We start from the raw sequence: 72089 nt of genomic DNA, 5'->3' as shown, positions 1-72089 counted from the left end.
ATTTTCTTGTCTCAGATGTCATTTCCGGCTACCCTGTATATTAAATAGGCTGTATTTGAGAGAAACGGGTTACAAATCCTTGAGGCATGCGCTGGATGTAATATTTTTTTTCTCCAGATGTAGAGTGTCTGATGATACCTTTAAAACAGCTGCTAAATCGTAGGATATTTATTTTTTTGGCTCTGTGACTGGGATGTAATGGTGATGAATGCGAGGCAGAAAACAAAGAAAGACCTTACAGCGTACGCAAACCATAACATGTACCAACCTCCAGTGTCAACTCTCCGTCGCTCCTGGGTCAGGTAGTTGTTGGCACCTGGCCGGGCTCTCTGCTGCTGCTGGAAGCCCCGGGCAGCGTAATCACGCAGCTGGACCTCTTGAAAACTCTCAGCACTTTGTACTTCGTCGGAGGCTTGTTCAACAGATCGGGCATCCTCCGGGCGCTGGTAGGCCCTCGGGGGGACTTGCGGGGACACTCGTGGGATCACAGGACCAACTGAGCGAATCTGTCGCTGCTGTGGCCGAAGCTGGGGGACAGTTCCGAGAGTTCCCGATGCCAGAATGCCAACGAAGCACACCAGATCCCACATTAATGGAGTCATGTTGCCTGCACACACTTTTCCGTCCCTCTCTGGTTGCCCTCTGGGTCTCCAGCACCACAGCCGAATGTAGGCTACTTATACGTGCCTATTCACGGCCCACAAGGCGTGGGGAACAAGAGGCCCAATCCAGAGATAGTTGGAGGAAGCGCAAGAAGGAGTTGCCCAAGTGAGCCTGGTGTCAGAGCAGCAGCAGTAGAATTTGCACTAGAATTTAATTAATGTGGCCCTGATTTCAAGGACTTGATATTCACATTACATTTATTTTCATTTTAGACTCTTACTGTAGTAGTAATTGTAGACTACTCCCAGATCAGCAAAGCTATATTTCAGTGGTGGAATGCAACTACGTACATTTACTCAAGTACTCTATTAATTTTAACAGGTTTTAGGCAAATATTGTGCTTTTTACTCTTCTACATTTAGTTGACAGCTAGAGTAACTTTTAAGGTAGTAAAAGTCTCAGCAGCAGCAGCAGCAGCATATATACAGCATTAAAATGAATCTGCCAGCAGTATATAAAGTAGCAAACATTCGCTCCACCTCAACCGTTGAAAAATTAAATAACATTGAAATAAAACATTACAATGTAGTTTAAACCTTAAAGATACCTTTTCTTTTGATAGTTTGAGTGCCAGTACTTCTTAAGTAAAATTATGAATGCAGGGTTTTTACTTGGGATGGAGTATTTTTATAGTGCAATGTGACTTACTCAAGATAATGATCTCAATACTTCTTCCAACACTGGCTATAATCATTTTTCCTGAGAAGATGTTAATATTGCATGCATTCAGGAACAAATTTCTAAAAAAAAAAGTTTTGATGTTTTAAAACAACTAGCTAAAACAATAATATTTCTTGTAATAAGTTTTACAATTCTGACTGCTGCTGACATAATAAACAATAACCATGCAAGAAATGGCGTCGATCTTGACAATTCATTCATTATTTTATAAAACAACAGCCAACACTTGCTTGTTCTGAAGCTTTTGACCGTATTACACTGTCTTCATCAGCAGATGGAGTTTGCTCAGTTCTCATGTAGATGTTCAAATTTTCCTCTATTCTGGGCACTTTTTGGACTTCTTGTACAATAATAAATTATTTATGTGGGCTTAAATCTATTTGCAAAATAAAATGTATCCACAGTATTATCTCCACATTAAAATAGCTATGGTCACTGAGCAAATGACAAATGATTCATTTAACTAAAACATAACCATTTCTATTTCAAGGCATATAATTAAGTTAAGTTAGTGCAGCGTTTATGTAGTATGCTGCCCTCCCATGGCCTGAAGTGCAAACTGTGCCCAATTGTTTTTGGAGTTACTGAAATGAGTAAAAGAGACATCGTGTGATTCAAATACAGTGAAATGCATAAACCTACCTTGTCTAAACCTGTTTATCAGCTGAAAATGGGAGATTGTAAAAACTGATAATGAACTATATGTAACCATGCATGAATCATCCTCTGTGAATAGATCAAATCAGCTGGATGTTCTCATGCCAATCTATTGTTTTGAGGATGTATAAATAAGAGCAAGTGTTTTGCATCAAGGTACAGATTCTGTCTGACAACGTAAATGATCCTGGCTAACTTCACACAAGGGGAAGTTTTATCAGAGCTGTTGTCACCGAACCTGGTCATACTGCAGAGAGGAACACATGATTACCTACATCTATTTTACCCCCGTGTGTCCATAATGTTCTGAATATGGTTATTTGTCAGTGTCCTGAGTGTATTTCACTCTTCTTCAGCAGAGAATGGACTATTGCGGGCATACTCTCCTGGAGATATCATCATTGGAGGACTTTTCCCTATTCATATAAAGACAAATAGAACCACAACACCTGGACCAATCTCCTGTAGTGTGTAAGTATGGCCTCACTGAAATTACTCCATTTACATGGTATATTACAAAAGTCCATTCATTCAGAAATTTCACCTGTCCTTTGTCAATTTTTGCAGGTGTGACTTCAGAATGTTCTTACACACCCAACTGATGATATACGCCATCAGAGAAATAAACCAGCGCACAATAGGGGTTCTACCCAACTTCACCATAGGATATGACATCTATGACACTTGTGGAGATGTCAGCCTTGCCGTCAGAGCAACACTTCAACTGCTTAAGAACCAGTCAGACTTTCAAAGCTGTTTACTACCTGCAAACATTCATTCTGCTTTACCTGAACCCCAGATAAAGGTGGTGATGGGTGAGAGGTATTCTGAAGTATCAATAGCTGTTGCGCGAGTTGTTGCTCGGTCATCAGTTGCCCAGGTTTGTCTGCTCTGTACTTGATAGTGTCCTTTACAGTTAGAAATACACACAGAATTCTAATCTAAATCTAAGGCTCTGGAACTTAATAATTGCCATGATATCAATTAATATATCCTGTCTTTAAATTTAAAGGCATCACTGTTGCAAACTATATGCAGAAAAATTTCAATGGGATTTTCTTCCTGTTTGTTACAGATTAGGTATGCATCTACTAGTGCACAGCTCAGCAAGAAGTTGAAGTTCCCAACTTTTCTGCGAACAATATCTAGTGATGAACATCAGACAAAGGCCATTGTTGAGCTGGTAATGCAGTTTAACTGGAAAACAGTAGCCATTTTAAGAAGTGACGATGAGTACGGGAAGTACAGCAGTGACCACCTTGTGGACAACTTCAATAAAATGGACATTTGCATTGAATTTACTGACATCCTGCCTGCTTACTTTTCCCAGAACAATTCAATAACCCATACATTGCTGGCTAATCTGATGAGCAATATCAGTAAATCCTCTGCTGAGGCCATCATCATGTTCACCAAGGATGCCAATGTTGATGTCATAATAGAAGAAGCTATTAAACACAGACTCAACAGAACTTTGATTGCAAGTGATTCTTGGTCCACCTCTACAAAGGTCTCTGCGATGCCAGGCATTGATTTGGCTGGGCATGTTTTCGGATTCATCTCTAAGAGGAATGAAGTGCCTGGTTTTAAAGATTACATCATGTCTATGTTCAACAGAACCCCTAACACTATTCTTGAGCATTACCTGACTCACTATGCACTTTGTTCTAATCAGTCTGGGGAGAACAGAGAAAATAACTGCACACCAGCAGAAACCCACATCCGGTTGACAACAGTGTCAACGTAACACCAAATTTACAGCCTTGGAGGTACAGTCAAGATATCTTAGTGAAATATTTTACATTGCTACTGGATGTCTTTAAAGCAATAGCTCAACATTTTTGGAAACACACTTATTCACTTTCTTGCACTTAGATGAGAAGATTGATACCTTTCTCATGTCTGTCGAGTAAATACGAAGCTACGACCAGCAGCTGGATAGCTTAGCCTAGTATAGACTGGAAAATCAAGGGGGAAAAAGCCCGGCTCTGTCCAACTGTAAGATAACCCACCTACTATCAACTCTAAAGATCACCAATTAACACATTATGTGTCATTTGTTGAATCCATACAAAACCAAAGTGTAAAAACAATAATTTGCGTGTTCTGGGTCAGTTATGTGGGTTCTTTTTAACTATTTCTTTCTAACTTCCGGAGGTCTACCATGTTTTCCGTCCCTATGCTGAACTTAGTTGACCAACTGCTGGCTATAGTCAGTTATGAGAGTATAATCGATCGTCTCATCTAAAACGCGGCAAGGAAGCAAATAATGTCCCAATATGTCAAACTATCTCTTAAAAAGAAACAAAAATTACAATGTCTTTTTTGTTGTTGATAAAATATACCTCTAATATTCTACTTACACTGTAAAGTTACCAACATTTTTAGAAGTCTCCTATATGAAATACAGTATTTACCATTTTATCATTTGTTGTTTTTACAGCAAATCAGCAATTTTCTTGATTTTACAGCAATGTAATTTTGTTTATGTTTGTCTCCACAGCTTCTCATGGATATCCAGAAAGTCAACTTTACTGTGAACACCACACATATATTCTTTAACACCAACGGAGACCCCAGTTTAGGATATGATATTGTATATTGGGACATGGTTGAATCCACACAGCGCACACACATCAAAACCATCTGAGAATACTGGCCAGATGAAAAAATCAAAGTCCCAGATGATCTTGTTAGAAAATTGCGCAATGTGAACGTGAGGTCAAAACTTTATTGTATTTTATTATGTCCCAGAATAATTTATGAATATAATGTTGAACCAACTGTTATGTCCTCCAAAGGTAACTGTTTACAACTGCTCCAAAACATGTAAACCAGGGCAAGAGTTGAAACAGCAACGCAAACAGCATTTCAAACATTGTGTTCCATGTGCACATGGAGAGTTTTCCTATGGAAATGGTAAGTGTTTTATTACAAATCTCAAGCAACATAATCATTTCTCTAGACAAGTGAACAGTCCCATTCCCATATGAAAAATCCCGTCTTCTAAGAGAATCCCTATCATAGATACATTACTAAGAATATCAAATTTACTTCATAGGGGACAGTTGGGATGGATTGTTTTTATGATCTGCAGCCGAGTGATACAAACATGAACATTATACAAAGTTGTAACAATAGTTTGAGATAGATATAACAACATGGTATTTTTCTGATTAGCCCATAACATGGACTTTTTTGCAATAAAAGAATAATTGAATAAATATTTATTGTCTATTTATTTATTATTAACCATTTCAAAACCTGTTTTGTTAGAAACAATGTATAATGGCACGCTTAGATTTACATTTGCTCATTTGGCAGAAACTTTTATCCATAGCGACTTACAAGTAAGGGACAACACTCAAACTTCAGTATAGTAGGATTAAGAACTAAGTATTAAATCGGAAAGAATGCCCAGTGAATTAGGATTCAAATGAAGACTTGCACTTTGCCCGAGATAGCCATATCAAAACCTGACTGATTTGGATCGAGGAGGTCAGTCCATGAGAGGAATTCTGAGACCTGTTTGACCTGTTTGTAAAAAGCAGTTTTGGCGGCAACAATGCGTGATGAGAAGGAAGATGGGAGCAACTCACAACCCTTGAAGGGGTCCCTGGATTTACGATATTTTCTCTCAGAGTCTCTGAGATTGGTACGCAGCCTCCGGATAGTTAGGCAGGTTGGAGCAAGCAGGTTTGGTGGATAGAGGACACATGCTATCCAGACATGAACCCAGTGTAGAGCAGAGAGACTGTGTGGCATCATTGACCTCTGGTAAGGAAAATGTGCTAAGAGGAGGTAGAGCGGAGGCAACCACTGAGGAAGCGTGGGTGGGAGACAGATTGCGGAGGTTGCGGTGGAACGAGAGCAGAGGTCGTGGAACAGAGGGCTGTTACGGGAGGCATACAGTGAAGTGAATTAAGTCATGGTCAGAGAGGTGCAGAGGTGGCACGGTTTTGAGTGAGAATGAGGTCAAGTCCTTTCCCGGCTTTTTTGAGTCGGAGGGCTGAAACCTTGTTTTAAGTCATATGAGCATACCTCTGACTGATGTACTGATGACCGCAGATTCCCGATTGTCTGAGTGGATGTTCATATCACCTAGGATGAGCGCACAGCCATGTTCGGGAGTTGAGGAGAGTACTGCGTCGAGTTCTTCCACAAAATCACCGGTTTGGCCTGGTGGATGGTAAATGACCACCACAGTCCAACCTCCTCACCCAGACAGACGGTAGGTATTTGAGAATGTGTAGTTGGTGGAGAGTGCAGCCAGGGTCGCAGTGTTTTGTGGTTTGAAGTCTCAGCGAGAGCCAGTAGCTCAAGGAACAGCTTGTTTAGCATAGGCAGGAATAAAATAAGCCTTGTTAATTGCAGAATGGCAGTTCAACAACCAACAAGTGGGTGAGGCAATGACCAGAGGTAAGCCAGGTTTCTGTGGCTTTTTTGGCATAGTGATACTTTGCGGTTATCGGAGACAACAGGAATGGAGTGGAAGCATACAGCTATAGTGCCGAGTACAGACAGAGTTTAAGTGCTCAGGTTAAATAGGGACAGTTTACCTTGTCGATGGCTCGCTTGGTGGATTGGCACAGGTAGACTCGCTGGTTTTACTGGTGTAGTTCTTCAACTACACATGAGGTCTAACGCTTCAGCAACAGTCTCTATTGATATAGCTTGAGCTATGTTAATAGAACAGTTTTTTCATAGCCCTAATTACACATTAGGAGTGGAATTAGCCATTACCTAAATTGTGGTAAACATAACAAATGGTGTGTCCTGTTTTCCAGTTGCTCTCTATTTTTGAACCAACCCACCTAACTATAAGGATCCGCATTTACTGTTTCTTTACACTGAAATATTGGTCCTAATAGGTAATTGAAAATAAAGTTTTAATATAGACTTTTCTCTTCTGCATATGGCAAAATACACCTTTATAATCAACAATTTTCTGACCCCACCTCCACCCTTAATAATTTTTGTACAATCCCTAAGTAAGAAGGAGCTTTGTATTTAATCATACCACCAGCATGAGTTTTAACCATATGTCTTCTCCCTATTAAAGTTATAAACCAAAATGAAAGTTTAATTTACATCATGTTTTAAGATGACAACAAAGGAATACTCTTTTAAAAATTGGTGGCAACTGTTTATAATTTAAACAAAAATCTGCTAAAAGTTTAAAACTTTAAGATCTCTTATGTATGAGTAATATATTGAATATGATGTTCAGGTTTAATTCTTATTGTTGCCTTCCTTGTTTTCCCAAATGTCAAAAGAGAGTTTTACATTCATTTGCAAATAATGCATAACTTTACATACTACTGTTTTGTGAGTGTGATCGGATGCTGTGGCTGGGTACTTCCTCATTTATGTTGAAAAAATATTCAACATTTCAGGAATTCAAAGAAATGTATTCTTTATGCTGAATAAGCATAAAAAATATTATTATTTCCCTCATGCAGTTAAAATTGCATTTCTTTGTTTACATCTGTAGGTGAGGAGTGTAAGAGCTGTAGTCAAGAGAAGTATTCATCTCCACAAAGGCATAAGTGTTTGGACAAAACTGTTGAATTCCTACACTGGGCAGATCCCTTCATCATCATTTTGAGTTCCTTAGAAGTCTTCGGGATAATTGTTACCATAGTGTTTGCTATTTTGTTTACAGTCTATCATGGCACTCCCTTTGTGAAGGCAGTTGGAGGGTTATTTGTGTTTCTTGGAGCTTTTTTCCCTGCTGACCTGCTTCTGCCTTACGTTCAGCTTCACAGGAATGCCCACTGAAGCCTCCTGCATGGTAGGCCTGCCTGTCTTCGGCATGGCCTCTCCCGTCTGCATCTCCTGCATTCTGGCCAACCTGCTCCAAATCTTAGTGGGCTTCAGCTTTGACTTGAAGATAGGGAAACTCAATCAGCCACTGGCTGTGGTGACCGCCGTGTCTGGAATCCAGTTTGCCCTGTGTCTGCCATGGCTGTACCATAACCCCCCATTTCCACACCAAAAGATCTTAAGCAAGACCATCCTGAAGCAGTGTGAAAATGGCTCCAAAGGGTTCTTTAGAGCCATGTTAAGCTACAACGCTTTCTTGGCCCTTATTTGTTTCCTGTTTGCATTCCAAGGTAAACGGCTGCCAGATTTGTATAAAAATGCAAGTTTAATCACCATTAGCATGCTGCTATTTTTAATCATTTGGATCCACTTCATCCCGATTTACATCAATTTGTTCGGGAAGTACAAACGAGCAATAGAAAGTGCAGCCATACTCATTGCTAGCTACAGCATCCTCGGCTGTCACTTAGCCCCTAAGTGTCACATTATGGTGTTCAGGAAAGAGATTAATAATGAGAACGCCATTACTGAGTACATCAGGAAGCATTATGAGCAGAGAGGCATGACTGTGGTGAAATCATAATCTCACGGGCACATCCATAAATTCTTTGCCAGTGCTGGGTAACAATTATCCACAAAGAAATATCTTTCTTTGGTGAAATCGTTGTCAGTGTAACTCTCTTTGACTACTTTAACATGTTTGTGCCCACAAAAAGCTGGGTTAGACCTGAGCAGAACCAACCTTGTTTGCTTTTACCTTCTAACAATTAGAGTATCAACACATATTTATGCTGCATATATCCTGACACATACAAGTATTTGCAGTTGGTTTTTCACTACTCCTTCTTCACTGCTGTTACTACCACTGCTGCTAAATGAGATGTTTTGTAAAGAAATTAGGCTAATTTGTGATCTTTGCTGACTTTTCTCTCTTGGATTGTCAATTTAAAAGCCATTTTATATACAGGACAAAATAAAGATTGAAAAAAACTGAAAAAGAAACTATGTAGTGTGCTTGCGTGGTAAATGTACAGTAGGTGTTTAGTAAGTAAGCTTTTATTTTTACCCACCTAAATAATGTACACCGATAAACCACAACATTACAACCAGTCACTGGTTGTAATGTTGTGGCTAATCTGTGTATATTTTTATAGTTTGAACATATTGTCATTAAGTAATGAGTCAGACATACCCATTAACTGACACAAAAAATGACTGAATGATAGTTTGCACTTTTTATTTAAGTGAATACACAGATTGATGTGATCTTAATGGGAACATGTCGATAATCAACTGTATCTTTAAAATTAGGTATACTTTAAAAAAAATCAATTGTTTGTTTAGGTTGGGCTTGTTTTATCTCTTGAACATGCAATTTTGTCTTTTGGTTTGTTTTTGTTTTCTGCTAACGTGAACTTCATTACTTACATTTTGTAATGTGATTTTTTAAAATTAGATTTAGGTAATGTTTTTGTCTGTAAAGAGATGTTTTTGATAAATGTTACATTATGAGTGGCGGTGTATTGCGAATTTATTCAAATTTAATTCTCTTTGTGAATACTACAATACACATTCCACGTACCTTGAAATTGTGTCCATGGAGTTTTCACTGTATGGACAATGCACCAAAATGGAAACAAACACAAAGAGCTGTCTTTTGACAATTTTTTCAGAATAACAACTCCAGCAGGGAAATGTCTATCTAACCTGGGGTTCCAGCATATACTTATTCAACCTTGAAGTATTTTCAGGGTGTATGAATGCATTTACTCCATCTAGAATACTGGTTTGAGGTCCGGGTGACCTCTGTGTAACAACTCCAATGAGAAATTGATAAGCTGCATAGCTGCAGTTCCTAAAATGTATCCTAAAAATGCATTGTTGTGTGTGTTGACATAATAAACCACAATAACAAATACCAGTTAGATTTAAAGGTTACCATCGGTAATAATACATAAGGTCCAACATAATTTGTTTACTAAATTAACTCAGAGTATAAAAAAAGCAGAAACAAACAAAATGATACAAAGCTGTACATTAAAATACAAAACAAAATTAAGTAATTTCATGAAAGGAACTGTTAATACTAATATTAATGATATAGATGCAATATCATTGATTATAATGACTAGAATTCCTAGATGTAAAACATTGTAAATGTACAGTAAGTAGGACTAGGTGTAATGAATAAATCAATGTAAGTACTTGTATCTATCAACATATTACTGTTAGTACAGGGTAACCATCTCCACTTTGTAAAGAGTCAGATTACCTAAATCTCACACACAAAAAATATATTCGCAGTCATCCTTAAGGTTAACTGGTAACAGTTAATTGAAACTTGGTTGAGACAGTTCTGAAAACTGTTTTGTAGATGAAGTGACTTAGAGTTGATTGGTTATCTTTAAGATTAGACATGTCATACAATCCAGTCGTGTAGTGTAAAATCTATGAAGGTGAGAATTTACATGAGGTATAATTTATATTCGGACACGGACAAACTTTTTTTTTTTTTTTTTTTAAATAAACCTAGTGCTATTTGAGAAAAAGGGTTTGTTGTAGGGTGATGCTACACAGGCATGCAAAACCAACTGCCTTGTGTGTCTCAAGTATATTTGTGAGTGGCAAGCAAATGACAGTGAAAAGCAGGAGAGAGGGTGGGGGAAAAAAAAAAAAAAAAAAAAGCATAGCATAATCATAACTTGATCTTAATCATAAAGTGAGAATGTAATTTCCTTCTGCGACCACTATATGGGGCTCTTGAACAGCTTTCTAAAGTACATAATGCCTATACAAGCACTTCATTTGACTCTTTGTATGTGTTCCCATTTGTACAAATCACACAACATCCATAATTTGGCTCTGCAGCTAATGTTTTATTTATTAAAAAAATACAAAATTTTAAAGTTTCCATAGGAAAGCATTATGAATTAGCAATCCCATCTCTTTCGTATCAATTTCAAATGTATGTTTAAACACTCAATATCATTAATAGATTTGTCTTACACAAGTTACAAAACAAAAAGGATAGAAATATGGAGAAGAGAAGGGGTGCAGTCTGCTTCTTGAGTCCCTGTGTTTTAAGTGTTAATCGTGAAGATTTGTTTTTGGTGGCACCTGTAGTAGCTGAAATTTCTATGCAGTGTGTGTGTCTATATTGCTGACAAGTTGTCAATTGCTGCAGCCGTATCAGCACAGAGTCACACTATATGGTGTTTTGACAATTTTGCATGTGAAATTGTAGCTCTGTCCATAACCAGCAGAGAAGCATTTACAGAACACAAAGTGTATGGGATGGGGGAGTATTTCTTAATATGTTAACATCTTGAGGATTAACACTTTAAGGGTTCTGTACAGAAGTGGAGATCATGGAAAAGAAAAATATTAACATAGCAGCCATTTGAGGAATTAAATCACCCCTCCAACCACCTCTTTGCGAGTTACTAGCCAGGGATATGACTTCATCTGTTAATAGGGCTTTGAAGGGTCGGCAGTTAAAACACCTCCTTACATTTTGCCTAAGCTGTAAGCAACCTGGTACTATTTTTTTTTTTTTTTTTTTTTTTAAATATTACTAAATTAATAGCATGAGTAACCCTTTACCTCTTGAATTATAGCTACAGTTTCAAGTTTTGAGTCCTATGGTCATGGGAAACATTCAAAGAAAAGCAGTTTTGTTATTTATTTTGCAAAGAAACCGCTTCTTTCCCTACATTATTCCAGTTCAGCAAATACGTTCTTCATGAACTATAGTACTCCTGTTCGTGCAGTCATTCCCCACAGATTAGGGCAGGAAGACGGCACTAACAAATTCAAGTACAGAGTTGCCCTGTAACACTGCCTGGAACCCGTAGAGACACTCAGAGTGTGATTCAGCCTCATTTCATTGAGGGTTGATCCCCAGCTTCCATACAGAACACAGAAGTTTTGTGCAACAACATGTCCCTCTCATTCTCCCATCAAGTAACTGGCCTCGAATTTTCATGTACTTTTGGGGAGAAGGGAGAAAAAAAAAAAAAATATATATATATATAACCAATGATAACCTTAGCCAATATTTAATAAAGATCCCAAGATCATTGCTGTGTTTAAACCACATGAGCCTGGCAAGGCTTGGTGGACATCTCCAAGTTGCTCTCTTGGCCACAGCAGGCTGACACTTCAAAAAGACAAGACTCCTCCGCAGGAGCTGGCATGCCCTGGGAACAAATCTGCTGCACGTGTTGCCTGGAGAAAACAATGCAGATAAAAGTTAGATTTTCTAGGTACACGAGACTTACTTCAGAAAGTCCTCTATTATTAACTACCACTTTCACCTTGTGTGACATCACTCACCAGGCAAGGCGGGACATGACATAGTGAATGTCAGGTCTTTGGAAACCATTGAAGGTGGAGGAGGCAGCCACAGTGTAGGCACCCATGTTCTCAAAAACCAGCCAGTCGCCCACCTGCAAGTCAGGCAGGTTACACTGCTCAACAATACGATCAAGGCCATCACAAGTTGGGCCCCAGATACTGCAGGGGTACATGGCCTCATCTGGCTTTGGTTTCTAGTATTAAAGAGGTGGAAAGGGGGAGAAACAAAAAAAACAAGACATTTATCAAAACCATTTGATTCACCTTTCATTGAAGAATGAGGAGGCCCAGTTGGAGGAACTTGTTGCCACTACCATCTTTGATTTTCAATTACCTTATGCAGTGTTGGCAAACAGTGAGCATGGTCAAAGAGTATACAGTTGAAAGATCCATACACCCCATCATTGACATAGTACATCAGAGTCCTGTCATTGGTCCCTTCATCTTCCTCTGAAAAAAAAAATAAAAAATAACTTTACCGCTGAGAAAAAGTTACAAATCTACTTTCAGAATAAACTGCTTTAGTAAACCATGGTGTTTTTTTCTAAATCAAGGCTGTTACCGTCAGAGGCTGACTCCTCGTCCATGATGACCTTCTTGGCAATGATGTTGACAACAAGTGTGTAAGCAGAAGCTACGTAAAAGCGTCCTGGCTCAGCAATTATCTTAATACCAGTGTCAGCAGGGAAATACTTGTCCAGGGCTGGGTTGACTACAGCTGTGATCTAGAAAGAACAAAGTGTCCGCAAGTAAATCAGAGTCCAAAAAACATCAATAATGTTCAGCGTTTGAGACGCCACCTGATTTACATTATAAAAAAAATAAAAAATAAAAAAAAAAAAAAAAAAAAATAAATAATAATAATAATAATAATAATAATAATAATAATAATAAAAATATCTATCTATCTATATATCTATCTATATATCTATCTCTATCTATCTCTCTATATGTATATAAATAAAAAAAAAAGGGGTTGTCTCTTGCCTCTTCAAATTTGAGTTCAGCATCATCTGAACCAGGGAAACCACCACCAATGTCCAAGAGATCCATGTTGAAGCCAAGTTCATCCTAGGAGGTTACAAAATTAGGAGTTTTCATTTACTTGACTGGATGAAACCCTTGTGCATCAGTTGTATGTATTTCAGTCACAACTCACCCCCATATGAAAAACACAGCGGGCATCAGCGATAGCCTGTGCATAGGTCTTGGAATCAGTGCAGCCACTGCCAACATGGAAGCTGACACCGATCACGTCCAGCCCCAGTTCTTTAGCCCGCTCCAGAAGACCACGACAAGCTTTGAGTGGGGCCCCAAACTTCACACTCAGACGACACACTGACTTTGAGTCATCTGTGGCAATACGCAGCACCAGTCTGAGTACAGAAAAAAAAAAAAAAAAAAAGTAAGTGAAGAGACCAAAAATTCAGAGGAAGCGGATAAAAATAAAATACCACTAAAGCCTTTATATTATGGATGATAAGTCTTACTTGGCATTGTCATGACAGCGAGCCACTTTCATGAGTTCCACCTCGCTATCAAAGGTCATCATCTGGACCCCATGAGCAGACGCATACTTTATCTGAGAAACTTGTTTGCAGGGGTTGGCATAGATGATTCTGCTTGGATCCACTCCCAGAGACTGAACCAGCTGAATCTCCGTCTAGCAAGGGACAATACCAACAGTCGGAGGAGAGAGAGAGAAAAAAAAAAAAGTGCTAATTTAAAAACACGAACTGCCAAAACAATTCCAGCCAACAATCTAGAGTTTTGTATTCTGAGAACATTTAGTGCTTTGGAAAAATTTTACAACACACCTTGCTTGCACAGTCAAAGCCAGTTCCCAGGGATGCCAGTGTCATAACTACAGCCCGACTGTCATTGCATTTGACAGCATAGAAAGGAGTGACGCGAGGTAGGGCCCTCAACCAGCGCAGGTGTTTCTTAAGCACATCTCCCAAGTCACAGACGTAGAACGCGTCCCTGTCATCCTGTAATGATTAGATGAAAGGGACATATGCATTTAATAAAAGCAGTCCTATAACAAGAACAATCTTAAAATATAGAAGAATACATGGTGCACTGCAACAACAAACTACATTATGTTTGTAATATTAGAACAGTGACAACCATTGATACCACAAAGGGTTTAAGAGAGTTAATGAAGGAAAAAAAATTCAGACAGTGCAATGCCAGAAACATGACCAGGACAGTAGAACTTCTGTTAAACTGTTTGCTTTCAGTTGAATCCTGTTGACATTCATCAGCTAACAAATTAGGCCATTTGTGTATCCCCTAAACAGTGACTAAACAAATACAGGATGCTTACCGACATAGATGACTCATTGATCTTTTGCTCAACAATATCCCGGGCAGAGAAACCTTCCTCCAGGAAAAGGAATTCAAACTCAGTGGAAGTAGCAGCGTTCATAGTCACAAGTCCTTTAAATTAGTCACTAGTAAACTGGATGAGAGAGAGAGGGAGGCATATTGAGATTACATTCAGCTTTGAGAACAGTGTCTTGTGTTGTTGATTACTACATGCCATTTTATTCCCCACTCATGGAAAAGTATTATCTGTATAAGATGACAATACAATGTTGAATAGCGTTGCAAAAAAACAGACAGTTATACACTTACTTGGATACGAAAGAGATGGAATTCAGTGTTGCTGTTACTCAGGTGCAGAGAAGCCAAGGTGGCTCACCAGTGAAGTTAAACCCCTTTAAATAAGACTCGAGGCCAGGGCCTGCTGAGTAGCCAGTGTGTGATTTCCTAGAGTTATGATTCTGTAGAGGAGTTGAAAGAAGATTTTTAAAAATGAAAAATTTCCTCTGGGGAAAAAAAGCAGGGTCAGAAAAAAAAAAAAAAAAAAAGGTCAGCTATTTATGGACCCTACTTTAGTGAGTTTAAGACCCAAATATTACACTAAGTACAAATTCCAATATAAATTTATATATAAAACTATAAAATTCTACATTTTTAAATTATAAACAAAGTTACAGATTATTCTATTTAGAACCCATTATAACTGACGAGACATACAGTGGTCAGTGGTCTAAACGCCCGTGGCTCTCCCGTCTTTATTCGCGCTCTATTTTATAACTGTAATGACAACTCGACACCATAAGCAAAAAGTCATTGAAATAATCAAATGCTTAAACCCCCGCCCAGTCAAGATTTAATCCAATTACAAAAAAATCCGCCTTTAACGGCACGAAAATGAACCAATCAGTGACTCACAAATGACGCCGACGTCAACATGCCGGTTCTGCTTAGATCTCTCCATGCCATGAGGCGATTAAGCATTAGAAGTAACTTTTAACGTGGTTTAATCAAAATTAACATAAGTATAATCAAACAAATGTTCATCGTAATGTCAACACATCGAAGTCTAAGGCCTTGAAAAGTTGCCGTCTCAGGTTAACGTTATGCCGGTTAGTTACCAAGGTTAGCTTACACAGACAGTTGCTAACTAAGCAACCGTCTGCCACACCGGCCACGTCGTAGTGTTAGGTAACAGTCGATTCAACTTTGAAATATACTGACGTTACGGTCAAATAGCAAGACTACCCTGCCCCAATAATTCCTATTTTCATTGTTCTTTTTAAGGCGCTGTAGCTAGCTAACGTTTGCTAATGTTAGTTGACAAACATGTAAGGTAAAATATGACGTTGTTAGTTCCGTGTCATCGAAAAGTCCTTACTTACCTTAAAAAGCATTTACAAAGAGTTTGTCCATTAGACCCAAATGCTGGGATTAAAAAATAAAGCAGTTCCCCTTCAAAATGAAGTACGCTGCTGGAGGTGCCGCTTATACAAGGACTGAGACTGGAGTGGAGGTTCGTGAAAAGTCCCGACAGTATTTATAGAGAACTCGTTACCATGGCAACGCAGCCAGCTGAAACCGGCTTCCCATCCACGTATGAACCGGTTTAAGCTTGTCACCTCATCCACATGGTGGGAAAGACAGACAGAGAGGGACCGCTAGATATGGACACTAGATTACTTAAGGTAACACAGCCAATTCATCCCATCTATGTAAACGTTAAGTTTAATTGTGGTAAACGTAAGACAACCCCCCACACACACACAGTTAACAAGGTTAGTCAGCAATCACAGGATTTTCTAGGCCCAGCTTTTCAACTATTCACTTAGAAAACTTGACCCGTATTGTTTCTTTCGCCAGGTTTTCGTACTTCAGTGGAAAAAATAAATGTCCTCGTTATATTGAAGTCCGTGATTCCAATTAATGTTAAAAACCAGATTCCTAAAATGAAATGAAATTGTCCACAAGCATGCTCACCAGGACTGTCTGGCCAGGCTGTCCTTGCCGGACAGTGTAGGGAATTAGTGAAACTTATAATAAACATTAGAAGCTGATGGTTAAGATAATATTATATTTGTTTACATGTAATTTGCAAAAAGCAAAAACGTCAACGATTTTCTTGTTCCAAGCTCACAAATGTGAGGATTTGAGGCTTTCTTTGTGATACGATAGGAAATTGAATATCTTGTTTTTCTTGTTTTTGGACTGTTGTTCAGATTAAGTTGTCAATCTGAATAAATCACATTGGGCTCTGAGAAATAATAATAATAAATAATAATTTTCATTTTATAGAAAAATGACCAATCAAGAAAATAACCTATAGATTATTTGATAATGAAAATAATAATTAGTTGCAGACCTCACATGATCGTCAATGCAGGTTCAACATGGCCAGCTGCGATGGAAGAAACCTGCACTGCATTTGTGTTAATCCCAGAGATGCTCACTCACGCTGGCAGACTGCAACAGTCTGCTGGTCTCTACAGGGTCCCTTGTGACCTGGCTTGACAGCAGTTGGCTCAGTCTCACTCTAAGTTCTTAACCTGCCTGATGAAATTAAATGAGATCACAAGATGGCAGGGTATCAACACAGGCACACACTGTATGTCACAACATGTCTATAAAGTCAAGTTCTATAGATGTTCAAATAAAATTAATGCACTCATGAGTATTTTTTGAAGAAGTAGCACATCTTTTATGTCTATAGTCCTGTCCAAGTTTGTAAAACAAATGCTTTCCATCAATAAAAAATACTTATGTCACTGAAAATGGTGTGCAGGATTAAAAAGTAGACTCTCATGGTGCTAGTATTTCTAACCAGTGAGATGCTTTTCACCAAGACCGATCAAATTCCTGTCCCCCAGACCTTCCCCCTTACTGCACAGTCACAATCAGTCCAAATATTGCTTTCATAGACATTTGGTTTGCAAGCAGACATTACCAATTGGAGGAAAATGAAGAATTTGGTCAATATGACCCAACAGTACATGTGGAAATGTTGCACAGGCATCAGTTCCAGGATACTAACAGGAAATTTTAGGGCTTCATGAGGACCACAGATCTGTGGGCTTAACTTAATATCTTTTCCAGTTCTTAAGGCAACAATCAACATGGCATTCTACTCTTTGCACAAAAGGGTTTCCATTCAAATCTTCTGCAGGCTTGGTGAATGAAGTCATTTTTTCCAAGCAGTTTAATTATCAAAAAGTAAAAGCACAGCTCATTCTTAAGTGATCAAAAGTTAAAATGAGGTTAAGTGGCAAAGTTGTATGATGACATTATCTGCAACCATTTTCAAATATGACAGTTTTCCCTATAGTCCTGCCCTGAATCTGAACTTGTTCTAGCAGGCCTCCCCTCCTATGCTAACCCATGCCTCTGAGGCAGGAAGTGGGCTCACACTTGGGGACTAATTCATTTTCGAAGTTCAGAATCACAAGATCACAGTACCCTTAAAATGTATTGCATGCAAACCAAATAGAGTGTTTCTCTAGAGTGTTTTTCTCCTCTTGTAATGTCTATCTCTCAATCTGTGTGGACTTTCTGTTACTGTGGACTGTTGTGGCCTGACCCCCACATTTACAAGGCTTCACAAAAGACAGGGATGATGAATGAAAGAAACAGTGCAGTGGGACTTTGGAACTGTCTGTCATGTGTATCACTGCATCTGGCTTTGTATTTTTCCTCACTTCTCTGTTAACTCATAGATGCACAATGGAATGCCACAATCTTACTGTTTTATCGACTTATGTTCCTGTACTATCCAGCTCAGTGTGCCTAACATACAGTATCTTGTGACAGTGAGCAAATGAAACAAACCACCATTTTCCCTGACATTTATCAAGAAAATAATCAGTGCTCTACTTCATTTGTACCAAGATGAAGAAAGCTGATGTTTGGAACAAATAACATCACTCAAGTGAGATTGTTCTACATACATTGGTTCTGTTTCATGCAATGTTTTGGTGAGACATCATGTTTTAAATGCTTCCATTTATTGAGCTATGACTAGCGTTTCATTGGCACCTATCAGTTACCATGTGACAGTATATAGTGCCTGTAAACAGTACCTAGTAGTTATATAATAACTGACACACAGTTACACACAGTTACTCTGCATACGCCTTTTGCAGACAAAAGCGGCTGATTCATTCATTCATTTTCATCGACTCATTCATTCAGACAGCTACACGGCTGTGGTGTCAGCAGTCGAGGATTACAAGTGTTTAGTCTTCCTAAGAGGTTAAGGCTTGACCTCAATATACCTTAGCATTTTTGACTGGCCCAGACAGCTACTTATGAGACCTGAAATCTTAGTGTTTCTCTGCATGGCCTCAGGCCCACGTGAGCAGATACCTGAGGTGTTTCTTTACTCTTTGACTGGGCTTCATTTGTCATTTCAGATTAGACAGAGGGCGACTTTGGTGGGAGGAACCCCCAGTAGCATGTTGACACACTGATAGCTTAATCAACCTAAAGCTCTGACGGCACCGAAGACTCCACCCAGACAGGTTGGTGGAGTTAAAAACACTGCACTACACAGCCACTGAACCGCAACTGCCTAGCCACAGAGAGGAAGTGCATTGTTGCAAATTATATTGCATTCCCTTAATTTATATACAAATCTGATCTTGGTTTTGTTACATAAATGCAGGTTGGCATGAAAGAAGAGGGTGATGCAACACATCAAGCAAGAATGATACTACTTACCGTGACAGACATTTCAAGGAAAGGGTGTCATGATCAGTATTTTCATAAAGTACAAAGACAACTGGTGGCTTGTAATATAGGTCCTGCTATAGTGTCTGGCATGTTACCACAATACCTTAAAAACAATAAGTAAATTAAACATTTCGTCTTGTGGGTCTCTGCTGACTGGGCTCATCCATAGTCTGTTCATTCATAAGGCTGATTCCACACTACTCCTGCCTTCTTGACATCTTGTCTAGGTAATCTATTTTTAGATGCATGTCCTCTCTCTCTGTATCACACACACACAGAAATTGAACTTTTTTAAAAGGGCAATGTTTGAACTATACCCTTTTTACTGCACAGTGCTGGAATTTATACATAAATTCCAAAATGAAACAGTCTTGCTTTCCTTCAGTCTCTTTAAAACTAGCCTAAGTATCCTTTGTTGACCAGCAGCAACTGAAGCCACAAGTGGTGATTACGGGATAATGATAAATTATTAATTTACTCTTAATTTGTAAAAGGAAGGATGTGCTATTTATTCTTTCAAAAGTTATTGTCCCCAGTGGCGGTTCTAGCCTATGTAAACCACAGGGGCCACACAGGGGCCATCTTTTCTTTTAGAGGGGACACTTCAAATGACAGAAACTTTAAGTGCTCATTTCAGCAGTGGAGTGGCTCAGAAGCCAAGTCAAGCATATCCTCTAAAGAAATAAAGTATAAAGTAGGACATTGTGTCATTTTACCAACAGTTCAACATTCAAGTTCACAACTATGAATTCGTCGTACTGTTACACACATGACTTTCTTCGTTTCCTACGTTTTTTCTTAGCATTCACTAACAAAAAAACTATGACGACTGAGCACTAAAAACATTGATGAATTTCAAGATTTATATTAGTTACTTTAAACTCATTACTCATTATACAGCAAAGCTTGAAAATGAGAGGCTGCACTGGCTCAGACAAAGCAAACAGGTGAAGGAACAACTAATAAATGTTATAGTGGACTAATGCTAAATTAAATTGTTCAAAGCCTGCATGTTCTGTCCTTGCTGACTGCATCTGTGTAGACAGCCAATAATTTAGCCCAACAGCCTCAGGACCCAGGCAAACAACTTGCAGCAGCTAGATACTATGACATTCTGCAGTGTTGCTAGGAAGTTAAATACACATAGACAGCCACAGAGGAACATTTACCCTTTATAAGTTATACTCCTGAATGCAAGAAAAAAATGCTCAAATATTATGAAATTTGCAAATCAAATTATCTAAATACTACATTTCATTAAAATAAATGATTTACATTAAGCCTAATTAGTCTAAATGATATCAAAAGGCCATTATAATGAAATAATCCTTTGAGTTTATAGCTGCCCCACTTGCCCACTTGTCAGCTCTGTCCCTGGAGTGATGAGAGGAGAGTTTGTTTAATCTGGCTCTCTGCTGACTCATCATTTCTTCTTCTTTCAAGGTTGAGTTGCCCAGAGTTAGTCCGCTCAGCAGTGTGGAGACCAAGGCAAAAAGTGTGATCATGTTTTCAGTGGAACATCTTTTGTGCTTTCCTGGATTGCCCTAAAGCAGGACGGCCTGCATCAGCACATTTCACTCCTATGATCGTTTTGGAGAAATAATGCTGAAGAGAAGGCTCACTTCACTTCACTGCTGCTGTGAAGCCTCCTTTTTAATGAGGGAAGATGGACAAGGTATGTGGCACAGTGGCTTTAGCTTGTAAACTCATTGGAGGATCTCATTGGAGCAAGAAACAGAGTGGAGTTGATAGATAATAAAAAAACACATTCCTATAAAGATCCAAAATAAAACTAACAAATTGTTTAGCGCCGTGGCATTATTGTCCCCACTGACATGCTGTAGTATGATCTTAACTCCATGCCATTTTTGCCAATTTTTTAAAAAGTGGGCAATACAGATATAAAGGAAACATTGGAAGAAAGCAAGGGGATGACATACAACAAAACCCCTCAGTTAGAATCAAACAGGGACATTGCGATTGCATGGTATGCATCTTAGACCACTAGCATGGATCATCCCCTGAACTCCTCTTTAGGTTATTATGGCTGAGCATATCTGTGTGATAGTGAAAAAGTAGAAAATGCAGAAACAAGAAAGTATACTTTATATTATACTTAAGGTGGTGACAGACTTTTAAAAGGAATTAAATCAACTATTTTACACTCCTAAGCAGATACATGAACATTAAAGACTATGCAGATACGTACACTAACTGAGTGAAGCCTAAAAAAATGCAGATTGAAAAGTTATCCACAACATAAAATAAAAAATAAATAAAAAAACAATACAAAACAAAACAGAAAGCCTTATAGACTGATTAAAAAAAGTTGCACCCTGGGGGCTAGTCAAGAACTGAACAAGTTTGGCCAGCAAGCCCATGCACATTTCACACTGCAGTCTCTTATACGCAAAAACAGTATGTATGAGCTCAAATAAGGGTAGGTTTTCAAGGATTCTCATGTCAACACACACTACAAAGTTTACTAGAGATAATCCTGCAGGCTTTCTATCTTCGACCGTACACACTATGTATATGAGGTTAAAATACTCATTGTTGTCAGCAGATGTATTTGCATATTTTCTCACTTCCCCTTAGTAGTATCTAGCCTTACAGACAGTTTTGGTTTTATTGACCCAAATTTTAAAATATCAGAGAATTCTGCTGCCAATCCAATACAATGAAGGTGAATGGAATTTTATTTCTGGTGCTCACAGCATTTAAAAGGTAAATGTAAAATAAGACAAGTCTACAGCCATGCTCTTTGAAGCTGTGCTTCATGTTACATGCTAATGTCAGCATATTAACAAGCAAGCAATGACAATGCTATCATGCTAATGTTTACCATGTTCACCATCTTAGTTTAGTGTTTTAACATGTTAATATTTGCTCATTAGCACTAACACAAAGTACAGCAGCAGGTAAACCAAAGTGTAGGACAGAAACAATTTACTTGAGTATTTTTTCCAGAAACAATGTGCTGGTTACTCTGGATAATCCTCACTGTGAACAGTTTTCAATGGCACCACTCTGTACCTAAGACACAGTCCCTGTGAAACCTGTTGACAGTGTCCTCTGTGAATTACCCAGAATAATTAACATACTTGCTCACAAAAGTGTATCAGAGGAAACAGGGAAGGATACTATAATTGAACCACAAACCTCCATCAGATACTGTATGCTTTGATGCAGTCACAGTAAGGGATGCTTGGTTTTCACTTCTTGTGTGTTTCTAATTCAATTCGAAACACATTATCATTTTTTATTACTCCCTGTTCCAATGTTCTACTGCGACCAAGCTCTGATTTGCATTGATTCGAGTAAGCAATATCATTTCAAGTGAAAACATGCTTTGATAAATTTCATGAGAGAGAAATCCTCAGAAATCTCTACGAGGCATACCGAGGGTCTTTGTAATGGTCTGGCTTACAAGGTACAGTATATCAAATAGCATATGCTTGCCTCTGTGGAAATTCAATTTGTTTTCGTATTCTTTGTGACAAGTTTGGTTGACCCACTTCCTGTGGCCTGATTGCCAGTTGTCATGGTGAAGTCAAAGCATTGTGAGAGAAAAACGGGGCAATTTGCCTGGAACCCAGATTAAAGAACTTTACCAGATGACACTTTGCTAAATGATGGGGGTTTTTTTTGCAGTGGGACAGTGTCACTGGTTTCCCACAGAAAGACGTAAACTAGGATGGAGCTTCGTTGTCTAGCCTCAGTAACACATTTTCTACTGATAGAAATCTCTCAAAAAATATTGGGGCAAAAAGCTTCCTATTCATCTTGTTCTTACTGTTCAGCTTCATATTTATTGTATAAATATGAGAGTTGTATCAATCTGTCATCTAACTCTCTTTTCCCAAAATGCTTAACCATTCCTTTAAAGCTTACAACACTGATAGTATGTAAGGCTCTTGCAGCCAATGTCCCGGAAGAAATTTGTGCCTAAAATGCTAATTTACTGGATTCCTCTTCACTTCAATAAGGTGTTTGTTCATGCTGTCACACACCCTGACAGATGGGTCATGGCGAAAAAGCATGGTGACATCAAATTAGTTCAAATGAGCCTGGAGGCCAGTCTGGCATGCTGAGTGCTGAAATGCATCTCCCTCCCATTTGAAATGAGCAAATGTAGGAGCAGAGGGGCTTCACACCATCAGCCCACTGGGGGATGGGAAGGACACCCAAGCAGTCCTTCTATTTCCAAGAACTGCAGTTGTTATTGTGGGAAAGGGGAAAAATACTTTCCTTATTCACATTTTTTCCTCGCCTCTTCTCAATTCTGACGCAAGTAGGTAGTAATCTGCTGCAAAGGAAGCATGCTATAGTTTGACTGAGTATTTACGTATTTTAAATCCATTTTGGCACTCAGCAGAAAATGGTATATTTTGATTTTCAGAAATTAATAACAAAGCAGAAGAGCAGCTGTTGTACCAATATTACAAATGTTGTCAATCCAGTGTTGGCTTAACGATATACAATAAAGAAAAAAATGATTTTACACACACACCCCTTTTCTCCAATCCATTTAAAGAAATAGTAGGCTCCACTGAGGAGCATAGATAAGAAACTAGACACCTGAGACAGGGCAGGTCATGTCAAGCCCTTTCAGCTCTTCATATCCCTAATTCCTCCTGGGGCCACACCTGCTAAAAAAGTATGCAGTCAACTTACTTTTGGATAATGGCATAAGCATTATATGCAAACAGGCAGCAACATAAGGTAATCTTTTTTAATATGCTCTGAATTTGCAGACAGCAACTAAACACATGGCTCAGACCACCCAGGAGCAGGACAGGCTCGTCTGTTCAACGGGTATCGGTCTCTTCATTGTATAGAATGTCTCCAGAATGTCCAAAGAGCTTAAAAGCAGTACTCTGGCATCTATAAGAGTTGAGTTAATGGCAGAAACTACAAAACTTTGATTTTTATGGTGAGGATCTTGCCAGGAATGCCTCTGTTGTCCATCCAGGATGAATGAACCTGTGAGCGGACTAGGCTGCCCTCCTCAGTGCCGGCCTCTTCCTCTGCCGCCACCCCTGCCTCTTCCACGGCCACTGCTCAGGTGTCCAGCAGAGCGCCTCAGCTTCTTCCTCTCCTCATAGTGCTCCCGCTCTGCCTGCTGCTGCTTCCTCTGCTGCTCTGACTGCAAAGGTGGACAGAATTATTTATGTTAAATAATGTCCTGCGTTAGATTGATGACTTTGGGAAAAAAGCAAGAAGAATTAATTACTGCACACTTCCAGAAAGGATCAGAGAAAGAAAAAAAGTTTTAAGCCCCATTCAAGTGGATAAGGATAACATACCCAAAACAACATTTTTTTGTGTATTTATTTTTGTTACCTGGGTAGCCTTTCCAAAAATTAATGTTCTGAAAGCTCAGAAGAGAAACTGTCACCTTGGCAATTAATACTAAGAACCTCTCAGTACATTCTCTTTACCTTGGACAATTGCTGCACCAGTTGTTTTACAGTAGATACAGTGTTTTGTAAATTTTTATAATTCATTGCTTTGAACAATGGAATGATGGGGGAAGATTTACAGAGGATGGTACATCACATGAGCAGTTTACCTTTTTGAGAGTGAAGGTTAGCTGTTTGCTGCCAACTGCAGTGTCGGCCATGTTGCTAGTTCCAGAATGCTCCTCCAATTTCAGACGCTCCTCCAGAGAAACCCTGGAAGTACACACACGTTCCTCAGATGCCAGATTTCAAACAATGTACAAAAGGCAGTCATAAAATATCAGTACAGAGATATACACTATGTTAGTCATTATTTTGGCCCTGTAATGTGCTGACCTTCAGCTTTAAACATGGTGGTGTACATTATTCCTTTAAGATTGTAGATTTATTCATTTAGAAAAAGCTTGTACCATAAAGTTTCTTGAATCACCATAAAAACAAGGTGAATATCTGCCTTCAACGGCTGCAAATCCTAAAGTAATCTGAATAAGCACTTGTCTAAGAGCTCCATTTAATACATTTCCAAAGACATACTTCTGTAGTTTCTGCTTGCGGGCCATGTCATTAAAACTTCTGAACTCTTCTCCGGGTTTGATCTGATAAAACTGAGGCTGACTTGTCTTCTTGCGCTCAGCCATGTTTGAAGTATTCTGTCCTCCGTTCTGTTCCCTCTCCAGCAGGACAGTGTTGCGGTCTGCTTCCTTCCTCTCCTGCCGTCGGCGATCTCTGTCTTCCTGCCGCAGCAACCTCCGCTGCTCCCTCACCTCCTCCACCCAGCTCTTGTCGTCATCCGAGCTTTCTTCGTCGGAGCTGGCTCGCCCCTCGGGCTCGTCTTCATCTTCAGCCACCTGGACAGAGATATTACAAAGTTTTAAAAAATGTATCGATATATTACTCTTTCTGGGCTCTGGACACAGCCCTGACCGTTCATCCTAAAGCATGTCTAGAAAATACAGTATGACCAAACACAGTATGCTTCCAGAGGCCTCTGAACAAGAGAGAAACAGATGACAATGTCTGGAGGTATTATGGAGCACTGCAAACTGATATCACACTTAAAGCACTACTTTAAGTACAAAAACTGAATGTGGAAAGCCTCTATTTAGTTATGCTACCCCCCTCTGGCTCAAACCAATTAAAATCCCTCATAAGACTTGCTTCCTTTGTTTTAAAAGTGAGCAGTTCAAAAAGTGGTAGTTCAAGTCTGATGGTCTTTACTCAAACTTGCATTTGTAAATGCCTGGAGTCAAACATAAGATGCCATATCTGTCACTGTTAGGTTAAAAAAAATGTCACTGTTAGGTTAAGCGTTACCTGCTGGGAAGCTGCAGCCTGCTGAGCCAGTAGACGCAGTTTCTTCTTCCGTTTTTGTCCGACCTTGGAGACAATGGGGTTGAGCAGGCGGAACTCCTCGCTCTGCTCGTCTACCTGGTAGTCGGGGTTTTCAAACATCACCTTGAAGCGGTCATCGCCCAGGATGCTGGGGAGAGCCTGCAGTTTTCAAAAGTTGAGATGGTGGAAGTGGTTAGGGTTGACGGTTCAGTAGAGCATACTGATCCACAAAATGCAACATTAAGTGTTTTTTTCCCCCTTTTTATAGATGCTCTGGTTGGAGAAACATTCAGCTCAAAAGGTACAGAAATAAACTTCAAACCTTCATTTTTAATTTCAATCAAATTTTTGATTAAGTATTCAGAGTTAGGAGTCCTATTTCATAAAACAGTCTTATGAAGATGCCAGACAGAACACAATACAAAAAATAAGCAAAAACTCATGACAGTTGATGGGTTTTTAAGATATATTGCTATGACGAAGACAGTATTTTGAGAATTAATAATTTCAGAGACCTAGGAAGCATAAATGAAGATCTAAACACCTTGATTTTGTAATGTTTCCCTACCTTGCCCTTCTTTTTCCTAGAAGCCAGCACTGCTTCGTCATCACCCTCCTCCATCAGCTTGAGAGCCAGCTCCTTGTTCACCTTGGGCAGCTTCTTTCTCAGTCAGAACAAATTGTACATTAGATAACACAAACCGCAAGCAGGCATATCATTCGATCAGCTTGATTTGTGAAGCAACACAAACATTTTTGCTGTCATCAACAAAAACCTGCCAGTTACTAGAGGTTATTTGTTTTTCACTTTCGAAATGTGACTGACAGAATGTGAAGAATCTTTGGATTCAGCTGCTGAGCTACAAGTGCTTAGTGAAATAGATATTCATCAAAATAGACAAACCGGGTGAGCCTGTAACCACTAGTGGAAAGACAAGACATTTTGTCACAACCTCTCACCTTAACTTGCACTCTCTGAGTCCTGGACTCCTCAATCTTCTGGCGGATCTTATCCTTGCGATACTCCTCGTATGCAAAAGGATTTGCCATGCTTTTGACCTGTGGCCAAAAAGCAAAACTGTCAAATCTAAATATTCCTCTTTCAGAAAAACACTTTTCCAGTAGGTTTTGTCTGTTATACCACGATCAGTCTGAATTTAACAACTCAGTTAAAAATTCAAGATATGTAAACAAAAATCTGATACAGCAATTAACAACATTACTTTGTGATAAAGCCTTATGTCCATGAAAAAGCCGTGCATGTAGGCTCTCAGGAGAGATGATCCCACCAGGTGAGACAAACCTGACACAAATAAAGAAAACAAACAAAGTCAGGATAATGCAAAGATAAATAAATAAATAATGAATCCAGAAATTTATGAGAGTAGAAATTATAAGAGGAAATTTTTAGCCATGTAAGCAGTGTGGCTCTATTGGGCAATGTCTGCTGGTCTACCACTTTGGTCGAGACTGAAACATCTCAAAAACTATCGAGATATTTTGTACAGAATACTACTTGACATTTTTGTTTTTCACTGAACCAAATTTATAGCTAATGAACAGATTTCCATGCAAATTGGGAAGGATATTCATAGTTCCTAGAGGATGAATCCTATGACTTTAGTGATCCTCTGCCTTTTTTTCTAATGCCACCATAAGGGTGGCATTTCTGGTTCAGAGTGAAATGTCTAAACGACTATTGGATCCTTTGCCATAAAATTTGCTACATAAATCCATGTTCCCTTCAGGATGAAGTGTCGTAGCTTTGGTGATACTCTAACTACTTTTAGTCTAGCACCACCACAAGGTCAAAATTTATTCTGTCCATTACTTTGTCCAAAATAATGACATTCCCATGACCCTCGGGTGTACTTTGTGTTTGTTGCTAATTAACAAATGTTAGCATGCTAATACACTTAAAACTAAGATGGTTAAAATGAAAAATATTATACCTACTAAACATCAGCATGTTTGCATTGTTATTTTAAGCATGCTAGCATGCTAGCTCAAAAAACAGCTGTGCTTAAGTACAGCTTCAGAGAACTGCTAGTGTGGCTCTAGAATGTAAGTCTTGTTTTCAGGATTTTAATACATCTGTTTAACAGAATAAACGATTTCATGAGATTTAAGACAGAGATGTCTTAAGAAACTTTTTAAGTATGTGATTAAAATTGGAAAAGTATTAAATAAACAAAACTTTTCCTGGCGCACCTTACTGTATCTTCATGTTGATAAATTTTAGAGGGGTATCATTAAAATCTAAGTTAAGTAGAAGATATTTGTTATATATTGCCAGAACTGGTTCACAAGTTATCTCAAGTCTTCTTCCACTAAAGTTACAGTGTAAAGGGCAGCATGTAGGTGTGACACATCTATGAGATCAGATTTGAGGATGAATGATTGATTGGATTTAGGTGAGGAGTAGATTCTACTGATAACATTTTTTAAGGAGGTCTCTTGCACATAAGCAAGATAAATGTATTTGTGAAGGAATTACTAGGTATAGTAGATATATAGTTTAGTGTAAACAAATGAAGACTTTTCTCATGAATATCTGACACTGATCTTGTTTTTTCCAATAAATGTCTGACTTAATCTTAGGAGTGTACCATTTTTTTACAGAAATATTTAATTTTGAGTTTTTTATTCAAAATCCCCCACACCTTGCTATATGGATGAGCTGTACACATTTTATTTTTTGCTTCTAAGGCTCTAGCGTGCTGTCATACTAGCACCACATCTATGTGTCAATTTATTAATATTTAAACAGCATTTTGTCTGCCGATGGAAATGGAAGTGAAAAACCACTTTCATGACATCATGTCTTACATAGTCTACGAACAAGTAATTTCGAGAAAATGCGTCACTTGAGTGGTACTGAGGAAAATAAACGTCCTGAGAATCTTCATGCTGAGATTACTCACTCCCAGGTGTGATTTGGAAGAGCAGTATCCACGGGGTGTGGTGATTGTTTGAAAAAAATTGTAGTGTCAAAGCCTGCAAAGCATTTAAGTGCATGTAAATGAGAAGGGACACAGAAATGTGGAGTAAGTGGCTCTTCCCGGGATCTTCCATCAGTCTGCCCAGGCTGCCTCAAGGTTACATAACAGGGCCACACTACAGGGCTCCTGTAAATCAACACTGCTGTTCCCCTGCCTGCCTCCTCCTATCCATTTATTCCCCATCAGCCAACCACCTTTCTGCTTCTTGTCATTTGATCTCTTTACTGCTGAGCCTGCATTCCAATGTTCATTCAACCCTTCCAGTGTCCACTCCCTCGCCCCTCCTTCATCCCACCCCCACACACTACTTTTCTTACCTAAAGCCTCTCAGTCATTCCCTAAGTCTCTACTTACATAGTCTAGCCACCCGTGCTAACCCCCAAGACGCCAAGTGCTCAGATTGATTCACAGTATTGTTTGTTTTACAGGGCTGAGATTAAATTCCCTCTTTATGAAGTCACCTCTTTAGCCTTCTGTGCCTTTAAATAAAAGACTAAATGCAACAACTGCAAGCATTCCATGTGAGAAAAGGAAAAATTGATGCTGTTAAATTGTTTGAACAACGTTTTTTGCACACGCAGTGATGTTGAAATTGAGAAACTGAGGCAGTGAGGTCTCACCCAGATTTTCCAGGTCCTTTCGGGTGACAAACTTGTAGTCGTCGTACACTGTGCTCTCTGGGCTCTCCTCCAGCTCCTCTGTCAGGTTGTCAAGGAAAGAACACCAACGAGGTGCAGGGCCCAAAGCCTAAACACACACACACACACACACACACACACACACCAAATTCAGATTTAGACTACTGAGTAAGTATGAAACCTGTCATGTATTTGTTGAAACAAAAATAAACTAACTGTCCAAAGTTATGTATCCATTCCGGTAAGAAATTACTGATCTCTTCCTTTTTTCTTTTAACTATTAAATGTGCCGACATGTAACCCGACACTGGGTTTCCACAGCAATAAGAAACAGTTTCATTCCACTCTCCTAACACTGACACTGTGAACAGTGAGCTTGAAATTCTCACTCTGACATATGCCTGTGTTTAGAAACACTGTCATATCATTTTACCAAGTATTAGGAATTTTAATTATGTCCCTGTCACTGTCTCATTTGGAGCGATCAACAGAAAATTATATTATATAGTCTCTTGTTCCAGCTACTCTACTGTGAGAATCTGCTTCTATTCTTTGTATTATGTGATAGTCAACTGAATATCTTCGGGTTTTGGACTGTTGGTTTAGATCAAAAAAGCTATTAACAAGCTATAAACTGTTTTCTGATGTTTTAATGACCAAACAGTTCAGTGATTAATCAAGACCGATTAATTGATAATGTTTGACAAAGCCCTAAAACCAGTTCTCTGTTAGAAACTGTAGATCAGTGGTTGAGACCTTAGGGTTGAGTTCCTCAGTGGGTTGCAATATACTGTAAATCTGAGGGGTCATAACATGATCAACAGGATAGCACAAACTTTTTAAATCTTGATCCCTTATAAAACAATTCAAATAAAAAATAATTGAGAGGGAAGAATCAGTCAGTTGTTGAAGTGGTTACAGCCCATAGACATATGCAAGCCGTGACAAGGGGTCGCCAGTCGCTTCATTTTAAAAGAAGTCTGTCTTCTTACAACACTCACATGCCTGAGAACATTGAAAGTTATTGGTTGCCTATAGGGATGTTAGTGATTAATCACTCAAGTTACGGTGCTAATGGTAGCACCTTCATGAACTTTCTAAGCAAGATTTCCCTTCATGTTTTGGTGTATATCCAATCTATTGGTAGAAGTGAAATGCAGAAAGACTTTCCTGGGCTTGAGACGTTGACATGATAGTATTTGTACATCCCCAGAACATCTGTCCCATCTGAGCAGGTGTTGTCAGCAGTTGGACTTGATGCAGTGTACAATCAGCACTCAGCTACATGAGGTAGCACTCAGCTACCTCGTGTAGCTAAGGCATGCATATTATCCTACATAGAATCAATAAGTCTGAAGTCTTGTTGTGAGAGGTGTAACCTATTTTATTTTTATGTGGTAGCAGCTACAGTTAGGTCCATACGTATCTGTACAATGAAGCAATATTTGTAATTTTGCCTCTGTACACCACCACCACAACGGATTTGTAATGAAGCCATCAAGGTGTGATTGAATTTTAGATTTTTTGCTTTAATTCAAGGGGCTTTAGAAAAATATCCCATTGACTGTTTAGGAATTACAGCCATTTTCATACATAGTACCTCATTTTCAGAGGCTCAAAAGTAATTGGACAATTGACTAACAATCAGTTTTGTGGCCATGCATGGCCTGTTCCCTCATTTCATGACAATTTAATCAGATAAAAGGTCTGGAGTTGATTCCAAGTGTTGAATTTGCATTTGGTAGCTTTACATGGGAACTCTCAATATGCGGTCCAGAGAGGTGTCGATGCAAATGAAGGAGGCCATTATTAGGCTGAAAGAACAAACAAACCTATGAGACATATGCAGAAACTTTAGGAGTGGACAAATTAACTATTTGGTACATTCTTTAAAAAAAAGGAATCTACTGGCGAGCTCAGCAAAACCAAAAGGCCTGGAAGACCACAGAAGACAACTAAAGTGGATGATCGCAAAATTCTTTCCTTGCTGAAGAAAAACCCCTTCACAACATCTAAACAGGTCAAGAACACTCTTGAGGACCACAAACCACTGGTAATGCTCAAGAACAGACAGGCCAGATTAGATTTCGCCAGAAAACATCTGAAAAAGCCTGCTCAGCTCTGGAACAAGATTTTTTGGACAGATGAAACCAAGATTAACTTGTACCAGAATAATGGGAAGAGAAGAGTATGGAGAAGGAAAGGAACAGCTCATGATCCAAAGCATACCACATCATCTGTCAAACATGGTGGAGGCAGTGTTATGGCATGGGCATGTATGGCTCCCAAAAGAACTGGGTCCTTGGTGTTTATTGATGATGTGACTGGGCTATACTATCTACTCAGATTCAGTCAAATGCTGCAAAACTGGTAGGATGCTTCACAGTACAGATGGATAATGACCCAAAACATACTCTGAAAGCAACCTAACATTTTCTCAAGGCAAAGAAATGGAAAATTCTTAAATGGCCAAGTCAGTCACCTGACTTCAGCCCAACTGAGCATAAAGACCCACAAACAAGCAGCAACTGAAGGCGCCTGCGGCAGTAAAGGCCTGGCAAAGCATCTTGAGGGAGGAAACTCAGCACTTGGTGATGTCCACGGGTTCCATACTTCATGCAGTCCTTGACTGCAAAGGATTTTCAAGTATCAAAAATAATCTTTATATTTAGAATTATGTTGGTTTGTCCAATTACTTCTGAGCCTCTGAAAAATGAGGGACTATGTACAAAAATGGCTGTAATTCCTAAACAGTTAATGTGATATTTTTGTGAAACCCCTTGAATCAAAGCTGAAAGTCTACACTTCAATCACACCATAAACGGCTTTATTTCAAATCCATCATGGTGGTGTACATAGGCAAAATTACAAAAATCATGTCACTGTCCAAATATTTATGGACCTAACTTTATTTGTTGAAGAAGACTACAGCTTTTTCTGCTGATAAAAGAGAGATAGGTTAGACTCTGTTGTGATAGATCTGTCAAGTTTTTTAGTCAACAGATTTTAGAAAATTTTCCCAACTGACCATCTTGGAATTGCTTCATACTTCATAATGTCATTGTACCCAACAACTAGTGTTCAAATTTTCAGCTTGTATCTTCTTTAGTTTCTGAGATATGGAGGCTTTAAAAAAGGGGTCGTGGCCCTAATACACGAGTGTAGCCAAAATTGGAAAGTTCCGTAAGTCATTGTTTTTGAACTATTCATGCTACATGCTTGAAATTTTTATGGATTTAATTAAATTTAATTAAAACAAGCTCTTTCCAGCAGTATGATTGTTTTTAGAGTAGACTTTGTCATACTGGGGCAATATGCACTTGAAATAGAGGTATGAAATCATTTTGTTTAATTTTTAAGGCCTAATAAATCAGAAATTGATTTCTTTCACACATGCACCTAGTTGCTAAGAAGATACTATAATGTAAGTATTATACATAAATATTTAAAGAACTGATGTGGTTCAGGGTGATGATATAGTGGGCTCCAAAGTACGAAAAGCAAATCCAAGATGGTCAGTTGGGAGGCCTCTGTTGATTTGTTATGGAATGATCCTTATGTCCTCCAATGAAGCCTGGAAGTTGTGCAGCAATACTTACTATATTTAATATTTTAAATTTGTCGGGCTATTTATTAGGGACAAAACTGAATTTTAATTATTATAATTTCAAACGTGGTTATTTAATTTACTGTTCAAAGGCCAAAATGACTTTGATTTCGTGATGATTACAAGCCATACCAGTAGTACCATTTTATGATGGTAGAGGATATCCTCTATGGTAGAGGATATCTAGGTGCACTTTGTGTTGTGTCATTTTTAAATAATGAAACGACCACTGATTTTTTATCATGTTAAATAATTAATTAAGAATTTTCCTTGAAAAATCACATTCTTAGTCACTGTATTCAACCCTCTTCTCTGTACTGGATGTAAAGCTTGTCCCACGTAGAGAGACTGCTGTGTCAGAAATTGGGGTAAAAAAAAAATCACAATCCTCGTTCTGTGCAAAAATGCATTCTGGAATTCAGCTATTATGAGGCTTCAGTAGTCTGCATCAGCCAAACTGAATGGTTTTCTTCATCCTGGCAGTTGTTTTTATGTTTACTGACTGAGAGAGTGTCTTGTCCCAGCTGCAAATGTAGATGTGAGTATCAGGAACTATCCCTCTTTCATGTCTCACCAAGGAAACACTGTCCAGGAAGACAAACAGTGGAAACTTCATATTGAAAAGACTGTAAGTTTGGAAGAAAACTACTTGATTTGTCTAACTCAGACTGTTGAGGCCTCATATTAGTTTCATCTGAACTAAAGAATGTATTTTTGCCCAGATCAAGCACAGTGGATTTTGTTCCCCATCTTTTACATTTGAGTTGCACAATGAAGGTTTCACTTCTTAATGGCCACTATGGAGAGGAGGACTGACTACAGCAAGCCATAACTCTTTGTACATATGGCATGTGACAGCTGTATTAAGACAGCCTTGAAAAAATCCAATCCTATCCTTTAAGGGGTCACAACCACCATCGTAGAGGCTGTTGTTTAATGAACAAAGTGTGTTATCTGGAAATGAAGTTTTAGTCACAGAAAACCTTGAATTTCAAGAATTTCTTCTTCTTCACGCCTTTTCTGCAGGTGTTGTGCACCAATATAGTGGTAACATCCCAGTATTGCTTAACATTGTATGTTGAGGGGATGGAAAGACAACATATGGCAAAAAAATTATTATATCTATCAGTTTTCACTATAATAACATATTCTTAGTCAACATCCATACAGTGTAATTTTTTTCAAGTCATACCAATTGTATATTCTTTAATGGCCCTATCTATTGTGTTCAAATCTTGTTTGTCTTTACCTCACCCATATGTGGATAGATAAAACCTGGAACAAAACACGAAGCTGAGTAAGGGTTAACTAGGTCAAAGTAGGGCAGATCACAGATCCACTCATGACATTTCACTCAGTTGGAATCAGTGGTTGGATGGATGGAAGTCTTATGAAACAGAGTAAACTCAGCATTTCTACCAATACTGTTGAATCTTTTCAGTCCACATAGATGATAATGTCACATGGTGTCACACATTGGGGCCAAAGTAAATAGAATCCAGCACCTTGTCATTCTTTAATTTCTGAGCTGATTGCTGATAAAGCTCCAAGCTGTCCTACAGAGACAATCTGCATTATGTGAGGAGCCGGGGCTGTTTTTCAATACAGGAACATTGCAGAAACATAAATGGCAGGTTGCTCCAACAGGTCTGAGAGCACATCCTGACTTTTCCAGGTAAAATCATTATCTTGAAATCATTAACTATCACTGAAAAGCAGCACTCAGGACAGGAGGTACTTGGCCAAATCAGGACATGCAGCTCACCTCAGAGTAACAAAAAGGCTGCATTTCTCAGAAACTGACAAACCTTAAGTGAGGACAACATGCACAAAACTGACAACTCATAAAAAACATTTACTAACAGATAAAGGATTTTGAAACATATTTTCTCCTTCACAGTGCTTACATTTTTATGTCAATACTGATTATGCAATGTCGGACTTCGTAGTTTTCTCTGGGCCCCTGCCTAATCTGACCAGTGATGACATGTATAGCAGCATGTCATCATTCAACCGCTGGCTGCCAAGGTGGTGTCCAGCAAACAACGTGGGCTTCGTAGATAACTGGTGGACTTTTTGGGGAAGACCTGGTCTGATAAGGAGAGACGGCATACATCCCACAGTGGATGGAACATCTCTCATATCTAGAAATCTGACTAAGTTTATTAGTAGACCAAAATCATGACAACCCAGAGTTGAGACCAGGAGGCAGAGTTGCAGTCTGACAGGCTTCTCCTTGCTTCCAGTGCAGCAGTCACCCACCCAAAACCCCATAGAGACTGTGTCTGACCCACGACCACCTTAATTAATTAACTCAAAAATAAGCAGAAGGGGAGTTGTACACAGAAACCTAATAAAAATGAAGACCACCACTGTAGAAGTACAACAAAACACAAGAATTAAATGTGGACTCTTAAACATTAGATTGCTCCAATCCAAAGCCGTATTATTAAATGATCTAATATCAGATCATTTTATTGATATACTTAGTCTCACTGAAACCTGGCTGTGCCATGATGAATATGTTAGCCTAAATGAATCCACTCCCCCCAGTCATATTAATAGTCACAGTCCTCGAGGCACCGGGCGAGGAGGTTGAGTTGCAGCCATTTTTAACTCAAGCCCAATAATCAACCCTAAACCTAAACTCAATTATAACTCATTCGAAAGCCTAGTTCTTAGTCTTACACATCCATCATGGAAAACTTTAAAGCCTATTCTATTTCTCATAGCGTACCGCGCTCCTGGCTCATACTCTGAATTTTTATCAAGTTTAGTCCTTAGTACAGATAAAGTAATTATAGTAGGTGATTTAATATTCATGTTGACGTTGATAATGATGGCCATAAAACTGCGTTTATCTCATTATTAGACTCAATTGCCTTCGCTCAGGTTATAAATAAACCCACTTACTGTTTTAACCACACCCTGGACCTCGTTCTGACTTATGGTATCGAAATTGAACATTTAATAGTCTTACCACTGAATCGTCTTTTATTGGATCATTATTTAATAACTTTTGAATTCCTGTTACTGGACTACACACTATTAGGAAAAAATGTCTTTTCAGATTTCTATATGAGAGTGCTGTAGTTAAATTTAAGGAACTGATTCCATCAGCAATTAATTCACTGCCATGTTACAATATAACAGAGGACTTGTATGTTAAGTTTAGTCCCTCCCAAATTGACCATCTTGTTGATAATGCTGCAGGCTCAATGAGACTGACACCATCAATTTTCTGCTATTAAACTCAGTCAAAACTGACTGACAAAAAAGTTATTGTGCTTGGCCCCGAACACCTCAGAAACACATTATCTAATGATATAGTTACTCTAGATGGCATCGCCCTGGTCCCCAGCACCACTGTTGAATCTCTGAGTTATCTTTGATCAGGAAATGTCCTTTAACCCCCACATCAAACAAACTTCAAGGACTGCCTTTTTTCACCCACGTAACATTGCAGAAATCAGGCACATCCTTTCTCAGAAAGATGCAGAAAACTAGTCCATGCTTTTATTATGTCTAGGATGGCTTATTTAATTCCTTATTATCAGACTGTCCCCAACAAATTGATAAATACTCTCCAGCTGATCCAGAACGCTGCAGCACGAGTACTGAACTAGGAAAGATCACATTTCTCCTGTGTTTGCTTCTCTGCATTGGCTCCCTGTAAAATTCAGAATATAATTTAAAATCCTCCTCCTCATCTACAAAGCCCTTAATGGTCAGGCACCATCATATCTGAAAGAGCTCATAATACCCTATTACCCCACTAGAACACTGTGCTCCCAGAACGCAGGCTGCTTGTGGTTCCTAGAGTCTCCAAAAGTAGAATGGGAGGCAGAGCCTTCAGTTATCAGGCTCTTCTACTGTGGAATCATCTTCCAGTTTTGGTCTAGGAGGCAGACACCCTCTCGATATTTAAGAGTAGGCTTAAAACCTTCCTTTTTGATAAAGCTTATAGTTAGGCTGGCTTAGGCTTGGCTTGAACCACCCCCTAGTTATGCTGCTATAGACCCAGACTGCTGAGTGACTTCCCATGATGCACCAAGCTCCTCTCTCCTCCTCTTCCTCTCCATCTGCACGCATTCACATAGCATCAAAGCTAGTTACTAACTTGACTCCTTTTCTCTCCCGTAGTTTTGTGCTTTCTCGTGTCTCCTCTCTCTTCCTGTCGCCTTCTGCAGGTATTTCTGCCCCTGGTGCTGCAGAGTCTGGATCTGTCACTGCAAACCACCTACTGCTTCAAATATTATTATTATTAACCATAATTATATTTAGTTTTATTAGTATTATTATTCACCCTATTATTATAATTATTAGTTTTATTTTTAGTCTCATTATTGTTACACATCTTTATGAAATACATAAATACATCTACTATGCTATACCCCTTCCCACTCTCAACCCAGCCAGTCGGGGCAAACGGCCGCCCAACATGAGCCAGGTTCTGTTCAAGGTTTCTACCTGTTAAAAGGGAATTTTTCCTTGCCCCTGTTGCCAATTGCTTGCTCATTGGGGAATGTTGGGTCTCTGTAGATATAACTATAAAGAGTATGGTCTAGACCTGCTCTACATGAAAAGTGCCCAGAGATAACCTCTGTTATTATTTGGCACTATATAAATAAAATTGAATTAAACGGAATTGAATTATCAGTTCAACACAACAACAATTACAGTATTTTATGGAAAGCATCAAACTGATCTTAGCCCTCAAGACAGTAAAGGTCATGAAAATAACAAATGCTTACTGTATGCACAATTTGGAATGTGATGAAGCTGAGCTTGCCAACAAGACAACAATGGCACTGATCTACTGATCTAACTAGGACTGCAATCAATGATTTTTGTCATTATCATTCATTTTCATTTTCATTGTCGCATAATCTGCCAATAATTTTCTCAATTTTTCGCCTCATTGTGTAGTCGATTAAATGTGAAAAGGTAGTGAGAAATGCCATCACAATTTCCTAAAGCACAAGGCGACGGCTTCAGATCTGTTGGTATGGCTCACCAACAGCCAAAATCTCAAGATATTGAATTTACTATCACCTTAGACAAAGAAAATAAGCCCATCCTTATAATTAAGAGGCTGGAACTAGTGATTTTTTTGGCATTTTTGTTATAAAAATCACTCATAAGATTAATCAATGATTAAAATTGTTGTTTTAGCTGTAGATCCAACATGTATTCAAAGCGAAAAGGGATGTATTCACCTAACCCTTCTCTCTAATGCAGAGAGAAGGGTTAGGAGAATGGCTTAAATTAAGCACGTCCATGTCCATTGTGTCTGGAATTTACCCATTTACAGAAAGCAAAGTCTTGTTTACTGTACACGCACACACGTTCTCTACAATAACACACTCCATAAGCTCATATCAGAGTCACAGGACAAATTTGTGATGACAACAAGCTTTCTCCAGCTTTACTCATCATGCAGTGGCCTTGTGAGTATCAGATTAATGATAGAGAAAATTAACAGCCCATACACATTATTGCTTGCTTGCTCCTACAAATGTCCTTAAACAATCATCCGAGTCACCAAGGCTTGTAAACAGCAGTTCTATAGCAGAACTCTATTTTTAATTGCACCATAAAGTATTTCTCTCAGATATGTGCGTGTGAGCCTAGTACCTGATGAACAGGATGTGAATGTGCTGCACGCTGGTTGTAAAGTCACATTTAAGGAAATACACAGTAAATGCTTGTGTACCCACCGGAATGTAGAATGTGTTCATCTTAGGATCTTCATTGGCAGTGAAGAGCATACCTGTCAATTATAGGATCGCAGGCAAAACAATGTTGAAGGAAAAAGGGCAGATATTAATAGAGCTCATCTGTGATGTAAACACTGAATTTAGTTCCAGTCTTGTATATTTAAAGGTCCTTTTACACATGTAAAACACTGAAAGTTGCTGGTTAAGATTTGAATTTGGATAGTCTAGGCAGAATTAATTTCTGCCCTAATACCTTAAAAGCTGTTTTGCAGCTGAAAGGTAGTAAAGGAAAAAAAGAAAACAAAAGAATTTGTGAGTCTAGTAATGTATGGATGTGTCTTTAATTCATTACCCAACAGATTTAATGATTTCAATGATGACTTAAATGTGAATGTCACCTTCAGTTTTGTATCTTGTGTAAACTGATTGGCATTAAAAAGACAAACAAGCTCAAACTGCAAAGTCAAAGAAGTGCGTGAACTCTACTGTAAAATGGCACCACCTGGAGGTGGAAAACAGCTAGCGGTTGTGTCAAGGGTGCACTTTTGAACTAGTTTTAAATTTTGTTGCTACATTAAAACATGAACCAATGATTTCCATTCCTCTTTAAATTTTGCTGATTCAGCAATGCATAAAAGTATTTAATGTGCTAACTATGCTATCTGCAGAAAAAAACAAACCATACGCACCAACAAACTATTTTTGTCTACATACATGTTGGAGTTGCTATTTACGTTGGTATATATATTTTTTTTAATACTCTTATTTAATTTTTTCATACTTCATCTCTATATACTAGATGTTCATAGTGTAAACAGTATTGTAGTTTTATTAAAAGTTTTTTAAAGTTACTTTTCTATGCATCTGTTCATGTACTTCTTCTGCTGCGAAATTGGTGTTCTCTACATCGGACCAATAAACTTTATCTTATGTTGTGATCTTGTTGGAGAAGTTATTCTCACCTGAATGAGGGTAGATGCACACATCATTAATGTTGGTCTGAGGCTGTATGGAGGAGAAAACCTTGCCCTGTGGTGAACAGATAAGATAAGAGATGAATGGCATCAGAAAGAGTCTAGACAGATTTAGACAGTCCAGTCCTGTCTTTGTTTTACTTAAGCAAAAAATATTAATGTCCACACAATGAACAAGCACAGACTTTGGACAAGTTACTATTTTACATAGGCTCATATTAGTGTAAGGATTCTTGAAAACCCTAATATATTAATATGTACTGTATTAAAAACTCAATACATCATCATTCATATGCAGCACAAGCCAGGTAACTCAGGTCTTACACTGTCTTTGTTCCAGATTTTTATAATCTTGGAGTCAGCAGACACAACCAGGTCCAGCTGATCGTGGAAGTTGAGTGACTTGATTGGCAGGTTGTAGAAGTGGTCCTTGACCAGCAACGGATGGCTGGAGCGCAGGTCATAAAGCAGCACCTTCAACATAGAGCAAAGGGTGGATAACAAATGAAATTTAGAAATCTATATAATTCTGGAAGAAGTATGTTTCCATCACATGCTAAATCAATACTAAACATTTTAAGATGTCTTTAAGACCATTATATTATTCCTAGCTGCAACTGTTACGTTTTCATGAAAACCAACAGCAACTGGCTACATTAAACCAAAATAGATGACATCAGAAGGGCACCTGGCTGCACTTGACCTTTTCAATCGAAACTGAACTCTTTTTTAGAACTGTGTAACTTGTTAGAAGGGACCATCTGACATCAGCCAATTCAATGCTAGTTGACTAATCACAGGAGAAGAGGCAGAATTTCACACCATGTGGGCAGCGGAGAGTTTACAATAACAATAAACAGAGAGGAATTAGAGAATGTAGCCAAAGCTCAGTGTTATAGATTTTCTAATCATAGTTTGACAGTTTAACAGACTGACTTGAATTATCAGCCCAAAACAAAGTTGATGGAGCAAAAAAGCAGAATATTGTGTGAGTGTTTCCCTCACCTGTCCTGTGCTGGTGCCTACTGCCATGGTGAGGGAGCCATTAAACTTCAGCGCACTGATTGAGGGCAAACCTTGAACTCTGTCAACAAAATCACAGTCAGACTATCAACAGAATAATAATTTATAGGGGGTAAAAGGCAAAATGAGACACAACGGCAAAAATAATTAAATTTCTACACTGTACTGTAATGATGCACAGATTGTAGCTTGTTTTTTATGTGGCACAGATACAGGCAGTGGAGAAAAGTGCCATGTGGCTACATATGCATCGTCAGGCTCAAATCAGCTGAAATCATCTGACATCAGTGTGACAGCTTAATGCTTACTCTGTTCCTTCAGTGAGGCTGCTCAGGGCACAGTCCAGCATGCCCACTCTGTTCCGGACACGAGGGTCCCAGCATTCGACCCTTCCCTGGTGACCGAAGAGAAGAAGTAACAGTCAGTCGGTTAAATACAAAGACTATAGGTTTTAGCAATCTTAGAACTGGAGACTTTCTAAAACTAACTGGGACTGAATTTAAGACCAGTTAAAAGCTGCAATGGGTAACTTCTCATGCTGACAGCTGCTAATGTAAGTGAGAGGTAATGGTTTGAAAAAGCTTAACTTTGACACCGAGAAATCATGTAACACACTTATTTTTATCAGCCCAGCTGGTGTGTGATGCTTTATACCAAACAATATCAAAGAGATGAGAGAGGAGGGAGAAAGATCCACCATCGGGGAATCCAAAAATGAAAAATGCTAATGTACAAAACTGTGCAATTGCTCTGTTTCATTTTAAGCACATGTAACACAAACAAAACTGATACTGCATGAGGCAAAAATGACTTCTAACATTTTCACTAAACACATATTTATCCTTATGGGACATTTATTTTGATAAATATATTGACCTTTTTAAATCTCAGTATATTGTAAAATGCAATTAGCAACGAACAGACAAACGTAGTCACTGTTTCACTTGTTTCTTATAATAATTGGTGCCTCATCTCATACACAGCCTGCTATGGCACTTACCTCAGAGGTTCCTGTGGCAAACAAATGATGGATGGGGTTGATGTCACACACATTGTTCTCCCTGGTTTAGAAGTCAAGGAAAAAAAGGCATCATGAACATTATCTGAGAGCAAATATTTTCACCTGGCTGAATTGAAATAACCACAACTATTATTGGATCATACAAGTATCATTGCATATATCAGCAGACACCGACAACCCTTTAATAATACTTACACAGCGTCAGTCTGGAGTGAGTTGAGGAAGCGCCCTTGTTCCAGATTCAGTCTGAACACCTCCGAACTGAAAACAAAAACAATTACCGTGTCACCCACCCAGCATGTTCATAAGACATGCACAGAATAGATCTAAAAACATGCCAGAATGATGGACTGCCTCAACACCTATCATTCAATCATACTCTCACCTTGTCCCCACAAAATATAGGTCACAGGAGGGGTAGTGGTAAGAAAAGTCCCGTCCAAACTTTGGAATACGTGTCTTGTAGTAGTGTCCGTGCTGGGAGTGGAACACTACATATCGATCACAGTGAAGGAACACCAACTGCACAGACACACAGAAAAACACAGTGAATTTAAAAGCAAGTGTAGTCAACAATGCTGAATTTCAGGGAGTTTGGCTTTACACGGACGGACATTGAATTACAATAACATTACGAGAGTAGTAAGTAAATTAAAACCATAACCAGCTGTGCTATTTATGAAGATACTACAGGGATTAGACAGATTTTTCCAAAATACCCCTTAAGAGAACAAAGCTATTTTTAAAAGATATGTGAGCAAATGTGGCAGTTTTTTTGTAAACAATACTAGTTGGCATGTGCTGTGGTATATTAGTAATACAGTTTTAACAAAAGTAGCGACTCCTTTCTCTGTGGAAGTGAATATGATGATGATGAAATTTTAAAGATTTATTTACACATAGTGTCCACTTTAATAGGTACATCCGTACAATCTGTTATGACATGAAGTCCAGTTTTATTATGCCTACTATGTTTATTTTATAGTGTATGTTTTAGCATTGAGGTCATAGTTAGTGATGATGTTGTACTGGACTGCATTATATTCAGAGGCGTTCCTAATATTATGCTCCCCTCATGTATATAAATGGGAAGGAAAAAAAATTCATAAAACCTCTCAATATAATCTAGGCCTGTACAACACCACCTTTACCTATGACCTTAGTAATAAACATATAATTGAATTTACACATTTTCAACAATGCCACCAAAAAGTGAATATCAAGAGCTTTGAAAAGATAGATGTTGTTGCAGGGTTGTTGTATTAAACTGCATTGGATTATATAGGTGTGCCTAATAAAGTGGCCACTGAGTGTATATACAGGTAATTAATACTGTATGTGGCTGCTCTGCTGAATAAAAGTTTAAAAAATTAACCCTATTTTCATTGTCTATACAGAGCAATTGTTTTGTTTTTTAAATTGTATAAGCTTATAAGGCATAAAATAAAAAGTTTAATAACTTTTTAATCACAAAAAGGTCTTTCCTTCTAATAACTACTCTTACAACCAAGAATCCCTTGGGACACTTGGATGATTTTGATGACTATGTTCTCATCATGTTACAGGTAAACTGATCCAAATGTCATTGCCAGTTTTTAATAACCTCACAGTTCCTTTAAGTGCTGGCATGGTAATATCATGCATTTACAAACCACAAACATACATAACAAAACAGATCATTTTTAAAAACCAACAACTCCAGCAGCATTGGTAAAGTGTTTGGGCAACAGGCCCCCAGTGTCTTACCTTAGAGTAGTCATCAGACAGGATGTCAAAGGCCACAACTTTGAGGAAAAAAAAAAAAACTCATCAAATTTAGTCATCAATGACATGAAGGCCAAGGAACAAGTGGGTCTTTCTAATGACTTACCATCTGAATCCAGACAGCGTTCAAACTTCAGGGACAGCTGATAGGTATCGTAACAGCGAATCCTTGGCTTGTAAGTGCCTGAAACATAATTGAAAAGTCAAAAATTAAAAAAAATGAACTGACCACCAGAACATTCTTGGAGGCCTGTTCTGACAATGTTAGTCTCACTTTTAAGGAAGGTTTGCTGTAACACTGTCCACAGCTCATTTTACCTGCAGCCAGGATGAACTGTCCATCTCTCGACACTTGGATAGATGTGCACACTGTGGGCATCTCAAAGTCCTGGATGAGCTCAATCCTATGCTGGATGTCTGGAAAAAAAAGAATGAACGGAAATGTAAGTCAAAATAATGATATGCATTTTGGAGAATACTTACCAGCCTGTAATGCTTTAAGTGTAGCTCTAAACTCACCAGCATCTTTCTTTTGTAGCTGTCTTTTCTTTCGATCTGACAGCCACTGCATTAAAAAAGTAGAGGGGATTAAGGTTTGGCATGTAGCTGAGCAATGGATTTCAATAATGCAGTGCCTAGTTACAGCAATACTTTCATATCTTATAGGTATGCGATTTATTTTAGTTTAGGTCAATTAATATTACTGGTACAGCATTTACTGAAATGAGTGGTGCATAATGAGGGATGAGGGCTGACCTCAGGAGTCTCACATGTTCTACTATACACTGTAGATGTGTTCCTTTATTTACATGAAAGGTTACATCAAGGTGGTGTGTTACTGAATAGAGTTTGGCATTGACATTTTCTCAATACACAATGTTAGGAGTGCTCTTGTAACGTTAGTTGGTTTGTTAGATGTGTTAGCTAGCGAGCTAGGTTCGCGGTACGCAGTAACGGCATAGTTTATGAAATGTAACTTAGCGTTAGGAGCAAGTCATGCTTTTTACCTCTGGAAGAGACTTTCCATGGCTCAAATTATAAATCTTCACATCATTCACACTAGATATCTGCATTGTAGAGCGTAAACAAGACTCTGGTCACACATAACACTATTAATACACACTGGTGAACTGCACTAAATCCACGTTGTTGCTTCTGAGCAAAAACAGGAAGTCAAGGTGAGTTTTGAGAAATAGGTCCGAGTAAAAAGCACAATGACTGAACACAGTTCCCTTCCTCTCCAAAGTTATTCGGGTTTAAACGTTTAAAGAAATAACACAATTGTTAAAATTACAACCATAGCTTTCATCTATAACGTTAGGTCAACTGAGTTAGCTAGCTACCGCTAAATTAATTTATTGACAGAAACGTAAACTATGCGTACAGCTAGCTAGGGATGTTTCTGATGCAGTTTTAAATTTCAAACAAAATATTATTTATTCGCATGGGGAAAATTACTAAAAATTATTTTAAGACATTTTTTAAGACCAAACCCTTCATACAAACTAGAAAATAAAATCAGATAAAGGCAGCCTGAGCTATGGTAATTTGAATTGTAAGATCAGTGTTGTATGTGGGCTACAACTCCTAAGGTTTGCAAACTGTTAACGTGTATCAATGCATACGTCTTCAAAAATATAGAAAAAATTAAAGCAGCACCTAAAATTATGTACATGCAGAGTGAAAGTCAATCATTGTCGGTAACCTATACTTGCTCAAATCACCAGAAGAGATGTAACAGCTTCTTGTGATCCTAGAAGACAGTGTGCTGGCTGTCAGTCATTCTCAGCTGCTGCTCACACTCCCAGCTTTCACAGTGGGAATGACACGGGACGGTCGCGAGAGTGATCTGACGGTAAGAATCCCTGCTTTGAAAGGTTATTTCTTTTCCTTTTTTACGTTTCTTTTATTTAACTGCATGTAGCCACAACCAAAATGTTAATATGATCACAGGACACTCAATAACTCAGTGGAAACAGAAATAGAATAATATAAACTGGTGTAAAATCCTTACAAGTCATTTCATTCAGCTTAGCATGAAAAAATATATATGCATTTGATGATAGAGTTCGTCTTACTGTATCTTCGTTGCTCTGGGTCACTGTCTGTCTGGTGTCAAAGCCTGTTCTTATGGGGAGTATTGTGACTGGAGGGCTCTATGAACATAAACACTTGGAGTCATGACAGACTTGTGGTTGATTTCTATCCCACTGGACAAGACCAGTTTAACCAGTGTAGAGAAACTCAAGCGCACCATTTCCAAAACCAACCGGGCCTCCTGCTGCAAGTTCTCCATTCCAGATCTCAAGGTGAGGCTGTTTATCATATGTCCATATTAAATGTCTGATGGAGCCAAATAAGATTTACAGAGTAAATAATACTGAGTACCAGATATGAAAGAGGCTTCATTCTTGACCTGTGAGAACACCAGTATAAAAAAAAAGAGCAAAAGAACTGTAAGTGTATGTTAGTTCTTTGTTTGTACCAGTGCAGTGGATTGTAGCTGAGGAGGATGATGGTGTGTGGTGTCCTTCACCACTGGGAAGGATAAAAGCTCAGGTTGCTCTCTACAGTTTGCGGCAAAATTTCCATCTGACCCATATCACTCAGCGTGATCAATGTTCACCTTGGTTGCCAGGAATCACATTTTAACATCTTTTTTTTTCAATTCTATGAAGAGTTCAAACATGAAAACCCTTACATTGAAGGTGACATGGGGACACCTCCAGGCTGAATCTTAAAAGCCAGTAAGCTCACAGTACAGCTCACATACATGCAGAGCTGTTGCTCGTGTTTAATGATTTGAGTTCTCTTTGATGTCAGATGTATGATGCACCAGCCACAGTAATACTAACTATGTTGTTTATGCTTTGACCTGAGGTGGGAATACTGGACTGTCTGCTCAGCAGGTCAGATGATCTCGTCAAGCTCGACATGCTGACTGAAAGGTATAAAAGTCCAAGAAGAATGAACCAAACTGAACATGTTGCCCATGCTCTGTTGATGCATGTGGAACCTGTTTGTCTCAGTGGTCATTGCACGTTTGTAGCTTTATGTGCACCTTTGTCCTTAATTAAGACTAATAGCTCTGAGCTTGTTTCTCGTCTAAGTGCCATGATTAATTGATGGTCAAGGGCAGCTGACGGTTGATTTTCCCTCCTGATTTTAAATTCTTTGATGGGGTATGTGAGCTAACATACTGTAAATGGGGATGTTAAAGCCTATTTACAACATCAAAATGTGGCCTAGGGAAATCAAACCAAAGAGATTTCTTTTATAGTTTAGTCCAAATAACTTGAACTAAGTTTGATTACGTGTTTTCTGAATCTACCTTCAGGTATAGGTCTTTTATTGGATAAAGGAAAGCCTTGTTCCCCATTTATAGTTCACTGTGTACTTAAGTGTCAAGCACGCAAGAATTTGGGGAAAAGAGATTTCATGGAATGAAGGCTGTAAATGATTAAAATGTACAAATAACATATAAATACTCCATAATAGTAGTATTTTTCATGTTAACTGGGCAGTGTGATCAAAAAAACATGTCAGTGTATGAAGGAGGTGATGGAGCAGTCTACCGACAAAGTGCTGGAAAATGCCTTAGCCAATGGAGGTAACACACACACACACACACACACACACACACACACACACACACACACACACACACACACACACACACACACACACACACACACACACACACACACACACACACATGCTGAGGGTGGTAACTACATTGTAGAGATACTAATTAAGTAAGTGCACAGAAGCCCCAGGGTGCATGTGCATTGCAAATGATACTAAGAGCTACTTAAACCAAGCTCCATATGTCCATACACAACATCCACTCACACACACACAAACAATCAGAGATAACACAGCCTACACTCACCCCTTTGCATTGTAATAGCCTCCTACATAGAAGCAGTAGGACAGGAAAACCGCTGGCCAACACATACCCAGGCTAACCCCTGTCTCTGATCACTTCCCCCCATCAGACCACAGTATGAATCAGAGAGCCGTCCTGTCACCACTGAAAGCTTACCTCAAGTCTTTGAGGGGTATTTTATATGTTCGCAATCTGCTCTTTGAGCTGGAATGCAATGATGTGTGATTTTTACAGAGCTTTTGCCCTCTTGTTGTCTGAATGACATTCCTATCCCACTGCGTGGTGGTGTGTTTTCACAACTGTGCAAATTTTTCGGTTTTAGTTAGGTTATGACTTATGACCATGTGTGTTTCTCGGTGGACCTGGTGAGCTATGTGACAAAGTTTCAGTGGGACAAAGCCAAGTATCCCACAGCTCTGCCTCTCTCTAGCCTGGCAGATATCATCAGCAAGGGACAAACTAATGACAATTAGGATAATAATAAGTGATATGTAAATATATTTATTAAAGTCATAACCACCTTAAAGAGGTTCTCCAGCGATTTATTATTGCACTTTCACAAAGTTGGGAGGAACAAAAGAAATAGTGAAAGACAGTGAAATGGAAATGAGAGTGTTTGTAGCTTCAGTATTGCGATATACTACTTGGTATAATGGTTTAGAGGGATTTCAAAAAAATCCTTTCAAATGTGATTGGACCTCTCAAAAGTGGGCATAGCTAAACAAGTACCACCTGATACAGAGATGTAGAGAGATAAAGGCAGGACTGTTCACATCCACCCGCACCTCCCTCACCCATGTTGTTAAATGAGGAGGAGGGGGATAAGAGTTAAATGGATAAATTAGACCTTATCCACCTTGTTTGGAAATGTAAAAATACTGTAAGTTGAAAACCAAACATTCATCTCCAAATATATTAATCTGCTAGCTACCCTCCAGCTGAGAGTCATGCACAGTTTTATATGATGAGCAGCGTTAGCCAGCATCCCAAATCACATCTAGGTGCTAAGTATGAATTTATTTATTTTTTTTACACATATTTAGATGTACTAAGAGATAAATGAACAATTACCACAGGAATGCATGATAAGAACTTGGAAAATGTATGTACCATTTTACATTGTCCTAAAAAAAAAAAAGAATTGTAAAAGCAGCAGAGACCAGAATATCCTGAGTTTTGTCCAAAAACACTGATTCCTACATGCACCATAATGCAGCTTGACAATATCTTTCATTAGACACTCTCTGCCTGGTAAACACCCACATTTTTCAAACTCCATAACCCCAATTTAACACAGGATCTCTGTTACATATTTGTAGTCTCCAAGCCCAAGCTGAGAGTAAGCCTTATGATGTTATTAGGGTTATTTTTTCCAGACTCTGGAGAGCTCCCTCCTGAGCCACAGAAGACATACAACTGTTTTCACAGTCAGAGTGGTACTAACCTAGTAAATTACCTTTTGTAAGTACAATCAGTAGAATGCCCCATTAATTCCCAACCACCTTAAATTAAAGATATTGAACTTTGTGACAGTGATTCCAAGTGGTTTTGACCAATCCAGATTAAATGTAGTTTGAAATAAAATAAGTTTTGCTATATCACTTTGTGCATGCATGCAAGCAGCATATACACATAATTACTACATGTGATTTATTCAGTGTACGAGTTCTTAGCTCCAAGTTCTCATACTAGTTTTGAGGTTATCACATAGTCCTGATGCTTACATGTGCTGTTAACCTGCATGTGTGTCAGGAAGTGTCCCTGATGGAGACAGAACTGAAATCCCGAGCTGCAGCATACAACAGTGTGAAAACAAGCTTACAAAGCCTTAAGCACAAACTAGAGTGAGTAACATCATTATGTTAAGTTTGTAAATGTTAAACTGGAATGTCTGTCTTTCCAGTTGGAATTTGCAAACTCGCAGTCTGAATGATATAGTGAGAAAAAGAAGACCTGGTGGTCTCCGAGCACCTCACCACGCTACTGGTAGTGGTTAACAGGTCAGTGAAATAGCATGAGTGTTTGTATGTACAGTGGGGTCCAAAAGTCTCTGAGACCACTTTCCCATTTGTCTTAGACTTTCTCTTATATTCCTGTGATGTTCTTCATGTGTAAATGTGTTTCTGCACACTTTTGGTGACAGAGGACGCTACCTGCAGTGGGAGAGGACCTATGAACCTTTGTCAGAGTTTGTGGTTCCGCTGTCAAGCACGTGAGCTGTGTTCATGCACTCTTGGCTGTGAGACAAGCCATTCCACTTGATCCAGGTACAAGTGCACTGGCAAAGTATCCGTTTCTTAGCATCCAAAAGGTCTAAGTAACCACAGGTTTTCCATTACCAGCAGAAAGTAAGAGTCTATGTGGCGTGGATCAGTAGCAGGGAAGGACATGTTTTTTTCGGAGGATAAAAATGTGTTGAGTTAAAGTTTTTAATATTTGAATGCTTTATGACATCATACCTTGAAGCATGAGCAGTTACAATGATGTTACTAATAACATCATTGGCCATCATTCATTTTATTACTTACACCTGTGCTATTCCTACTGTGACCTGTCAAAACTACTTCCACGAAAAATAAATATTATTAGAGGACATCACGCAATTCCATCATAACTATACCCATCTTTTCCCTGACTAGAGGATAAACCAGCCAGGGTAATCTTAAACACCAGTGTGGGTGTACAGGGCCTTTAAAGAAATGAATGTACCAAGACTAAGTACAAAGTAAACAATGGCTCTATAGAATATCTTATCAATATAGATCTAACTCAAGTAGGATTCAGTGATATTTACAGAATGTTGAAAAAAACATGCAGTTTACTGTAATGTGTACTGTGCTATGTGCTAAGTCTGGATTATTAAGTAGTGGGACATTTTACTGACACAAACCTTTAGTAGAAATTGTTGACAGTTATTAACTATAGCTAAAGGATTTTTCAATCTACGTTTCTCAGAAATTTAAGTCACTTTTAAAGAAAAAAATTATTTAACTAGTGACTGATTGATTGATGATTGAAAATTTTAATGTCATCATGGCTTCTGTAAAATTTGATTTATCCTTAGACTAGAGCCATAACAATTAAGTATTAAATAATAATAGCATTTTGGAATGAAACTTTAAAGGCACTACACATGCTTCACCTCACAGATGTCTTTTTTTTGTCCTAATTAGACCTCTTCTCAAGACTGTGTGGGCATGTACAAATAGTGCTCTCCTTCACTCACCTTTTAATGATAGACCACTTACAACTAGTATTCTTACATTGGGTTTGGTGACCTCATGTTATTTCCAGCTCCATCCGACTTCAACTTCAACTGATCAGCTAGGATAACTGAAAATACCTGTGCAAGTGTGCAAGGCCTTTAAATAGGGAAGATGAAAAAAAGGCCTAAGTTAAAACAAATTCAAACAAATAAATAAGGTGAAGTACAATTAATATTGTTATATATTTCCTTTTTATGTATGCATTTACTGTATTATAATTAAACGAAGAAGGACAATTATTTAGCTCTTTGTCTTTAATAACTGAATGTATTGTTTTTCATTGTGAGTCTTCCATGCCAAATTAAAATCAATTTACACCACACAAAACAAGAGAAAAAAGGTGTATTGCATATCGGTGTTGTCCAGCAGAGGACAGGCTAGCCCACAGGAAATTGTAACGGGAACGGCTATCATGGCTCCCATCAGCTTGTGTCAGTGATGATAAGCCCAACCCATGGCCCGAGCTGTGATGGACAGTTGAATGTTTTTCTTTTTTCGCATTGATGAAGTGTTTCCATCTTAAAATGAAAAAGACGCCTTGCACCCTCTCATGAAAATTAATGAAATAATAAATACAATGCTTTGCATTTAATATTGTCTTCTTTGTTATGATTTGATTTTAATGTGGAATGGGAAACTCTTTTCACAAAGAAAAACAATTCATTCAGTAATGAGACAAAAACCTAAATAACTGTCCCTTTAAGATGTGTTTTTCATTTACTTATGACACAGTAAGTGCATACATAAAAAGATGGGAATGTCATTAGTTTTGCAGGTATTTGGTAATAAACCAAAGTATTACACAAATTGAAATTTTGACCTGGCACTGGAGTTGAAATCAGTGTCTCACCAAAGTTACTCCAAATTATCCTGAGGGCGGCATAAACGTCGGCTAGCTAAGAACAACAGCAAGAATAAACATGCAGTACTAATGCAAATATGATGATCTGTAACTTAACTATATATAGCAGAAAACCTTTTACGCTTCACAATACATCATATATAGTGCACCATCAGGCTACACTATTATAGTACATCATTATCATGCAGCTTTAAAGACATAGTTGTTTACTCTATTTTCTTATGTTGTCTCTCAGTTTGACCTGCTGTCGCATGTTGCATGTTGCATGTTGCCATGTGTTGTTGTAATTTTCTGTCATTAGGGAGGAGTTTTCTCGGTTACACTTTTCAGAAGGGCTGTGTGTGAATCAAGAGCCAAAGCCCAGGAGAGAAAGTAAGCAAGATGGATTGCCAGAAAAATACCCCATCAAGTCAAAGTTGTATTTTCTGTGTCAGTTATCATAGTGTAGCCTATGATCCACACAGGTTCACTGTGCGTGAGTACAGCTTTGATCTGGAGGGGAAGAAGCAGCAGGAGATGAAGCAACTTAGTGTTCACAAGAAGGAACAATATGTGAATCAGACATCATGTATACTGTTTTTTGGTGTGTGTGTGTGTGTGTGTGTGTGTGTGTGTGTGTGTGTGTGTGTGTGTGTGTGTGTGTGTGTGTGTGTGTGTGTCGTAGTGTATAAGAAATGTGCATGCCCGCTACATAGGGAATCTTTGTGCATTGGCTGAAGGTTAATTTCCGTGAGGTGTTTATGACCTGGATTCACGTGAAAGCATTGAGGGCATTTGTGGAATCAGTCCTAGGGTCAGTGCTGATTACATTAGTTGTTTTCTCTCATTTACTCTCAACATTAATGAAAAATTGCATGTGAGTCATGTGTGAGTAAACTCACAATGATATCCCCTGGCAGGTATGGATTACCTGTGAACTATCAGGCTCTTCTGCTGCAGACTGACAATAAACGCTCAAAGAAACTCAGAGAAGAACTTTCCTCACTGTTCATACATCTGGACCCCACTGCCATTGCCAGCAAGATAGATGTAAAGAAAAACTGCTTCTTCACTGCTCATATTTTTGCTCATAATTATTCATTTGTGTTCATCATTTCATCTAAAAAAAGTAGAAAAAAAATAAAAGAGGTTAAACATAACAATTTCTATGAATGTTCACTCTCTGACTTCTGATCAGTATATGTGTATAAAATAATTTAATTATTATTATTTTACTAGCTTTTTCTTTTTTTTCTCAGCCCTCTCACTCTCCTTAATCAGCAAATTAAACCGGCTTACTGCAGGTGACCCACAGTGGCTAAAAAAAAAAAAAAAAAAAATAAAAAAAAAAAAAAAAAAAAAAAAAAATTTTTTTTTTTTACAGTATCAGACTTCCAATTCAGCAATTTGCAGAGAACCCCAGAGAGATGAGAGATGATTCAGATTCTCTTTTTCTACAAGTTTTCTAGGCTTTTTGTACAGGCTTATTTATTTCTTCTCTCTCTCTCCCTGGCAGATCCTCTCAAATCAAATGGGAATTGGATGGGAACTGCTATCTTCACTGCTCTTCAGTCTTCTCTCTCTTCCTTAAAGTTCGGTTGGGGTTGGGCTCTGGGCGGCCACTCAGAGATTTCAAGAAGAGCTACTCCATCTCAAGCTTGCTTGTATGCGTCATCTTGGCATGTGCTCATTGTCATGCTGAAAGGTGAAGGGGTCCGTCACGTGTACAGTGGGAGCAGGTTTTCTTCAAAATCTCTTTCTTTTCTCTGCATTTGGCTGTCCTTCAGCCCCTCAGCCTTCCCTCAGCTACCCCTTCTCCCCCTACTACCTAGCCCCCCCCCCATATGCATGAACATGCCATGCTCATACTGAGGTGAAGATGGGTCCAGGTGAGTGAACAGTGTTTGTGTTGTGCAGTTCAGACAAGTGTTGCAATTTTATCTCATCCCACCAGAGAATGTTTTTCCTCATGCTCTCAGAGAATGTGGCTTCCATCAAGCCACTCTACCATAAAGGCCCGATAGATGGAGTGCTGCCCTTCCGTTACATTCTCCCATCTTTGCAGAGGACTTCTGAATCTCATAGAGTGAACGTTGAGTTCTAGGTCAACTCTCAGATCGAGGCCTTTCTTACCAAGTTACCCAGTTTGGTAGGACAGCCAACTCTAGGTAGACTCCTGGTTCCAAACTTCTTTCATTTCACAATAGCTGCTGTCACACATGCACTGTAACCCTGAACTTATCTGTACAGCTGTATGTAAGAATGCAAATGTCAGAATCAGTTGGACTGGACATTAAAGTCCATGCAATGTCCAATTGAGCTGATGTGTTAATAGGTCATTTTCTGGAGAATTCAAAGCAAGCAAGCGGATGTGTTGATGACGTTTCTAGCCTGCTTCCTGCACACTCTACCCAGGCGCCACCCCTCTCCTAAACCAAACAGAGTAGTTCCACAAGGTGAGAACGCGTCTAACATGGAAAATCGCCTGTTGTGTGCTGCATGTGTGAAAGCACAACTCCAGACAACATCTTGACCTGATTCTCCAGACACTGTCCGAAGTTTATATGAGAAAATGGCTAATTATTCTCTGTGCTCCTGGAACACTCAAAGCTTTAGAAATGGTTTTATATGCTTAGCTTGATCTTTGATCCACCATAATTTTATTACAGAGGTATACAGAGAGGTCCTTAGATTTCATGACTTGTTTTTGTTTGTTCTTTTGTTCTGACATGGAGTGTAAATTGTCAGACCTTACATAAACAGGTGTGTGCCTTTCTAAACTATCTCCAATCATCCAGTCAGGAATAATTAAAGCAAACAGGATGCACCTGACCACAATTTGGGATGCCAAAACAGAGGGTCTGAATACTTTGTAAATGTTAGATTTCAGTTTTTGATTTTTAATAAATTTGCAAAAAATTCTAAAAAAAGTTTTCATTTTGTCATTATGGATTATTGAGTGTAGATTGAGAAAATGGCAATTTAATCAATTTAAAATTAAATCAACAACACAATACAGTGTACAAAAACTGAGAGGGTCTGAATACTCTCTGAAGCCACTGTAATTGTGAAACATCAGTCACATGATGACACCTGAGCCAGTCCCAAATAAAAGTAATAATGAAGTTTTAATTTGAATGTAGGGAATGTCTGCTTTTCTACTCTATCACAGATTAATACGACACAACAGTGCATTGAACTATAGCCAGTGGAAGAAAGCAGTTAAGTACATTAACTTTAGTATTATACTTAAGTACAATTTTGAAGTGTTTGTACTTTACTTATATTTCCATTTTGTGCTATTTCAGTTTAAAGCTTGTTTCTGCTTCCCCCAAGTGGTCAAAAAAATCTCATAATTAAGATTAAAGTATTTTTTTATAATCAAGGACTTTTACATACAATGGAGCATTTTTTAATCTTCCAATTATTACTTTTACTTAAACCTGCATTAACTGATTTTTGGGCAGTAGAAATAACCTGTAGAAACAAACACAACAAACTGATAATTATCTCTAGGTTTATCACTATGAGCAACCCCTTTCCCACACAGGTAGTAATTTGATCCACTGTTAATATAAAAATTTTGATTAAGATGTATGAATCCATCTTCCACCAATGCCCATAAGCCAGTTCATTTAAGATTTTTTCGTTTAGGCTATTGCTCTCATTCAGTGTTTTTAAAGGTTCAAACATACTGAAAGCTTTGCTATCAAGATTTCATCCTCAGACAAAAACAACTGAGGTCAAGTTTATTCTGAATCTGATTGTGGTGAATCATTTAGGGTGAATTTGAGGATGACCAATGACAGTCCAGCGAGTAAAGTGTTTGTCCAGATTTCATGTTGATGTCAGAGTGGCGAAGAGCACCGTCAACCACCTGCCCACCATCCTCCTTGAAATGACATCTGTCTCGTGCAAATTTATCCATGGCTTTACCAGACTGTAAATGAGAAAAGTGACATTGTAGGCTACTGTGTTGCACACACATTTACTGCACGCAAATTAGGGCACAATAACTATTATGCAAAACATACAATGCAGAACTGCTTGATACATGAACTGAATTTGCATGGTGCGCAAACATTCCTAAAGTGTAATGATGGGATTTAAGTGGTCCAAGGAATGTGACAATGTTTTCTTGTGTTTTCTGTGTCTCCCCCTGTCAAGCAGGTAAACTGTGACATCCCAGGACTCTGCCAGCAGGAGTACTTCTCTTGCATCTGCTTCCACATCAATACCAACATGCTGGAGATTAGCTAGCAGTCAGCAAAGAGGACCCACACAATGACCAAGCAATGGGGGACCTGTCACTCATGGTGTAGCTTTTTCCAGACCAGTCACTCAGAGCCAAGAGCATAAAGACCCTCAACACTAAAATAAATCAAATCTGGTGAAACACATACAGTGCATTCAGAAAGTATTCAGACCTCGTCATTTTTTCATATTTTGTTATGTTGCATCTTTATTTTTTAAATTCATTTTTTTCCCTCATCACTCTTCACCTAATGCCCAATAATGACAAAGTAAAACAAAATTTTAGAAATTTTTTCAGATTTATTTAAAAGGAAAAACTAAAATATCATATTGACTTAAGTATTCAGACCCCTTGTTATGACACCTAAAATTTAGCTCAAGTGTTTCCAATTTCACTAGATAATCTTTAAGATGTTTCTACACCTTGATTGGAGTCCACCTGTGGTAAATTCAATTGACTGGACATGATTTGGAAAAGAACACACCTGTCTATATAAGGTCTCACAGCTGGCAGTGCATATCAGAGCATAAACCAAGCCATTAGGTCAAAAGAATCTGCCTGGAGGGCTCAGAGACAGGATTGTGTCAAGACACAGATCTGGGGAAGTCTACAAAAAAATGTGTCCTGCATTGAAGGTTCCCAAAACCACAGTGGCCTCCATAATTCTTAAATGGAAGAAGTCTGGAAAAACCTTCCAAGAGCTGACCACCCGGCCAACTGAGCAATTGGGGGAGAAGGGCTTTGGTTAGAGAGGAGACCAAGAAGCTGACTGTCACTCTGACTCAGCTCCAGAGATCCTATGTGGAGATGGGAGAAACTTCCTTAGGGACAGCCATCACTGCAGCCCTCCACCAATCTGGGCTTTATGGCAAAGTGCCAGACGGAAGCCTCTCTTCAGTGAAAGACAAATGAGAGCCTGCTTGGAGTTTGCAAATAAGCACCTAAAGGACTCTCAGGCTGTGAGAAACAAGATTCTCTGGTCTGAAAAAATCAGAATTGAACTGTTTAGCCTCAATTCTAAGCATTGTGTCTGGATGAAACCAGGCACTGCTCATCACCTGCCAAATACCATCAATGAAGCAGGGGTGGTGACAGCATCATGCTGTTAGGGTGTTTTTCACCGGTAGGGACAGGGAGACTGGTCAGGGTTGAGGGGAAATCTGAACGGAGTAAAGTACAAAGATGTCCTTAATGAAAACCTGGTCCAGAGAACTCAGCACCTCAGAATTGGCCAAAGGTCCACCTTGCAACAGGAAAATGACCCTAAGCACATTGCCAAGACAACTAGTGCCTTAGGGACAACTCTCTGAATGTCCTTGAATGTCGATTGGGCTCAGCCAGAGCCCTGACTTGAAGCCAATCGAACATCTCTAGAGAGACCTGAAAATGGCTGTCTACTGACAGTTCCAATCCAACCTGACAGAGCTTGAGAGGATCTGCAGGGATGAATGACAGAAAACCCTCAAATCCAGGCGTGCAAAGCTTGTTGCATCATACCCAAGAAAAGTCGAGGCTGTAATCGCTGCCAAAGGTTCTTCAACTAAGTACTGGGTAAAGAGACTGAATACTCATGTCAATGTGATATTTCAGTATTTCCTTTTTAATAAATTTGCAAAAAATTCTAAAATTCTGTCTTCTTTTTGACACGTGACTGAAACGTGACCCGTTGAGACTACATGTTAACCAGCAGTCACTTCCAAGTAATTTCCAAGCTGCTTCTCTGCACTGCTAAAATCCTGATTTTATAACTGTGACGTTGTCTGAGAAAATCACTATACACATAAATTAAAGACTGTTCTGTGCTGTGATTTCAGCTATATTTACTTGTAAAATGATCTCTCAGAGAGAAAGTTAGAAGCTCATTCACGTCTGTGTCAGCTGCCGTGCAGTCAATTAAATGAGACGCATAGAGAGGTGTGCCTGTTGAGGGAAAGCCCGACCCTGCGCTCGTGGGGCAATACTGGCGACTCTCTTCTACGGAAAGTAGCTAACATTTGTCGAAAAAGTTGCTTGGTTTGTCACTGCTTTTGTGAAGAAAAGTAGCTAAAAGGCTGTGAAAAGTTGGTAAATCTAGAGACAAATGTGCTAAGTTGGCAACACTGCCTGTAAACACCCCGCTTACGATGCAATAGACACTGTTCGTGCCTATTTATTTTGAAAGAGCCATGACCAACAGTGCAGCTTAAGCACTTAGTCACACGGCATTCAGCTAGCCAATCTTATAACTTCATCACTCACTCAGTCAATCGGTCACGGACATTCGCGTTTATAGGGCTGGCCCAGCTGTCTAGCCAAAAAAGCTGTATGAAGCCTCTTGTAGCTCCAGCACGAGCTGTTTAAAATCAGAAAATGTCCTTAAGTTATGTCACTTGAGTCAGAGTCGGTTGGGGCTGAGTGTGAAAATGAAAAAAATCTGAGGGTGTGGACTTGGTAAGAACACCTCTGTAGCCCACTCCTTGTCTCTACTTGAGAGTAGCAGCTCCAGGCTACATTAGCAGCCATAAATGGTTTTTAAGTTGTGGTTTATTGGTGTAGGTACCAGGTTCTGACAAGGAAGAAGAAAACTTGGAATAAAAAAAAGACTATCTCTGGTTCTGCTGCACTGAATTTGTTCCTTTATCATGAATAAAACAATGTTATAGGAACACTCTTTTAACTTAGGTAGTTTAGTCCAGTGGTTCCCAATCTGGATATTTAACTTCAGCTGTTAGATACATGTAAATGCAGTGGAGTAAAAAGTACAATATTTCCCTCCTAAATGTAGTGAAGTAGAAGTATAAAGTAAAAGAAAATGGAAATACTCAAGTAAAGTACAAGTACCTCAAACGTGTACTAAGCATCACAGATCAACAGAGAGTGCACTACATCTGTTATGTGCAAAAACCAGTTTCACAACATTTTTCACTGATGTTATGAATTAAATTTTATGTTTTATGTTGGAAGATTGCCTTTGGATATTAGCAACACTGCAAATTCCAATCATTAAAGATTGTATGTTGCAGTTTATCTCTCTCTCTCTCCCTCTGTGTGTGTGTGTGTGTGTGTGTGTGTGTGTGTGTGTGTGTGTGTGTGTGTGTGTGTGTGTGTGTGTGTGTGTGGGAGAGAGTGAGAGAGAGACAGAGTGTTAGGAAAAGCTGGCCGCTCAAGCTGTGCCATTCAGTGCATGAATCAGTCTGAGGAGGAAACATTTTACGCGCCGAACAATGTACGTTAATTCTGGTTAGTAAGCATTATTTTAACATTATAGAATTGATATTTATTCAGAAAAACATTTAATAAAATGTGGACAATTCCGAAGCCAAAATACAGGACTGGTTTCTGCGCCGAGGGGGAGATAGCTGTGAACATCGGCGGAGTCCGGGTGGTGCTTTACGGGGATGTTTTGAATCGCTACCCGGAAAGCAGACTGGCTGAGTTGGTGAATTGCTCAACTCAGAATTATGAAGTTATATCGTCGCTTTGTGATGACTTTGATCCGGGCAGAAAAGAGTTTTACTTTGACCGAGACCCTGATGCCTTCAAGTGCATCATCGACGTCTACTATTTTGATGAAATCCACATCAAACGCGGCATTTGCCCCGTCTGTTTCATCAAGGAGATGGAGTTCTGGAAAATAGAGCAAAGTGTTTTAGATGAATGTTGTAAAAGTTACCTAATGGAGAAGGAGGAGGAGCTGAAAGAGATTACGAACAAAGTGAAAGTAATTTTGGAGGATCTTGAGGTGGAGCAGTGCATTACGCGCACCCAGCGGTGCCAGAGGTTCCTTTGGATGCTGATGGAGAAGCCGGGTTCCTCACTGCCGGCGCGCTTCATCGCCATTGCATCATTCCTCGCCATCCTGGTCTCGGCGGTGGTGATGTGCGTGGGAACCATCCCGGAGCTCCAGGTGACAGACTCCGAGGGGAAACTCGTGGAGCACCCGACCTTGGAGGCGATCGAGACCGCGTGCATGTTATGGTTCACGGCGGAATACCTGCTGCGTCTCGCCTCTTCTCCTAACAAGCTGCACTTTGCGCTCTCCATCATGAACGTCATCGACTTTATGGCCATCATGCCTTTCTACGTGGTCCTGTCCCTCACCTACCTCGGTACCACATCCATGATGGAGCTGGCTAACGTCCAACAGGCTGTTCAGGCTCTCCGCATTATGCGTATCGCCCGTATTTTCAAGCTGGCGCGCCACTCCTCCGGGCTGCAGACTCTGACCTACGCCCTGAAGAGAAGCCTCAAAGAGCTGGGGCTGCTCCTTATGTACATGAGCGTGGGGATCTTCGTGTTCTCAGCGCTGGCCTACACCATGGAGCAAAGCCACCCAGAGACCCTTTTCAGGAGCATCCCACAGTCCTTTTGGTGGGCCATCATCACAATGACCACGGTGGGCTACGGAGACATCTACCCCAAAACCGCGCTCGGCAAGTGCAATGCAGCCGTGAGTTTTCTGTGTGGGGTTATAGCCATCGCCTTGCCCATCCACCCTATCATTAATAACTTTGTTGTCTTCTACAATAAGCAGAAGGTGCTGGAGACAGCAGCAAAGCACGAAGTGGAACTGATGGAGCTGAAGTCTGGCAGGGATGCGCGCAGAAAAAGTCGGAATTAAGAGGAGACAGTGGGCGAACCAACAATTTGAGCCAGTAAAGACTTTCTATAACTTATTGTCGTCGGACTGAATTATAAGAGCAATTTCATTTCCAAAGTAAATGTGAAAACAATAATTCATCACGGTTGACAATAATCGAATTAACCAAAAAGGAAATTTGAAACATCTAAAGCTAAAGTTTACGTGCAGAATTAGACACGTAGCTGTTTTCAAGATTTAAGACTTTTGGACGTGCAAACACCTTCGGAGAGCTCCAGACAGTGACACCTGCACATAGTGCCATAATAGAGTTGTTGTTACTCTGCTGTTGCTTTCACTGGGGAATATGTGATGTGTTGCTTTTGCCTCTGGTTCAGTTATCTCGTCCATAACTCTTGTCATTGTGAAGGCTGCTGTGATTGTAGAATTAAATTTTCTCTTTGTGTTTCGACAGACAGTGATTCCTTGTTGAGCTGCAGTAGAAGGATAGGAACACAAAGAAGGAATTTCTTTCCAAAAAGACTTTTCCAAAAATAACCACTAGATTTAGTTCAATCAGACTGCAGAGGTCTCATATTAGGATAATATAAAACAAATAAACATTTTCTCATTTAAAACAATTCTTGTTTTAAGACAGACTTGGAAAAAAAACTCAAACTGGACAAATAGAGCCGTTGTGTGTGCGTGTTGTCTATCATTTTAAGAAATGGCTCAAATTGGAAAATAAGATAAGCTAAAATTATGACTAAAAGTGAGTCATAAGATGCAGCCCACAGAAAACAAGTGTGTGACTAAAAGATTAATCTCCTTTATCAGATTACTCCAGAGTTGAGTGAAGAGGAATATTTTCTGTGGAGACATCGATCAAATTGATGTCTCCACAGAAAAAAAAAAAAAAAAAATCAAGCTTCAAAATAAACCAAGGCCATGAGAACACGTGTTTTCATTTATACATCTTAACTCCTGGAGACATCTAACCCAGCCAGACCTTACCCACAAGTGGCTGCTGAACAGCTGCTGACAATGCTGTATCTTCGCTTCCATCCACTCCGTCCTGTGATGTGAACAAATATTCTGTTTCAAAATTTTTGGTCACCAAAAGTTATTCATTTGAGGTGTCTGTACAAGTTGATTTCTCTATACCAGCCTGCATACTTAATACTTGAAAGTTGTAGGTTCGTTAACCCTAATGTTAAGTTTGGGTTCCTGAAGAGTTTATCAGCTTGATACTTCATGGCTTTTCCTTATTTTATGAGAATGAATTTTAAACATGATTTTGGACTGCCACAGAACATGATACAATACTTCTGTTTGGGGTCTCAGAGACTACATCTGTTAATCATAGTTAAGTACAATGGATTTTCATTATGCTCATATGTATCTGCGATTATGCTGACAGTACTTTTTACCCAGGACTACACCTCCCAAATGCCAAATAATCGATCTCGATTTCTGCTTCACAATAGTTTGTTCATGATTGGTCTGACAGGGAGTTATAACTCTCTGGGGTCTAATTGACCCCAAATATAAGTAGCATCAATATATAGGATAACATATGTACATTTCTCTGTCTGTGAATGACGATGGGGAACATGCATAGCTCATATAACTTATAAAACACCCACTATTTCACTATTTGCTTATTTGTTGTAATAGCTATGCTTTAGCAATGCTCATTTCCAAATTTTGTCACCTCAGTCACATGCCCAGTTTGCGTCCCAGTTTAGTTTTAATAACGTTAAGAGAAAAGAATATATATATATTGAAAGAAAAAAACGGTTGGTTTTGCATTTATTATTTGTATACGTAGAGCACATTTCTACAAGAGGCTGTCCACCTTTTGTGGATGTGGCATTCATTTGCCAAAAGTATACAGTAAAACTACATTTGAAAAACGTGAGCTGTCCTCCCAAAGTGATTTAATGTTTTATGTTTCTTCCTGCAGCCATTGTTTATAGAAACGACACAGGAAAAAATGACAGAAAATGCTTGTTTGGTCAGAATGAAAAACTAGATTTTATTCTACTGAGACAGTCGTAGTGTAGGTGAGGCATGTACAGGCATGGGTCTGTGTTTTCTGTAATCTAAATGAATGGCACTGTTAAACCGTGTAAGTTTCTGTTTTATCTGTATTTGTGCATTGTGTGTAAGACACAATCCAAGACAGCGATCTGTGAGAAACTGCCATCGCTAGCGGGACAACACTTCAAAGCGAGGCTATATACACCCACACACACTGAACACTCAAAAACATTGCCTCCCCACCTCTCTCTCCCTCCACCACCCTACCCGCTGTTTCTCTCTGTCTCCTTCTCACTCCCTCATCCTGCCTGTACCTCCTCATCCTCCGTCTCAGATGATGATCTGTCATCGTCACTGGCTGAGAGAGCAGTAATCAGACGCAGCCATATGTAAAGCGTTAGGGCTGTCATATTTTGAGGGTGTGTAGTGATGCAAAGCTTTACACTCAAAACTTAAAATCTTAAAATTATGTATCGCACTTGGAAGGTAAAAAGGAAGGGATAAATGTTTGTTTTTCAACGTTAAAGTATGAAAGATCTGTGTGAGGATGGGGGAAATTGAGAGACATTACCTGACATTGACTTCAACCAAATATAGCACTTCATGTGTTATGCATCAGCAGCCGTGACAGATGACTCAGTCTCACTTTTGCTGTATGGCATGGACACTCCTAGTTTGAAATTCTGGGTTGCCGACAAAAGTCTCTAATGACCTTTAAAAGCAAAACAGGCAAACTGATCTCAGCTCAAAATCTGCAGCCATGGTATGAACATGTTAATGTTCTAAAGTACAATTCATTTATTTCTGTGGCTCTCCTGCTATGTTTGATCAATGACAACCTGTTAACTAATGCATCAAAGACGTAAGAGCCTCCTTGTCAATACCTGGCTTCCCCCTGTGCACTTTGATGCTTCACAGGAGAGGCCTCCCACGATCCTTACATTCCCAGAGTGCACATGTGTGTTTGGAAGAGGATTTGACAGTAAATAGCTTTTGAGTGACGGAAGGCTTACTGTTGTGAATTGGTCATTTTTAATTAGTTCCCGTGGTAATAGTAATGCAGGCGTGTGGATAGGTAGGTTAGGGTTTAGGTAGTTTCACACACTCTGCATCTTTTCTTTTTCTTTTTTTTTTTGAGGTTTTTTGAGATATGCTGTAAACACTGATGCAGGAGTACTGCGGCAAACATTCATAGAAACTATTCTCAAGTGGCAACTGCTATATGTGAGATCTCAGACAAAAACAAAAGTCTGTATATGCATTCCTCAGTTCCAACTGTTTTTGCTCATGTTGAAAACATTTTCCTCATAAACTGTACATTTTACTTCAAAGTTACTTCAAAGTTTTTTATGAGTGATGCTTACAAATCTTGTTTTATAAAAAGCCAAGTTTAAAGGTTGGGTTCATGCAAACCTTAAGATACCAGAGTAGGGCTGCAAGTCTTGATTCATTTTTTCATAATCTATAAATCTATTTAACATCAGAAAACAGTCAGATACCTTGATTTGTCTGACCAACAGTCCAAAACCCATAGGTTTTAAATTTACTATAACTTTATGAAAATGAAAAGCAGCAAATTCTCACATTTGAGAGGCTGAGACCCTCTAATGTTAGGCATTTTTGTTTGAAAAATTATTTAAACATGGTAACTGATTATCAAAATGGTTGCTGAGTGACTAACTGATTAGCTGACTAATTGCTGTAGCTCTGCGCTCTTGGTTGATGAAGTATTCAGTTGCATAATGGCTTATCTTAGCAAAATTATAAGACTTATTAATGTAATAAACACATCTCAGCACAAAACAGAAAACATATTTTATTTTGATATAAATAAAAAGAAAAACAACAGGAAAGATTATTGAAGTAAAGTACACTCCCTTTATTACAAAAAAAAGAAAGAGAAAAATGAGACAGGTCACAAAGAAGAACACACACAAACACGTATTCAACGAGGTCAATAGTATTAGTACAAATCAGTCCACTAATAAAGGCAGTAGCATATGATAAACCTAAAACAACAACGATAAAATAGACAAATACCGTACATATGAAATAAAATCACATTCAAACTGGGTGTGAAAATATATCCAGTATGACGAAATGCATATCATGTCGTTCAAATGGACACGAAATACCAGCCACTCAACACAACTTTAAAGGTACTCAATACACCATACAAGGGGGGACATTCATATGGAATAAAATTTTCTCACTTTTTGTAATAAATAAGGAGTACAGCAGACAGCAAAGGACAATCAATCGGGTTGGCCAAAAGGTTAAGAATGACTTCAGATTCTTTCAAAGTGTATGAGAAAAGTCACTGACGAATAAGGCTCTATTAATTTATGTAACAAACAGTCATCAATGAGATGGGTACCTATAGTCAAGAGTGATCAGCACTGAGTCACATGGCTCATCCAACCAAGAAACATATTTAGACACTAACCAAACTGTTATAATCCAGTGACCAAATAAAGTTGTACAATTATTTTATATGGTATATATTAAAATGACAAGTGTGTATAAAAACAAATATAAGCATCACAATGGATACATGAGTACACTTTGATGCACCAAATATTTTCAGAATTGGATAATTTGGGCTAAGTGAGATGTCTATCAAAAGACTATAAACCTTCATAACCTCATATTTTTATATAGACAATGAAAAAAATGAATGATAGGTAATGTTAAAGGATTTGGTGGATGTGATGAGCCCACAGAAAGTGATCAGCTGATTTAGCAGTTCCCCTCAGTTCTACAGAGCATTTCACATCTCTTAGTTTATTGTTTTGGTTTACAGTTGACTTTGCAGCACAGTACCAAACCTTATATCCTTTATTTGATGCCATGCTTAACATTATAGCTACAAATCCCCCTCTGCTTTTTATTCTTTCTCAAAAAAGCACATATAATGTCCCTCACCAGCAGTGGTCTTTTGTTGTCATGGCTCCAGTCTTTAAATAACAGTCTCACACTCATTATTCTGCCTCAACGAAGCCTTTTGCTTTTAGACTGGACTCCCACATTGAATGCACTCTGCAGTTCATTGTAATAGATTTAATAGAGCAACACAGTTTGTTTGTTTTTTAATCTACTGCACGTCAGAGGACTGAATCATTAGAGATATTTTAAGGTGTTGCTTGTTGGACATGAAAATAGGAAAGGGATTGTATTACTTGATATCTGATCAAGTCCTTGTGTATAAGATTCCAGTTGGCACTGATGAAAGTTCAAAGTAAGGAGCGGGTCAGTTACTGTAACAATAGTGTGGTTGTACACTTTCTTTTTTTTTCTCTCTCTTTTGCCTCGGTCACACTGGGGGAAATAATCTTTAGAGACCAGTGCTGGGCAGTAACTCATTACTTAGTAATATGTTACATGATTACATGATTATTTTTTTCACTAACGAGTAGTGTAAGGGATTACAATTTGAAATTCAGTAATTACATTATAGGTACTATGATCTACTAATCTAATAATAATCTCATTATAGGTACTATAATAAACCCGGTAACACACTGTTGCTTTGACATTTGGTGGTTGGCTTGTTTGCTGTCTTACTGGGTGTTTGATGGAGGGTTGCTATCAGTTTGGTGTCTTTGTGTTCAGTGGGTGGTTCAAAGTAGTTTTATTTAGATTTTTTGTTTTTCGCTGGCTGATGTGGTACATGTTAGCGACTTGCCCAACACCGTTGGAGACTGATCATCCATTAGAAAAATCCCCTCAACAATCTGATGGCATTCAATTTAGACTTGCTGTGCTGTATTTCTTTATTGTTGCTGGATAACTAGATAGATAAAATGATAAATAAAATGATTGTCACTGTAAAAACTTTCCAGAGTTATAAAATATAAAACACTGTACAGTGTTTTGGCACCTGAAAGCCTTACAACTCATGGACACACTCTCACCAACACATCACCTTGCATTTTTCAAACCAGGACGGTTTTCTATCTAAACGCCCACTAGTTGTCTTGACAGTTTTGAAGCAAAAGTGATTTTTGAATTAAAGATACCCTGAGGAATTTTCTTGTAAGTAAATAAAAATTATGTTTAAACTTGAATGCATTTTCTTCCTCATAAAGAATTAGCAAAGCAGATTTTTTAAATTTGAAACCCATGTAGTTTACATCAATGTCTGCAAGCTTTGAGTCTTCTTCCCTGCACTTTGCTGGAAAAGGGCTGCTTTTCTTGGCACATTACCACCACTTGTTGATTGGTGAAATAATCTAAAAACATTAGTAGTTTTTGCTTCAGGAATGTGCTTGCACACATGCACAACATACAAACAAAACAGGGACCCACTCATTAAACCCTTGCTCCATAGCTCTACCACTGGTCAAAAACTCCAAAAGGTACCTTTAGAGTGAGGCAGTCCAATTTATTAAAAATCATCAAAGCCAACTGTTGCATTTTTTCTTGTGAGAAAAGTAAGATTCTAAAAGTCAGTATTTTCAGGAAATGGCTGTCAAGGTGTTTTGCAATGTGTATGATTTAAGATATTTGTCATACAAGCTCCTGGGTTTTTATTCGTGTCAGTCAAACTTAAGTTATGTATCTGGTGCCAAAAACAACTTTCACACTGGTGCCACGAGGGACAACAGCTAGATGTTAGATGTGATTCCCGGCAACAGAGGGAGACTCACTAAGGATGGATTACTTGTGGAGTGACTCAAGCCATTAATGTATTTCTGGCAGTGTCTTTTGGGAACACATAGACAGTCCAAGTATGTTATTTTTGTGATTTCCATTTTGATTTTTGCGTCTTGTGACGCAGAAGGCACAACTTCACAGAAATGTCTCACATTCAACAGTCCTTCTGACAGCTAAATTACTGATCTTGAGAATTCATCTGTAAAAGCAGCAGGATGGTGTGCTTTCAGATTTTTCCTTTTTTTCAGTCTGATGTGGAGCAAGCACTCAGCTCTGCCCACTCAATGATTGCTTTGTACTCCTCTTTGGCCCAAACTCACTCACAGCTGGTCACTCTAGTTTTTAGGGCAGCTTGTCGCTTTCAGAGAATGTGTTTTCAAATAGCGACACTGGAGCCTCTTTATGTCTCACTTTTTTAGTTTCGCAAAGCACCTCTTGGTCAATAATGCATGTTCTCTCTGTAAAGGACACTGCTGGCAGGGGAGAAAACGTTGTTCTTTCTGGTGTGTTGTGGAAAAATATACTGACCTATGTGTACGTTCTAATTTATGGCACACAAACTGTAACAGAAGGTGAGACACTATACAAGCCTAGGGGCGGAACTCCAAACAGACCTTAATGATAATTGATTGATTAGCAGATTGATGTCTATAACACTTTGTGTTTTCGGTTTCTTGCAGTTACATTAAAATGCAAGGATTCAAGGTTTGAGAAACCAGTGAATACTGTATATATTGAATATATGAATCGTTTAGAATCAAATTGGTGGTTCGTCGCAATAACACACTTCCTACTGTTTACACAACTAAGAAAATGGAAACCAAAAAGGAATTTAGTGAGTTTTTGTGGGCTCTGTGTTCTGCAAAACTAAATCAGAGAAAAAAGGGAAATGTTTGAAAAGATCATACAGACCCACACTGCTGGTGTTTAAGGCAAAAATGTGACCAGTAAAATTCTAACTATAACTGCCTTAACACAGATCACATCAAGTTAAATTTAGTTTGCGTAGTTGTTTTTTTATAGTTTATATTTGTAGAATGCTATACTTTTTTTTATTAAATGAAACATCTAGAAGGGAACTACTTCCTACCAAAGAAATAGTCCCGACATGAAAACTACTACTACTGACATTAAGGTCTGGGGATTATACAGGTCAAATTTTTAGCCATGCTAGCAGTGTGGCTATGGACTGCTGAAATTTTACACAAACATTCATGTTCCCCAGCAGATTTATGGTATTGACCTTGGTGATCCCCTGACTTTTGCTCCAGCACCACTAGCACTTGAAAGTTTTCACTTATCCAATGAAGTAACTTAACATGTAATAGATGGATTGGCACAAATATTTTGTACAGACATTCATGGCATCTCAGACAATGTATCCTAATGACTTACAGAAGGTCAGTTGACTGGTCAGTCTGTCCACCACTTTGTCTAGACTGAAATATCTGTCTAGAAATATTTGTCTCCACATCATCTGTGGAGGTTATATTGGATGTAATATTTCAACAACTACTGGATAGGTTGTCCTGACATTTGGTACAGACATTTGTGTTACCCTCAGGATAGGATGAATCCTAATACGTTTGGTGATCCCTAAACTCTTAATCTATGCCATCAGGCCAATCTGTTAAATGTTAAATATGTGAATGCTAACACGTTAACTAAGATGGTGACCATGGTAAATTTTATACTTGTACATGCTAAATACCAGCATGTTAGCATGGCCATTGTGATCATGTTAGCATGTTAAGCATTCGCCTTCATTATATTTGGGTTGAGGCAAACCAGTAGCTCAAAACGTGGACAAACTATAAAATTACATACCACGAAGGGTAAGTGAAAAAATATGTTTTTTGCAATTTTTGGCCAAGCAACCCTTTAAAGACTGAATACTTTGACTGCTCTAATACTGTAACACAATCTTTTCTTGATCATTTGTTTACCAACCATACAGCACATGTAACATAATAAATGTTTCCCTTCCCTGTTGGTTTGCATATTATGCCCATTGCTCCGACTGATAATCCTCAGATACATATATGCTACAGCAGTTTAGACACAGGGGAGCTATCATCACTTTTTGCATGTTGTTGAACATAGTTTAACAAATCAAATAAGACTGTTAATCATCCGATAAGAAATAAGTGCCCCTTCAGCCATAATAAACACATAACTTAGTGATTCTTGAGAAAGCCCAACTGGGGATAATGTGTTCATAGATCCACTGTTCTGGGATGTACGCCTTTCTAAATATCATTAAGGACATGAAGTAAACTGAATCATATGGTTGAGCTAGCTTCTTATTCACAATCATTTCTTCCAAATTGCTCTTTAAAATGTCACCGGCTGCAGAGACGGTGCAAGCAGGCAAACTCTTTCCTTGAGGGAAGGATGGGAATAGTAGTCCATGGTGTACTTTTGGCCATATATATGTACAGTAACTGCATTTCTAGCACTCTGAACACTTGGGGACAAACAACAAAAAGTGAAACTAATTGGGAAGAAAGCTTGTTCTTTGCTTGAAGGTAGGGTTTTTTTTTTGACAGAGAAACACCAGCTATATAGTCACATTTCTAATTAACATATTCTGATTCCAACATTACTGTGCATATCCTCAAAATAGTAAGAAAGAGAGTGTGCATGTAAAGGTGGAAGTCACATCAATATGCTTCCATTTATTATTATGCTATTTTATTATGACAATTGGTAGTAAATTATTATTACGTTTTCACAATCATCGGCCTTATGGCTGGTAGGCCTCTTCTGGCTCAGGCTGTACTGCTCTTCACTTGATTTAGGCAGTTCAGTTTATTTTACAGATTAAAGGGTTTTCCAAATTATTACAGAATCCAAAACAACAAATGAAACAATTCACCCTTACAGGATTATCTTGGTGTGGCACAATTCAACATAGGTGTTTCACAGAAGACATTTTGACATCAATAGGAAAAGCACAGATGTAGATAATAAAATTAATAATAGCTGAATTCCATTTAGCTGCTTCAGTTTCAGGGTCACACTATTGTGAATGATGGCTTGCTGTCACACTGTCATGACTTACTGAGAAACATGAATAGGATAGAGCCATCATTTATGTTATTAGTGACACCTGTTATTTTCCTACTATTACAATTGAAAGTAGTTAGGTTTCCATCTAAATGTAGCAGAAATTTTAACCAGATTTTGAGAAAACTGGCAAATGAAAATGTGAATTAATGCGTGTTTCTACCCACTACCATTTTTTGGAGGTGGTTTGTAGAGCCAACAGCTGGTTGCACTAATTTTCCAGTCAGAGCACCCCTTTCTTAGTCTTTTCAATTGTCAAACTGACAAAATGGAAATTTCGTCAGTTTCCATTGCACTTTGTCCAATTTTTCTTTTGTCAATACACCAACTTTTCCACTTCAGCCAAGCGTAAAAACATTTTCGTGATATTTTGAGATTTTTTTTTAAAAACTACTTTTATGATGATTGGGGGGGCTTGAGCCCTGAAATAGGGCTACTTGTGTCTGTCAAGCAACACTGTTTGTTTGGAGTCGTGTCTCAGGCCACATGGCAAAATTCCAATACTGATGGTCTGATGGGTTTCAACAAACTCCTGAGAAAAAGTCTGTCTCTTTACCTGCTAAATGCTCCACTATGTTCATGTTCCACTGTTTGCTCTACTGGGTAGCCATTGTACACTGACATTTTAGAGGTTTGTCGGAGACTGCTTCCTGCTGCACCTGGAAATACCACTGATGAGACTGACACTGTTGCGAACTGTAAAACCAAGACAATGTTACATCTTTAAGTCTATTATACAATTCATCTGTGAAACCATTTTGATGATGATGAAGAGGTAATTGAAGTACATAAACTATGAAGAGAATTATATCTCAGGATACAGCTCTGCTGTGTGAGTTAATGACATTTGTGAGGATGCCTGCTGACTTGCTGTAATGGGTTCCAGAGGGGAAACTGTCTTGGAACTGATGACCATTTTGTAAATTTTCTTACAAGCTATTCTAAAGTTAACTTTCAATACACTGCAGCATTCAAATGCCACAGTTCTTGGTAAAAAAATGTATTTGAAGGTAAATAAATAGCTGAAATGTCTTACAAATATCTCCATAGTTGCATTCCAAGCATTTCTATAAGTTCTCTATAAGTTTGAAGAAGGAATTTGGCAGGAAAATGTCAAATGTCCCTCAACAGCTATTTGCACGGCTGAACTACTGAGGCGTGGCTATTTGAAATTCCAGTCTTTCACAGCATATTCATTCCCCTCACATTATCATAGATTTCTGTTTTTACTCATAATTTATTCATATGATTCTAATTCTGCAACAAACGCTCTGTTTCTGTAAACTATACAATCATGTCGTTGAAATCTTATCATTACAATCCAATTCCCGAGGAGACGAACAGCTAAAATGAGAAGAAACTATGGGCGTTAGTGGTTGTCTGTCCAAGTTGAGTTATGCATTGAATGAAGAGGACAAACCTAAATTATTCATATGCTGACTACCTTTTCCTTCATCTTGAACCAAAAAGTGCTTCACCTCTGCAGGAGTTAATAATAGCACCTTTAAAGAAGTAAAAGATGGAAGAGGGTCCAAACTACTGAGGCTCAGAGCAATATCAGTCATTATACCCTTAAGCTTAAGATACTGGACAAACGCAACCTTTTTGCATGTGGTTATTGGGGTGTCTGCTGTTTTAAGGCAAGGTATTCACCAAATAAACTATACTGGTAAAAACAGTTACGTTGATGCATTTTTTTCTTCTGTTTGAATGGTCTGAATATAAATCACTGA

At 38.7% G+C, this 72089-nt stretch overlaps 6 protein-coding genes across 6 annotated transcripts in view; 3 read left to right on the top strand and 3 right to left on the bottom strand.

The window, feature by feature from the left end:
- Window positions 1–602, bottom strand: part of LOC120795434 (matrilin-3-like) — a 17495-nt gene extending 16893 nt beyond the window's left edge. Inside the window, exon 1 of the mRNA XM_040137364.1 lies at window positions 269–602. Coding sequence (XP_039993298.1) covers window positions 269–602 — 334 coding nt within the window. The remainder of the gene's footprint in view (window positions 1–268) is intronic.
- Window positions 603–2302: 1700 nt separating this feature from the next.
- LOC120794981 (G-protein coupled receptor family C group 6 member A-like) lies at window positions 2303–8410 on the top strand. The gene is given in 8 exon segments (XM_040136405.1): window positions 2303–2472; window positions 2569–2881; window positions 3077–3729; window positions 3731–3770; window positions 4505–4717; window positions 4803–4920; window positions 7496–7707; window positions 7709–8410. Coding segments are annotated over 8 exon segments (2421 nt in total).
- A 2312-nt stretch (window positions 8411–10722) lies between these two features.
- Window positions 10723–16033, bottom strand: odc1 (ornithine decarboxylase 1). The gene is made up of 11 exons (XM_040137987.1): window positions 15894–16033; window positions 14824–14972; window positions 14513–14647; window positions 14001–14174; window positions 13674–13846; window positions 13343–13559; window positions 13171–13254; window positions 12746–12908; window positions 12518–12633; window positions 12163–12377; window positions 10723–12054 (listed from the first exon to the last, which is right to left on the bottom strand). The coding sequence occupies exons 3-11, from the start codon at window positions 14612–14614 to the stop codon at window positions 11916–11918; spliced, it is 1383 nt and encodes a 460-aa protein (XP_039993921.1). The 5' UTR covers window positions 14615–14647; window positions 14824–14972; window positions 15894–16033; the 3' UTR covers window positions 10723–11915.
- A 5289-nt stretch (window positions 16034–21322) lies between these two features.
- On the bottom strand, window positions 21323–44972 carry nol10 (nucleolar protein 10). The gene is made up of 21 exons (XM_040137724.1): window positions 44787–44972; window positions 44299–44344; window positions 44098–44196; window positions 43886–43963; window positions 43762–43799; window positions 42401–42537; window positions 42211–42276; window positions 41995–42055; window positions 41303–41388; window positions 40977–41055; window positions 40296–40445; window positions 39960–40026; window positions 38998–39050; window positions 29653–29779; window positions 27254–27333; window positions 26991–27089; window positions 26599–26691; window positions 26013–26189; window positions 25233–25546; window positions 24809–24911; window positions 21323–24382 (listed from the first exon to the last, which is right to left on the bottom strand). Exons 1-21 carry the CDS (start codon window positions 44850–44852, stop codon window positions 24245–24247), a joined length of 2157 nt encoding a protein of 718 aa, XP_039993658.1. The 5' UTR covers window positions 44853–44972; the 3' UTR covers window positions 21323–24244.
- A 987-nt stretch (window positions 44973–45959) lies between these two features.
- atp6v1c2 (ATPase H+ transporting V1 subunit C2) lies at window positions 45960–56170 on the top strand. The gene is given in 15 exon segments (XM_040137357.1): window positions 45960–46088; window positions 46660–46727; window positions 47304–47389; window positions 47778–47838; window positions 48024–48118; window positions 49419–49512; window positions 49572–49611; window positions 49613–49668; window positions 49812–49880; window positions 50842–50857; window positions 52098–52168; window positions 52261–52348; window positions 52492–52589; window positions 52696–52825; window positions 55946–56170. Coding segments are annotated over 15 exon segments (1191 nt in total). The 3' UTR covers window positions 56036–56170.
- A 3140-nt stretch (window positions 56171–59310) lies between these two features.
- On the top strand, window positions 59311–60630 carry kcnf1b (potassium voltage-gated channel, subfamily F, member 1b). Its single transcript, XM_040137918.1, has one exon. The coding sequence runs from the start codon at window positions 59311–59313 to the stop codon at window positions 60628–60630; it is 1320 nt and encodes a 439-aa protein (XP_039993852.1).
- The last annotated feature ends 11459 nt before the right edge of the window (window positions 60631–72089 follow it).

The sequence above is a fragment of the Xiphias gladius genome, chromosome 10 (genome assembly GCF_016859285.1).
Source record: "Xiphias gladius isolate SHS-SW01 ecotype Sanya breed wild chromosome 10, ASM1685928v1, whole genome shotgun sequence".
In the NCBI taxonomy this organism is placed as follows: domain Eukaryota; kingdom Metazoa; phylum Chordata; class Actinopteri; order Istiophoriformes; family Xiphiidae; genus Xiphias; species Xiphias gladius.
The sequence above is the reverse complement of the archived record's forward strand: the minus strand, read 5'-3'. Positions and strand labels throughout refer to the sequence as shown.

Bases quoted from the DNA above. Each gene is read 5' to 3' on its own strand.
- odc1 (XM_040137987.1), bottom strand. From the start codon at position 14,614: ATGAACGCTGCTACTTCCACTGAGTTTGAATTCCTTTTCCTGGAGGAA. The intron at 12,634-12,745 runs GTAACAGCCTTG...TTTTTTTTTCAG, and splicing joins CGAGGAGTCAGCCTCTGACG to AGGAAGATGAAGGGACCAAT. The intron at 12,055-12,162 runs GTGAGTGATGTC...TGTTTTCTCCAG, and splicing joins GTCATGTCCCGCCTTGCCTG to GCAACACGTGCAGCAGATTT.
- nol10 (XM_040137724.1), bottom strand. From the start codon at position 44,852: ATGCAGATATCTAGTGTGAATGATGTGAAGATTTATAATTTGAGCCAT. The intron at 43,800-43,885 runs GTAAGTCATTAG...TTTTCCTCAAAG, and splicing joins ACGCTGTCTGGATTCAGATG to TTGTGGCCTTTGACATCCTG. The intron at 27,334-29,652 runs GTGAGACCTCAC...TATTTGTGTCAG, and splicing joins AAAGGACCTGGAAAATCTGG to GTTTGTCTCACCTGGTGGGA.
- kcnf1b (XM_040137918.1), top strand. From the start codon at position 59,311: ATGTGGACAATTCCGAAGCCAAAATACAGGACTGGTTTCTGCGCCGAG.